Source organism: Pongo abelii, chromosome X (assembly GCF_028885655.2).
Source record: "Pongo abelii isolate AG06213 chromosome X, NHGRI_mPonAbe1-v2.0_pri, whole genome shotgun sequence".
Lineage (NCBI taxonomy): Eukaryota > Metazoa > Chordata > Mammalia > Primates > Hominidae > Pongo > Pongo abelii.
The window spans coordinates 48,893,673-48,956,737 of record NC_072008.2 but is presented as its reverse complement, the minus strand read 5'-3'; the positions used below and the strand labels follow the sequence as shown (position 1 = coordinate 48,956,737).

The window sequence follows — 63,065 nt, the reverse complement described above, 5'->3', positions numbered from 1 at the left end:
CTCACTGCAACCTCAACTTCCTGGGTTCAAGTGATTCTCTTACCTCAGCCTCCCAAGTAGCTGGGACCACAGGCATAGGCCACCACACCGGGCTTATTTTATTTTATTTTATTTTATTTTATTTTATTTTATTTTATTTTATTTTATTTTATTTTTTAGATGAAGTCTTGCTCTTGTCTCCCAGGCTGGAGTGCAATGGCATGATCTCGGATCAGTGCAACCTCTGCCCCCCGGGTTCAAGTGATTCTCTTGCCTCAGCCTCCCGAGTAGCTGGGACTACAGGTGTGTGCTACCACACCTGGCTAATTTTTTGTATTTTTAGTAGAAACGGGGTTTCACCATGTTAGCCAGGATGGTCTCGATCTCCTGACCTTGTGATCTGCTTCCTGACCTCGTGATCTGCCTGCCTCAGCCTCCCAAAGTGCTAGGATTACAGGTGTGAGCCACCGTGCCCGACCTTTTTTGTATTTTTTTGTAGAGACAGGGTCTCACCATGTTGCCCAAGGTGGTCTCGAATTCCTGGGCTCAAGTGATCCACCCACCTCGGCCTCCCAAATTGCTGAGATTATAGGCATGAAGCACCGCACCCAGCCTGAAGGAAGCTTTTAGATGTTTGAGAGACATTTGTTTATCTTCCCAGATAATTTTTATGCATTTATAAGCTACTACACATATATATTATTTCCCTGCTTCTATTTACAAATAGGGCAGTTGACTGTAGTTGATTAATACTATATGCTCCTTGTTTCACTGTTCTTTATCCCTTACTGCCACTAAACTTAAGCTCAACAAGCCATTCTTTTTGATAATAATGGTAACCTGAAATTCCAGCACCTGGCCTTAAAACTGCAAGTCTTGGCTGGGCACAATGACTCATGCTTGTAATCCCAGCACTTTGGGAGGCCAAGGCAAGAGGATGACTTGAGGCCAGGAATTTGAGACCAACCTGGGCAACATAATGAGATCCTGTCCCTAAGTTTTTTTTTTAATTAGCTGGGCATGGTGGTGTGCACCTGCAGTCTCAGCTACTCAGGGAGGCTGAGGTGGGAGAATTGCTTGAACTAAGGAGTTCAAGGCTCAGTGAGCTGGATTGGAACATTGCACTCCAGCCTGGGCAACAGAGTGAGACCTTGTCTCAAAAAAAAACAACCAAAAAACAGAAAACAAAAAACAACAACAAAAAACCCCCCAGAAACCTCATACCCATTAATAGTAACTCCCCACTCCACCCAGCCTTTGGGAACCATGAATCTACTTTCTGTCCCTATGGATTTGCCTATTCTTGGCATTCATATAAGTGGAATCATACACTGTGGCCTTTTGTGTTTGTCTTTTTTCACTTAGCATATTTTCAAGGTTTATGCATGCCACAGCATGTATCAGTACTTCATTAAATCTTCCGATCCATGAAAAATGGGCTATCTTTCCATTTATTTAGGTCTTTAATTTCCTTCAGCAATGTTTTGTAGTTTTCAGTGCAGAAGTCTTACACTTCCTTGGGATGCAAGTCCTACTTAGGGGATTTTAGTAGTCTTTTAGTGCTGCTATGATAGAATACCTCAGATTGGGTAATTTGTATAGAACAGACATTTATTTTCTCACAGTTCTGGAGGCTGGAAAGTCCAAGATAAAGGCACCAGCATCTGGTCAGGGCTTTTTGCTGCATTCTCATATGGCAGAAGGCAGAAGGACATGAGAGAAGCAACTCCCTCCGTCTCATTTATAAGGACACCTAATCTCACTATGAGGGAGAACCCCTTGTGGCCTAGTCACTTCTTAAAGACCCTATCTCTTAAAACTGTCACATTGACAACACCTGAATTTTGGAGGGGACACATTCAAACCATACTAGGGATTAAAAATAACATCTTAATTTTTAGCAATCTAGTTCAGATTGGTACCAACTTAATTTCAATACTATACAAAACATTGCTCTTATATAGCTTTGTCCACTCCCTTTACTGACACTAAACTTAAGCTCAACAAACCATTCTTTTTGATAATAACGGTAACTTGAAATTCCAGCACCTGGCCTTCAAACTGCAAGTCTTGGCTGGGCATGATGACTCATGCCTATAATCCGGGCACTTTGGGAGGCTAAGGAGGATGACTTGAGGCCAGGAATTTGAGACCAACCTGGGCAACATAGTGAGATCCTGTCCCTACACAATGTTTGTTTATTTATTTATTTATCTATTTATTTAGAGACAGAGTCTTGATTTGTTGCTTAGGCTGGAGTGCAATGGCGCGATTTTGGCTCACTGCAACCTCTGCCTCCCGGGTTCAAGCGATTTTCCTGTTTCAGCCTCCTGAGTAGCTGGGACTACAGGCATGCGCCACCGTGCCCAGCTAATTTTTGTATTTTTAGTAGAGACAGGGTTTCACCATGTTGGCCAGGCTGGTTTCAAACTCCTGACCTCAGGTGATCCGCCTGCCTTGGCCTCCCAAAGTGCTGAGATTACAGGTGTGAGCCACCGCGCCCAGCCCCAATTTTTTTTTTTTTTTTTAATTAGTCGGTCATGGTGGTTTGCACCTGCAGTCCCAGCTACTCAGGGAGGCTGAGGTGGGAGAGTTGCTTGAACCTAGGAGTTCAGGGCTGCAGTGAGCTGTGATTGCACCACTCACTCCAGCCTGGGCAATAGAGTGAGACCTTGTCTCAAAAAGAAAAAAAAGCAAGTCTTCATATTTAACAGAAAGAACCCCAAAAAGAGATGAGGGCGATGTCCCTACTCCTAGCATCAGCAGAAGATGAATTTTTCATTTTGATTATTACACTTTTAAACTCCAGAAATTTCTATTTGGTTCATTTTTTATATTTCTATGTCTGTATTGATACTCTTTATTTGGTGAGATATTGTTTCTATACTTTAGTTCTTTAGACATAGTTTCTTTGAGGTTTTTGGACATATTTTAAATAGCTTATTTAAAGTCTTTTTATTAGAAAACCCAGCATCTGGCTGGGCGTGGTGGCTCACACCTGTAATCCCAGCACTTTGGGAGGACAAGGCAGGTGGATCACTTGAGGTCAGGAATTCAAGACCAGCCTGGCCAATATGGTGAAACCCTGTCTCTACTAAAAATACAAAAATTAGCCAGGTGTGGTGGTGGGTGCCTGTAGTCCCAACTACTTGGGAGGCTGAGGCAGGAGAATTGCTTGAGTCTGGGAGGCAGAGGTTGCAGTGAGCCGAGATTGCACCACTGCACCCCAGTCTGGGTGACAGAGCAAAACTCTGTCTCAAAATAAATAAATAAATAAATAAAATAAAATACATTAAGAAAAAAGGAAAACCCAACATCTGGGCTTTCTCAGGGACGGTTTCTATAGGTGGTCTTTTTTCTTTATTCTGTGGATGGGTCGTATTTTCTTCTTTCTTTGCATGTGTCATAATTTGTTATTGAAAACTGGACATTTCAAATAATATAATGTGGCAACTCTGGAAACCAGATTCTGTCCCCTCTCTAGTGTTTCTTGTTGCTGTTTTGTTTGTTTGTTTTTTTGTTTTCAATGTTTGTTTGGGCTGAGCTCGGTGGCTCATGCCTGTAATCCAAGCACTTTGGGAGGCCAAGGCAGGAGGATCATTTGAGCCTAGGAGTTTGAGACCAGCTCGGGCAACATAGTGAGACCCTGTCTCTTAAAAAAAAAAAAAAAATTGGCCAGGCGCGGTGGCTCACGCCTGTAGTCCCAGCACTTTGGGAGGCCGAGGCGGATGGATCGTGAGGTCAGGAGATTGAGACCATCCTGGCTAACACGATGAAACCCCGTCTCTATTAAAAATACAAAAAAATTAGCCAGATGTGGTGGCGGGCCCCTGTAGTCCCAGTTACTCGGGAGGCTGAGACAGGAGAATGGTGTGAACCCGGGAGGCGGAGCTTGCAGTGAGCCGAGATCGCGCCACTGCACTGCAGCCTGGGCGACAGAGTGAGACTCCATCTCAAAAAAAATAAATAAATAAAATAAATAAATTAAATTAGCTTGGTGTGGTGGCGCATGCCTATAAGTCCCAGCTACTCAGAGGCTGATGCTGGAGGATTGCTTTAGCCTGGGAGATCAAGGCTGCAGTGAGCCGTGTTAGTGCCACTATACTCCAGCCTGAGGGACAGAACAAGACCCTGTCTCAAAACACAAGTTTGTTTAGTTTTTTTCCTGAACAAATTCTGTAGTCTCTATTCCTTGTCCTCTGTGGCCACTGAAGTCTCTTGGTTAGCTTAGTGGCCACTAATGATTGAACAGAAATTTCTTTAAATGCCTGGAACCAGTATGTCTCCCAGTCTTTGCCAAGGGGATTTGTGTATGTGTTGGGACATACCTTCTGCACTCAGCCTGGCAGTTTACAACGTTGCCTTATCTTTCTCTTCCTGCTTGTTCAGAGCCTCAAGGTCTGCAGAGGTGAGAGATTAAAGCCTACTTAGTTCTTCTGTGGGCATTCGCCTAGCTGCAGCCCAGGGCGTATGCGTGTGGCCTTCTAGATTCCCAGGCATGTGTTGGAGTTATTCAAGCCCCAATAGATATCCCATTTTCCAGCCTTTCCTTCTTCTTCTTCTTTTTTTTTTTTTGAGATAGAGTCTCACTCTGTCACCAGGCTGGAGTGCAGTGATGCGATCTTGGCTCATTGCAACCTCTGCCTCCTGGATTCAAGCAATTCTCCTGCCTCAGCCTCCTGAGTAGCTAGGATTACAGGTGCACACCACCACACCTAGCTAATTTTTGTATTTTTAGTAGAGATGGGGTGTCTAGTAGAGACCATGTTGGCCAGGATGGTCTCGATCTCTTGACCTCGTGATCCACCTGCCTCAGCCTCCCAAAGTGCTGGGATTACAGGTGTGAGCCACCGCGCCTGGCCTCCAGCCTTTCATTTTAAGCTTGCTGGTTGATGTATTGTTTGCCCCAACTGCTATTCACTACCCCAGGTTGTAGCGTCAGTTTGAGTGAGGTCAAATGAAGACAAGCCTTTCAAGTGGGTTCTTCCAGGGAACCACCAGACAAGTCAAAACAAACAACTGTAATTCTTTGTGAATAAGGTCCATTCTTTTCTCTCTGGTACTGGTACCTGTACGGGGAATGCAGATCATTATCTTCAGGGCTACCACCAAGCTGGGAGCAGGAGATGGGACGAGGATAAGTTAAAATACCACAAAGCTTACTATTCTTATGGAGATTCAGCTGGTTTTTCTCCCTTCCTTCCTTCCTTCCTTTTTCTTCCTTTCTTTTTCTTTTTTCTTTTTTTTTTTTTTTGACAGTCTTGCTCTGTTGCTCAGGCTGGAGTGCAGTGGTGCCATCTCAGCTCACTGCAACCTCCACTTCCCGGGTTCAAGCAATTCTCGTGTCTCAGCCTCCTGAGTAGCTGAGATTACAGGCACGCACCACCACGCCTGGCTAATTTTTGTATTTTTAGTAGAGACGGGGTTTCGCCATGTTGGCCAGGTTGGTCTTGAACTCCTGACCTCAGGTGATCTGCCTGCCTTGGCCTCCCGAAGTGCTGGATTACAGGCGTGAGCCACTCAGCTGGTTTTTCTCGATTAAACATTCGTCTGCTTGTTACAAGCTTTCGGTTGGTTTTCAAAGTTCTGAAAAAGTTGATCCTGACAGTTTTTGCCAGTTTTTTCACTGATTTTTATAGAGGCACAGATTTTTGGAGTTCTCTATTCCACCATTTACTTTGTGTTAGCAACATTAAACATTTTAAACATCATTATTTGACATTAAAAGGTTTAAATTTGATGATAACTTTAGTTTCCATTTTCACATGTCCTGTGATTACTTTAATCTCCTTCCCTTTCAATGTTTGTGTTATTGTGGCCTAGAACTTTATTTTTATTACTTTTTCTTTCTTTTTCCACATGTTCTAATGTGGCCTAGTATTTTAGTACCACTTCAAATTTATGATCCCCAAATGCTCCCAATCAGTATTTTTCCAAATGACATCATCTTAATGAACACCGGATTATAATTAAACTACATTAAAGCAGCATGTGTTTTAGTAAATAATTCCTTAAATAATAAAGTAATAGGTCTGGGTGAGCTCACATAAGGAGCATTGGTGCTTTTTACCAAAGCTGGAAAATTCTCAGCCATTATTCCTTTGAACATTGTTCTCCATAAATCTTTCTATTCTCCCTTTCTAGAATTTGTGTTCAATATATGTGAGCTCTTTTCATTCTATCCTCCATATCTTTATATTTTCCATTTCTTTTTTGTTTTTTTTTTTTGACACAGTTTCACTCTTGTCCAGGCTGGAGTGCAATGACGCAATCTCGGCTCACTGCAACCTCCGCCTCCCGGGTTCAAGCAATTCTCATGCCTCAGCCTCCTGAGTAGCTGGGATTGCAGGCATGAATCACCATGCCTGGCTAAGTTTTGTATTTTTAGTAGAGATGGGGTTTCACCATGTTGGTCAGGCTGGTCTCGAATGCCTGACCTCAGGTGATCCACCCACCTCCGCCTCCCAAAGTGCTGGGATTACAGGCTTAAGCCACCATGCTCGGACTATTTTCTGTTTCTTTATCTCTAATTGTGTGTTTCCCTCAGAGCTATATTTTAGTTCGCTAATTATTTCTTCGTTTGTGTCTAATCTGCAGTTTAATACGTTTATTAATTATTTAAATCACCATTTTCACTTCTAGAAGTTGTATTTGGTTATTGTGCAGGTATTCAGATAAGCCTGTTGTTTCTCATCCTGATCTTTCATTAAGAAATGTATTTTTATCTTGGGCAACACAGTAAGACCCCATCTCTAAAAAAAAAAAAAATAGCTGGGTATGGTGGCATGTGCCTGTAGTCTTAGCTACTTGGGAGGCTGAGGCAGGAGGATTGCTTGAGCCCAGGAGTTTGAGGCTGCAGTGAGCTATAATTGCCCCACTGCACTCCAGCCTGGATGACAGGGCGAGACCTTGTCTCAAAAAAGATTGTATGTTTTTCCCTTTTTACTTGGGAATAATATAGATTTATGGGAAATTGCAAAGATAGTACAGAGATGTCCCATATACCCTTTACTCAGTTTCCTCTATATTATAGTAGTGTAAAAATACTATAGTACAATATCAAAATCAGGAAATTGACATTGGTACAATAGTGTGTATAGTCCTATGCCTTTTTATCCCATGTGTAGACTCCTGTAACCAACACCATAATCAAGATACACAACATGGCTGAGCTTTGTAGATGGCGTGTGTCCCGGGTGGTCCTCAGGGACTGTCAGGAGATTTTGGACTCTCTGAAGATCATCCTTGGATCTTGGGTTAAAAATCTGTATTCTAGTCTGAACCATGGGAAGAAAAAAATAGTCGATCTGTGGTTTTTCTACTTGAAGGACACAATGTTTTCCAAACTAGCACCTTTGCAGAGGTTTGCTGTACTTAGTCGTGGAGCTCATTCTTCAGTGGCTTCTGCTACATCTGTTGCAACTAAAAAAACAATCCAGACCAGGTGTGGTGGCTCACACCTGTAATCCCAGCAATTTGGGAGGCCAAGGCGGGCAGATCACCTGAGGTCGGGAGTTCGAGACCAGCCTGGCCAACATGGAGAAACCCCATCTCTACTAAAAATACAAAATTAGCCCAGCACGGTGGCGCATGCCTGTAATCCCAGCTACTCGGGAGGCTGAGGCAGGAGAATTGCTTGAAACCGGGAGGCAGAGGTTGCAGTGAGCCGAGATTGCGCCATTGCACTCCAGCCTGGGCAACAAGAGCAAAACTCCATCTCAAAACAAAAAACAAACAAACAAACAAAACCAAAGAAGACAGTCCAAGGCCCTCCAACCTCTGATTACATTTTTGAAAGGGAATCTAAGTGTGGTGCACACAATTACCATCCTTTACCTGTAGCCCTGGAGAGAGGAAAATGTATTTACTTATGGGATGTAGAAGGCAGAAAATATTTTGACTTTCTGAGTTCTTACAGTGCTGTCAACCAAGGGCATTGTCACCCCAAGATTGTGAATGCGCTAAAGAGTCAAGGGAAGAAATTGACCTTAACCTCTAGAGCTTTCTATAATAACGTACTTGGTGAATATGAGGAGTATATTACTAAACTTTTCAACTACCACAAAGTTCTTCCTATGAATACAGGAATGGAAGCTGGAGAGACTGCCTGTAAACTAGCTCATAGGTGGGGCTATACTGTGAAGGGCATTCAGAAATACAAAGCAAAGGTTTTTTTCGCAGCTGGAAACTTTTGGGTTAGGACGTTGTCTGCTATCTCCAGTTCCACAGACCTGACGAGTTACGATGGTTTTGGACCATTTATGCCGGGCTTCGACGTCATTCCCTGCAATGATCTGCCTGCACTGGAGCGTGCTTTTCAGAATCCAAATGTGGCTGCATTCATGGTAGAACCAATTCAGGGTGAAGTGGGTGTTGTTCCAGATCCAGGTTACCTAATGGGAGTGCGAGAGCTCTGCACCAGGCACCAGGATCTGTATATTGCTGATGAAATAGTCAGGATTGGCCAGAACTGGTAGATGGCTGGCTGTTGATCATGAAAATGTCAGACCTGATATAGTCCTCCTTGGAAAGGCCCTTTCTAGGGGCTGATACTCTGTGTGCAGTGCTGTGGGATGATGACATAATGCTGACCATTAAGCCAGGGAAACATGGGTCCACATATGGTGGCAGTCCACTAGGCTGCCGAGTGGCCATTGCAGCCCTTGAGGTTTTATAAGAAGAAAACCTTGCTGAAAATACAGAAAAAATGGGTATTATCTTGAGAAATGAACCCATGAAGCTACCTTCTGATGTTGTAACTGCCGTAAGAGGAAAATAATTACTTATTTATTTGAGTCAGAGGTTCACTCTGGTTGCCCAGGATGGAGTGTAATGGCGCAATCTCGGCTCAATGCAACCTCCACCTCACGGGTTCAAGTGATTCTCCTGCCTCCGCCTCCTGAGTAGCTGGGATTACAGGCACGCACCACTATGCCTGGCTAATTTTTGTATTTTTAGTAGAGATGGAGTTTTACCATGTTGGTCAAGCTGGTCTCGAACTCCTGACCTCAGGTGATCCAGCTGCCTTGGCCTCCCAAAGTGTTGGGATTACAGGCATGAGCCACTGCGCCCGGCGAGGAAAGGAATTATTAAATGCTATTGTTATTAAAGAAACCAAAGATTGTGGTGCTTGGAAGGTGTGTCTACGACTTCAAGATTATGGACTTCTGGCCAAGCCAAGCCATGGCGATATCATCAGGTTTCACCTCTGCTGGTGGTCAAGGAGGATGAGATTCGAGAGTCCAGTGAACTCATTAACAAGGCCATCTTATCGTTCTGAGGGTAGCAGCTGTTTTCAGTGGTCCCTGGGAGCCGGCTGGAGACAGGTGGTCTTGTAAAAGCTCTGCTCTTAATGCGGGCACATTCCACTCCCATGTGTCTTCAAAACTGTTTTTTGGAATATATGTTTTTTTTCAGTTGACACATAATAGAAGAACGTTTATGAACCTGCCGTTTGCTTTGTAATATAAGTAAGAGAATGTAGTAGCATCTATATTCAGTGAAAGTGTTTTGATGTGCATATGTACTTTCTAAGGTGAAACACATCTATGTATACAGATAGCCTTTAAATCACATTCTTCAGTATACTTTATATATGCTTTCATAATTTCCTTGCTGGCGTAAATGTTTTGTATTTGAAAAAGTTATCTCTAGCATATTACATAAAAGGCTTCACCTTATAAAGTCAAATCATTGTTATCATTGAATTTTAGGAAGGATGAATGGTTAAGCATATATAAAATACTAATATGAAGTAAACTTCATGTTGGCCAACATCAGGATGTATTCTTTGGATGTCATTATTTTCAATTAAGAATTAGTGTTTAAAATTCCTACATTGTTTGAATGCTTGATTATAATTTCTAAAAAAAGTTTAATATTTCTTTGAATTTAAAATAAAGCTTATATTTCAGAAAAAAAAAGATACAGAACATGGCTGGGTGCAGTGGTTCATCTCCGTAATCCCAGCACGTTGGGAGGCCAAGGCAGGCAGATCACTTGAGGTCAGGAGTTTGGGACCAGCCTGGCCAACATGGAGAAACCCCGTCTCTACTAAAAATACAAAAATTAGCCAGGCATGGTGGCACGCGCTTGTAATCCCACCTACATGGGAGGCTGAGACAAGAGAACCACTTGAACCCAAGAGACAGAGGTTGCAGTGAGCAGAGATCATGCCACTGCACTCCAGCCTGGGAGACAGAGCAAGACTCTGTCTCAAAAAAAAGTTACAAACCATTTTCATCACTACAATGCTATCCCTTGTGCTACTCATTTTTAGTAATACCCACTCTCCTCCCATCCACCATCCCTAACCCCTGGCAACCACTAATCTGTTTTTCATTTCTACAATTTTGTCTTTTCTACAATGCTGTACAAATGGAATCTTACAGTATATAACATTTTAGGGGCTTATTTCACTCAGCATAATTCCCTGGTGATTTATCCAAGACATTAATATTTATGTATCAATAGTTCATTTTTATTGGTGAGTAGTAATTCATGGTATGGATGTACCACAGTTTGACCATTCACTTATTGTTGGACATATTGATTATTTTGAGCTTCTGGCTATTACAAGTAAAGCTGCTATGAACAATTATGTATAAGTTTCTGGATGGGCATGAATTTTAATTTCTCTGAAGTGTAATTGTTGAATTGTGTGCTCATTGCATGTTTAGTTTTATAAGAAACTATCAAACAGTTTTCCATAGTGGCTGTAAGATTTTACCTTCCCAGCAGCATTTTACAAGATGTCCAATTTCTCTGCATCTTTGTCACCATTTCGTGTTGTCACTTTGTCTTTTATTTTAGCTGTTGTAATAAGTGTGTAGTGATACCTCATCATGGTCTTAATTTGCTTTAGTGAAGCAAATTAGTGTTGAACATCTTTTCATGAGCTTATTTGCTTATTTCCTCTTCAGTGAAATGTATGTTCATATATTTTGATCATTTTCTAATTGTATTATTTGTTTGTTTTTTACCGTTGAGTTTTTTTTGTTGTTGTTGTTTGTTTGTTTTTGAGAGAGCCTCTTGCTGTTACCCAGGCTGGAGTGCAGTGGCATGATCTTGGCTCACTCCAACCTCCGCCTCCCAGGTTCAAGCGATTCTCATGCCTCAGCCTCCCACGTAGCTGGGATTACAGGCACGAACCATCATGCCTGTCTAATTTTTGTATTTTTAGTAGAGATGGGTTTTTGCCATGTTGCTCAGGCTGATCTCAAACTCCTGCCCTCAAGGGATCTGCCCTCCATCCACCTCGACCTTTCAAAGTGCTGGGATTACAAGCGTGAGCCACGGCCTACTGTTGAGTTTTGAGAGTACTATACATATCCATTATACATTCTGGATGTGAGTCCTTTGTTGGATATGTGGTTTGCAAACATTCTCTCCCATTCCATACCCTGTTTTTTCATCCTTTTAACAGGGTTTCTTCCAGAGCAAAAGTTTTAAATTGGATGAAATCTAACATATTTTTTTCTTATGGATTATGCTTTTCGAACTGTTTACTATGCCCTAGATCTCAGATGTTTCTCCTATGTTTTCTTGTAAAAGTTTCTGTTTTAGTTTTATATTTTAGATTTAAATCTATGATCCACTTGAGTTTTTTTTTTGTATAAAGGTATGAAGATTAGGTCTTTTTAAATTAGCTTATGGCTCTGCAACTTCTCCAGCACCATTTGTTGAGCAGACAATCCTTCCTTCTTTTTGTCGCTTTGTAAAAAGTCAGTGTGGGGCTATTTCTAGATTCTCTATTTTGTTACAGTGATCTGTGTGTCTATTCTTCGCCCCATACTACACAGTCTTGATTCCTGTAGCTATATAAGAAGTACTGAAATATGGCAAAGCCATTCCTCCCACCTTATTCTTCTTTTTCAAAAAGTGTCTTAGCTATATATATACATATATATGTATATATACACATATATATGTATATATATACACATATATACATGTGTATGTGTGTATATATACATATATACATGTATATGTGTATATATGTATATATGTGTATATATACATATATGTATATATGTATCTATGTGTATATATACATATATATGTATATATGTATCTATGTGTATATATACACATATATGTATATATGTATCTATGTGTATATATACATATGTGTATATATACACATATATGTATATATGTATCTATGTGTATATATACATATGTGTATATATACATATATGTATATGTGTGTATATACACATATATGTATATGTGTGTATATACATATATGTATATGTGTGTATATATACATATATGTATATGTGTGTATATATACATATATGTATATGTGTATGTACATATATGTATATTTGTGTATGTGTGTATATATACATATATGTATATATGTGTGTATATATACATATATGTATATATGTATGTGTATATAATATATGTATATATGTATATGTGTGTATATATACATATATGTATATATGTATGTGTGTATATATACATATATGTATGTATGTGTGTATATATACATATATGTATATATGTATGTGTGTATATATACATATATGTATATGTGTATGTGTGTATATATACATATATGTATATGTGTATGTGTGTATATATACATATATGTATATGTGTATGTGTGTATATATACATATATGTATATGTGTATGTGTGTATATATACATATATGTATATGCGTATGTGTGTATATATACATATATGTATATGCGTATGTGTGTATATATACATATATGTATATGCGTATGTGTGTATATATACATATATGTATATGCGTATGTGTGTATATATACATATATGTATATGCGTATGTGTGTATATATACATATATGTATATGCGTATGTGTGTATATATACATATATGTATATGCGTATGTGTGTATATATACATATATGTATATGCGTATGTGTGTATATATACATATATGTATATGCGTATGTGTGTATATATACATATATGTATATGCGTATGTGTGTATATATACATATATGTATATGCGTATGTGTGTATATATACATATATGTATATGCGTATGTGTGTATATATACATATATGTATATGCGTATGTGTGTATATATACATATATGTATATGTGTATGTGTGTATATATACATATATGTATATGTGTATGTGTGTATATATACATATATGTATATGTGTATGTGTGTATATATACATATATGTATATGTGTGTGTGTATATATACATATATGTATATGTGTATGTGTGTATATATACATATATGTATATGTGTATGTGTGTATATATACATATATGTATATGTGTATGTGTGTATATATACATATATGTATATGTGTATGTGTGTATATATACATATATGTATATGTGTATGTGTGTATATATACATATATGTATATGTGTATGTGTGTATATATACATATATGTATATGTGTATGTGTGTATATATACATATATGTATATGTGTATGTGTGTATATATACATATATGTATATGTGTATGTGTGTATATATACATATATGTATATGTGTATATGTGTGTATATATACATATATGTATATGTGTATATGTGTGTATATATACATATATGTATATGTGTATATGTGTGTATATATACATATATGTATATGTGTATGTGTGTATATATACATATATGTGTATATGTGTGTATATATACATATATGTGTATATGTGTATATATACATATATGTATATGTGTATATATACATATATGTATATGTGTATATATGTATATATGTATATGTGTATATATATACATATGTATATATACACATATACGTATATGTATATATACACATATACGTATATGTATATATATACATATATGTATATATATGTATATATATATTTTGAGATGGAGTCTCACTTGTGTCGCCCAAGCTGGAGCGCAGTGGGGTAATCTCACCTCACTGCAACCTCTGCCTCCTGGATTCAAGCGATTCTCCTGCCTCAGCCTCCCGAGTACCTGGAATTTCAGGCGTGAGCCACCACACCTGGCTAATTTTTGTGTTTTTAGTGGAGACATGGTTTCTCCATGTTGGCCAGACTGGTCTTGAACTCCTGACCTCAAGTGATCTGCTAGTCTCGGCCTCCCAAAGTGCTGGGATTATAGGTGTGAGTCTTAATGGTCTCCATTCACACACAATGATTTTAAAATAGACCCCCCTCTGCCTTTCCCTTCCCCAGAAATGTTCCCCTCTGCACCGTGCAATGGTACCTGTGAGAAAGAAATGTCCCATTCCCAAATCATCGTCCCCACCCCAGCCCCCAGGCCCTTGAGTGGTGAGACCCTTGATGGGCAGTCTCATGCTTCCGTCCAGGGGACTTTCCCACCGTTGCTCCCCTGCATGGAGACTAAGTGCCCTCTTCTATTCCCTGGCCATCACAGGGTCTACAGTGCATGCATCTGCCTGATTCCTCCATGTTCCTCAGATGATGATTTCATCTGTATTTCCTCCCACATACTCCCAAATGGACCTCCCAGCCCTAGAACCCGAAAATTGTTCAGAGAGCGAAGGCCAAATTGCCCAACCACCTGCTGCAGAATCCTGCTCCAGGACTGAAATGTATAGTCTCTATAAAAATAAAAACTGGATGCCAGGCACAGCAGCTCACGCCTGTAATCCCTGCACTTTAGGAGGCCAAGGCAGGAGGATCGCTTGAGCCCAGGAGTTTGAGACCAGCCTGGGTAACATAGCGAGACTCTCTTGACAAACCTAAAAAAGTTAGTGGGGTGTGGGTGCATGCCTGTAGTCACAGCTACTCCGGAGGCTGAGGAGGGAGGATCGCTTGAGCCCAGGAGTTCAAGGCTGCATTGAGCTATGATCATGCCACTGCACTCCAGCGTGGACAGAGCAAGACCCCATCTCTAGAAGAAACAAACACCCAGCAACTGGAAACATCCTCCTCTAGAATGGTGGTCAGGAACATCTGTCTGCCTTGTTCCCTGATGTCTCTCTGGCACCTAGAACAGCGCTCAGCACGAGAACACACTCATTAGGGTTTTGTTGAATAAATGACTCCTTTGACACATCAATTCCACTTCTAAGAATGTTTCCTAAAGAAATATTCACACACGTGCACAGAGCTGTGTGCACAATAATGAGAGGAGCAAACAACTGGGGAATGTTTGCAAAGGTTTATTAACTGTCAGTGACTGATAGAGGGGAATCGGATGAGGGGAGTACATGCTGAACAGGAAACAGAGCGAGGGGGGCTTGACCAGGACGCATGGCAATGGAGAAAAGCAGATGGGAGATGCTTATACTGGTACTTGGTGTGTGTGTGTGCATGTGTGGTGTGTGTGTAAATGCAGAGGAAAAAATCAGAAATTAAACACTCAGACCTGACCTCAGTAGTCACATCTGGGAAGAGAGGAGGGTAGTGCTGTTCTATGGAGAGAATACATGACAGTACTTGTTTTCTGAGGTAGGTGCATGGATACACAAACCGAAATATGCATTAAGTATGTCTTGCTCATCAATGAAAATGCTAATATCTAACAGAATGGCACACTGCAAGAAAATACAATGGAAACGCTAACATTGAACTCTTGTCACACTAGGAAAAATGACGCTCAACTTTTCACTGTTGTGAACACTTGCTTTCACTTGCTATACACCTGATGACAAGGGATCCGCAGCCATGCCCATTTTCGTGAAAGGTCACCACGTTCTGCTTCTCATCATGGGCATGTGTCATATCCCTGAGGCTGAGGCAAGTGGAGAGAAGGAAAGTAAGTGGCAGTGAGTTCCCACCATGTGACAACTCAATCTCAACTCCTCCTGACCTGCAGACCCTGCACACTCCGATTCTGCCCTCTCAGGATCTGCACACACCTTCCAGGGTTCCTTGAAGTGAACCCTCTGTTCATGCCACAGTGACTTCCTTGCCTGGGTTATCAATTCCTAGGCTAGAGGAAGGTGTGGCCCGCATATCAGGGCTGACCTGGGGTTTGGGAACCCACAGCATCCTGGGTAGGGAGGATCCCTGGACCTACAGGCCAGGGAGTAAAAAGAGAATGTGAAATCGGCCGGGCGCCGTGGCTCATGCCTGTAATCCCAGCACTTTGGGAGGCCGAGGTGGGCCAATCACGAGGTCAGGAGATCGAGACCACCCTGGCTAACACGGGGAAACCCCGTCTCTACTAAAAATACAAAAAAATTAGCCGGGCGTAGTGGCAGGCACCTGTAGTCCCAGCTAGTGGGGAGGCTGAGGCAGAATGGTGTGAACCCAGGAGGTGGAGCTTGCAGTGAGCCGAGATTGCGCCTGGGCGACAAAGCGAGACTCCGTCTCGAAAAAAAAAAAAAAAAAAAAAAAAAAAAAGCGAAAGAGCATGGGAAATCTCTTCATTCAGCCTCAATGCTGTACCCTAGAAAATTATGAGAAGGGAATGATTTGGGGAACAAGTGATAAGATGGGATACCAGTACCATAACAGAATAGCACATCTACAGCTATGTGGGTGCTGGGCCTAAGGTTCACTTATGGAGTTACTCGTCATCTTCCTCAGGGTCGCTGATCTCTTCATAAATCACCAGCTGCTTTCTCTCACACAGTCTGTGGGTCCAGGCATGTTTCCCCCTTTTGGGTCCTATGATGGGGAAGAGTTGGAAGATGAGGTTTGGGTAGGTTGGAGAGTGTTAGGCTCTGTTTTCTCCAAAAAAGGAGATGCCTCCCCCCTCGCAAGTGCCCATGGGCCTTCTTTATCCAGTTTTTCACATTCTCTGGCTTAGAGAGCCTGAGGCCTTAGACCCACACCAATACAGTCCAAATGCCAATTAAAGTTTTAGCTTCTGGCTCCTTCTGTTGTCAGGTTTAGATTCCCAACCTCTTCACTTATGGGAACATCCACCCTTACCTCCTTTCATTCAGCACGTATTTGTTAAGGGCACACAGGCATACTTTGTTTTATTGCGCCTCATTTTTATAGTGCTTCGCAGATGCTGTAATTTTTTTTGGAAGGTCTCACCAATTTTATACTTTTCCATTATATCTATTATGGTGATCTGTGATCAGTGAGCTTTGACGTTATTATTGCAATTGTTTTTGTTGTTTTTTAGTCTTTTAAAATAATTTTTGTTTTTTATTTTTGTGGGTACACAGTAGGTGTGTATACTTATGGGGTACATGAGATGCTTTGATACAGGCATGCAAATGCGTAATAATCACATCATGGAAAACAGGGTATCCATCCCCTCAAACATTTATCCTTGTGTTACATACAATCCAATTACACTCCATTAGTTTTTTTTAAACACACAATTAAGTTATTATTGACTATAATCACCCTGTTGTGTGTAATTGTTTTGGGGGTATCAGGAACTGTACCCATAGAAGATGACAAACTTAATCGATCAATGTTGTGTGTGTTCTGACTGCTCCACCAATGAGCTGTTCCCTGTCTCTCTTCCTTTTCTTGGGCCTCCCTATTTCCTGAGACACAGCAATACTGAAATGAGGATTATTAAGAACCCTACAATGGCCGCTAATTGTTCAAATGAAAGGAAGAATCACATGTCTCTCACTTTAAATCACAAGCTAGAAATGGCTAAGCTTAGTGAGGAAGGCCTGCTGAAATCCAAGACAGGATGAAAGCTAGGCCGCTTGCACCAAACAGCCAAGCTGTGAATGCAAAGGAAAAGTTCTTGAAGGAAATAATAGTATGTAATGTAAAGGAAAAGTTCTTGAAGGAAATAATAATACTAATACTCCAGTGAACACACGAATAAGAAAGCAAAACAGCCTTACTGCTCAAATAGAGGAAGTTTGAGTGGTCAGGATATTTGACGAAACCAGCCATAACATTCCCTTAAGCCAAAGTCTAATTCAGAGCAAGACCAGAACTCTCTTCAAGTCCATGAAAGCTGAGAGAGGTGAAGAAGCTGCAGAAGAAACGTGTGAAGCTAGTAGAGGTTGGTTCGTGAGGTTTAAGGAAAGAAGCCGTCTCCATAACATAAAAGTGCAAGGTGAAGCAGCAAACCCTGATGGAGAAACTGCAGCAACTTACCCAGAAGATCTAGCTAAGATCACTGTTGAAGGTGGCTACACGAAACAACAGATTTTCAATGTAGATAAAATAGCCTTCTATTGGAAGGAGATGTCATCTAGGACTTTCATAGCTAGAGAGGATTGATTTCAACTTTGAAAGAAGTTCTACTGTGGGTAAAATGCTATCCAATAGCATCACATACTACAGAGATATGCTTCACAAAAGGGAGAGCTAATTGGTGTGGCAAATTTCATTGTTGTCTTCTTTTATGAAACTGCCACAGCCACTCCACCCTTCAGCAACCACCACTTTGATCAGCCAGCAGCCATCAATGCCAAGGCAAGAACCTCCACCAGCAAAAGGAGTGTGACTCACTGAAGGCTCAGAAGATTGTTAGCATTATTGACAATGAATTATTTTAAAATTAAGGTATATACATTTTTAGACATAACGCTATTGCACACTTAGTAGACTACACCGTAGTGTAAACATAATGTTTTATGCACTGCCAAACAAAAAAAAAACGTGTGTGACTCACTTTATTGCAGTGGTCTGGAACCGAACCTGCAATATCTCTAAGTACACCTGTATTGGGTATCAGGCATTGAGCTGAGTAAGATATGATCCCAGGTTATCACAGATAGAATTGCTTGAGCACCTTTCATGTCATCAGGCCTTCTAAATTAAATTTAATGCTTCCAAACAATTTATGAACTATGATTCTTTATTTCCATCTTATGGACTAGGAATCTGGAGCTGAGAAAATTTGGAAGACTTGCCCCAAGTCACGTGTTTTTTTTTAAATTACACTTTAAGTTCTAGGGTACATGTTCACAATGTGCAGGTTTGTTACATATGTATACATGTGCCATGTTGGTGTGCTGCACCCATTAACTCGTCATTTACATTAGGTATATCTCCTAATGCTATCCCTCCCGCCTCCCCCGACCCCGTGACAGGCACCAGTGTGTGATGTTCCCCACCCTGTGTTCAAGTGTTCTCATTGTTCAATTCCCACCTATGAGTGAGAACATGAGGTGTTTGGTTTTCTGTCCTTGCGATAGTTTGCTCAGCATGATGGTTTCCAGCTTCATCCATGTCCCTACAAAGGACATGAACTCATCCTTTTTTATGGCTGCATAGTATTCCATGGTGTAGATGTGCCACATTTTCTTAATCCAGTCTATCATTGATGGACATTTGGGTTGGTTCCAAGTCTTTGCTATTGTGAATAGTGCCACAATAAACATACGTGTGCATGGTCTTTATAGCAGTATGATTTATAATCCTTTGGGTATATACCCAGTAATGGGATGGCTGGGTCAAATGGTATTTCTAGTTCTAGATCCTTGAGGAGTCGCCCCACTGGCTTCCACAATGGTCGAACTGTTTTACATTCCCACCAACAGTGTAAAAGTGTCAGATGGGTAGATTGCAAAAATTTTCTCCTATTCTGTAGGTTGCCTGTTCACTCTGATGGCAGTTTCTTTTGCTGTGCAGAAACTCTTTAGTTTAATTAGATCCCATTTGTCAATTTTGGCTTTTGTTGCCATTGCTTTTGGTGTTTTAGTCATGAAGTCCTTGCCAATGCCTGCGTCCTGAATGGTATTGCCTAGGTTTTCTTCTAGGGTTTTTATGGTTTTAAGTCTAACATGTAAGTCTTTAATCCATCTTGAATTAATTTTTGTATAAGGTGTAAGGAAGAGATCCAGTTTCAGCTTTCTCCATATGGCTAGCCAGTTTTCCCAGCACCATTTATTAAAGAGGGAAGCCTTTCCCCTTTTCTTGTTTTTGTCAGGTTTGTCAAAGATCAGATGGTTGTAGATGTGTGGTATTATTTCTGAGGCCGCCGTTCCGTTCCATTGGTCTATATCTTTGTTTTGGTACCAGTACCATGCTGTTTTGGTTACTGTAGCCTTGTAATATAGTTTGAAGTCAGGTAGCATGATGCCTCCAGCTTTGTTCTTTTGGCTTAGGATTGTCTTGGCAATGCAGGCTATTTTTTGGTTCTATATGAACTTTAAAGTAGTTTTTTCCAATTCTGTGAGGAAAGTCATTGGTAGCTTGATAAGGATGGCATTGAATCTATAAATTACCTTGGGCAGTATGGCCATTTTCACAATATTGATTCTTCCTATCCATTAGCATGGAATGTTCTTCCATTTGTTTGTGTCCTCTTTTATTTCACTGAGCAGTGGTTTGTAGCTCTCCTTGAAGAGGTCCTTCACATCCCTTGTAAGTTGGATTCCTAGGTATTTTATTCTCTTTGAAGCAATTGTGAATGGGAGTTCACTCATGATTTGGCTCTCTGTTTGTCTGTTATTGGTGTATAGGAATGCTTGTGATTTTTGCACATTGATTTTGTATCCTGAGACTTTGCTGAAGTTGCTTATCAGCTTAAGGAGATTTTGGGCTGAGACGATGGGGTTTTCTAGATATACAATCATGTCATCTGCAAACAGGGACAATTTGACTTCCTCTTTTCCTAATTGAATGCCCTTTATTTCTTTACTCCTCCCTGATTGCCCTGGCCAGAACTTCCAACACTATGTTGAATAGGAGTGGTGAGAGAGAGTATCCGTGTTTTGTGCCAGTTTTCATACTGTTTTGTGCCAGTTTTTGCCCATTCAGTATGATATTCGTTGTGGGTTTGTCATAAATAGCTCTTATTATTTTGAGATATGTCCCATCAGTACCTAGTTTATTGAGAGTTTTTAGCATGAAAGGCTGTTGAATTTTGTTGAAGGCCTTTTCTACATCTAGTGAGATAATTATGTGGTTTTTGTCTTTGGTTCTGTTTATGTGATGGATTACATTTATTTATTTGCATATGTTGAACCAGCCTTGCATCCCAGGGATGAAGCCAATTTGAGCATGGTGGATAAGCTTTTTGATGTGCTCCTGGATTTGGTTTGCCAGTATTTTATTGAAGATTTTTGCATCGATGTTCATCAGGGCTATGGGTCTAAAATGTTCTTTTTTGTTGTGTCTCTGCCAGGCTTTGGTATTAGGATGATGCTGGCCTCATAAAATGGGTTAGAGAGGATTCCCTCTTTGTCTACTGATTGGAATAGTTTCAGAAGGAATGGTACCAGCTCCTCTTTGTACCTCTGGTAGAATTCAGCTGTGAATCCCTCTGGTTCTGGACTTTTTTTGGTTGCTAGGCTATTAATTATGGCCTGAATTTCAGAGCCTGTTATTGGTCTATTCAGGGATTCAACTTCTTCCTGGTTTAGCCTTGGGAGGGTGTATGTGTCCAGGAATTTATCCATTTCTTCTAGATTTTCTAGTTTATTTGCATAGAGGTGTTTATAGTATTCTCTGATGGTAGTTTGTATTTCTGTGGGATCGGTGGTGATATCCCCTTTCTCATTTTTTATTGTGTCTATTTGATTCTTCTCTCTTTTCTTCTTTATTAGTCTTGCCAGCAGTCTATCTATCTTGTTGATCTTTTCAAAAAACCAGCTCCTGGATTCATTGATTTTTTTGAAGAGTTTTTTGTGTCTCTATCTCCTTCAGTTCTGCTCTGATCTTAGTTATTTCTTACCTTCTGCTAGCTTTTGAATTTGTTTGCTCTTGCTTCTCTAGTTCTTTTAATTGTGATGTTAGGGTGTCAATTTTAGATCTTTCCTGCTTTCTCTTGTCGGCATTTAGTGCTATAAATTTCCCTCTACACACTGCTTTATATGTGTCCCAGAGATTCTGGTATGTTTTGTCTTTGTTCTCATTGGTTTCAAAGAACATCTTTATTTCTGCCTTCATTTCGTTATGTACCCAGTAGTCTTTCAGGAGCCAGTTGTTCTTTTTCCATGTAGTTGAGCGGTTTTGAGTGAGTTTCTTAATCCTGAGTTCTAGTTTGATTGCCCTGTGGTCTGAGAGACAGTTTGTTATAATTTCTGTTCTTTCACATTTGCTGAGGAGTGCTTTACTTCCAACTATGTGGTCAGTTTTGGAATAGGTGTGGTGTGGTGCTGAAAAGAATGTATATTCTGTTGATTTGGGGTGCAGAGTTCTGTAGATGTCTATTAAGTCTACTTGGTGCAGAGCTGAGTTCAGTTACTGGATATCCTTGTTAACGTTCTGTCTCAATGATCTGTCTAATGTTGACAGTGGGGTGTTAAAGTCTCCCATTGTTATTGTGTGGGAGTCTAAGTCTCTTTGTAGGTCTCTAAGGACTTCTTTTATGAATCTGGGTGCTCCTGTATTGGGTGCATGTACATTTAGGATAGTTAGCTCTTCTTGTTGAATTGATCCCTTTACCATTATGTAATGGCCTTCTTTGTCTCTCTTGATCTTTGTTGGTTTAAAGTCTGTTTTATCAGAGACTAGGATTGCAACCCCTGCTTTTTTTTTGTTTTCCATTTGCTTAGTAGATATTCCTCCATCCATTTATTTTGAGCCTATGTGTGTCTCTGCATGTGAAATGGGTCTCCTGAATACAGCACACTGGTGGGTCTTGACTCTTTATCCAATTTGCCAGCCTGTGTCTTTTAATTGGAGCATTTAGTCCATTTACATTTAAGGTTAATATTGTTATGTGTGAATTTGATCCTGTCATTATGATGTTAGCTGGTTATTTTGCTCATTAGTTGATGCAGTTTCTTCCTAGCATCAATGGTCTTTACACTTTGGCATGTTTTTGCAGTGGCTGGTACTGGTTGTTTCTTTCCATGTTTAGTGCTCCCTTCAGGAGTTCTTATAAGGCAGGCCTGTTGGTGACAAAATCTCTCAGCATTTGTTTGTCTGTAAAGGATTTTATTTCTCCTTTGCTTATGAAGCTTAGTTTGGCTGAATATGAAATTCTGGGTTGAAAATTCTTTTCTTTAAGAATGTTGACTATTGGCCCCCACTCTCTTCTGGCTTGTAGAGTTTCTGCGGAGAGATCAGCTGTTAGTCTGATGGGCTTCCCTTTGTGGGTAACCCGACCTTTCTCTCTGGCTGCCCTTAACATTTTTTCCTACATTTCAACTTTGGTCAATCTGACAATTATGTGTCTTGGAGTTGCTCTTCTCGAGGAGTATCTTTGTGGTGTTCTCTGTGTTTCCTGAATTTGAATGCTGGCCTGCCTTGCTAGGTTGGGGAAGTTCTCCTGGATAATATCCTGCAGAGTGTTTTCCAACTTGGTTCCATTCTCCCTGTCACTTTCAGGTATACCAATCAGATATAGATTTGGTCTTTTCACATAGTCCCATATTTCTTGGAGGCTTTGTTCATTTCTTCTTACTCCTTTTTCTCTAACCTTCTCTTCTCACTTCATTTCATTCATTTGATCTTCAATCACTGATACTCTTTCTTCCACTTGATCGAATTGGCTACTGAAACTTGTGCATGCATCACGTAGTTCTTGTGCCATGGTTTTCAACTCCATCATATCATTTAAGGTCTTCTCTACGCTGTTTATTCTAGTTAGCCATTCGTCTAATGTTTTTTCAAGGTTTTTAGCTTCTTTGCAATGAGTTTGAATACTCTCCTTTAGCTCAGAGAAGTTTGTTATTACCGATTGTCTGAAGCCTTCTCTCAACTCATCAAAGTCTCCATGCAGCTTTGTTCCGTTGCTGGCGAGGAGCTGTGTTCCTTTGGAGGAGAAGAGGCGCTCTGATTTTTAGAATTTTCAGTTTTTCTGCTCTGGTTTCTTCCCATCTTTGTGGTTTTATCTACCTTTGGTCTTTTTTGATGGTGACGTACAGATGGGGTTTTGGTGTGGTTGTCCTTTCTGTTTGTTAGTTTTCATTCTAACAGTCAAGACCCTCAGCTGCAGGTCTGTTGGAGTTTGCTGGAGGTCCACTCCAGACCCTGTTTTCTTGGGTATCACCAGCAGAGGCTGCAGAACAGCAAATATTGCAGAACAGCAAATGTTGCAGCCTGATCCTTCCTCTGGAATCTTCGTCTCAGAGGGGCATCCAGCTGTATGAGGTGTCAGTTGGCCCCTACTGGGAGGTGTCTCCCAGTTAGGCTACTCGAGGATCAAGGACCCACTTGAGGAGGCAGTCTGACTGTTCTCAGATCTCAAACTCTGTGCTAGGAGAACCATTACTCTCTTCAAAGCTGTCAGACAGGGACGTTTAAGTCTGCAGAAGTTTCTGCTGCCTTTTGTTCAGCTATGCCCTGCCCGCAGAGGTGGAGTCTACAGAGGCAGGCAGGCTTCCTTGAGCTGTGGTGAGCTCCACCCAGTTCAAGTTCCTGGCCACTTTGTTTACCTACTCAAGCCTCAGCAATGGCGGACGCCCCTTCCCCAGCCTCACTGCCGCCTTGCAGTTGGATCTCAGACTGTTGTGCTAGCAGTGAGCCAGGCTCCGTGGGTGTGGGACACTCCAAGCCAGGCGCGGGATATACTCTGCTGGTGTGCCATTTGCTAAGACCACTGGAAAAGCGCAGTATTAGGGCGGGAGTGTCCCGATTTTCCAGGTGCCATCTGTCACGGCTTCCCTTGGCCAGGAAAGGGAATTCCCCAACCCCTTGCGCTTCCCGGGTGAGGTGATGCCCCGCCCTGCTTTGGGTCACACTCCATGGGCTGCACCCACGGTCCAACCATTCCTAATGAGATGAACCTGGTACCTCTGTCGGAAATGCAGAAATGCATGGTTCACACTGGGAGCTGTAGACTGGAGCTCTTCCTATTTGGCCATCTTGGAACCTCTCCCCTGTCACGTGGTTTTTTATACGGATGACAACTCCACTCTGTGTCTCTGGAAGTCAAGTCTAACATCTCATCTGGAGCTGGGCGAGCTCCTCAGCCCAGGCTGGACCCAGGCTTGTCTGGGGTCCATGCCACACACCCAGTCCACACACCTGAACATAGCCAGGGAAGCCAGAGGGGTTGTTCCCAAATTGTTTCCTCTTACCGGATGTCTTGTTAATCTTCTCAGGGGTACTTGTTTTTCCTGGGGGGCACAGCTGTTTCCCATTGTTTTGTGGGATCCCATATAAGCTTGCAGACAGCTGCTGGGAGAGTAAATGTAAAAACATAGAGAGGGGACAAAACACTGTGGGGAAAGATGGTGTGGGGAGATGAATACAGGGACAGGAGAGGTAAAGAAATGGTTTGCTGAAATTAAACTAGGCAGCAAAGAAAGCAGTATCAGTCATGGCATACCACCCTACCGAGGCATCAACATTGGATGTGGAATTAAGTGAGATGGTACCCACACCAATTCTGGTTGCATTGGGATATGTCACTGACCAACAATCTTAAGCTAGTTTTTTTTCTTTTTTTTTGAGATAGAGTCTCGCTCTGTCGCCAGGCTGGAGTGCAGTGGCACGATCTTGGCTCACTGCAACATCCGACTCCCGCATTTAAGCGATTCTCCTGCCTCAGTCTCCAGAGTAGCTGGGACTACAGGCAGGCCCTGCCACGCCAGGCTAAGTTTTGTATTTTTAGTAGAGACGAGGTTTCACCATGTTGGGCAGGACGGTGTCAATCTCTTGACCTTGTGATCTGCCCGCCTCAGCCTCCCAAAGTGCTGGGATTACAGTCGTGAGACACCGCGCCTGGCCCTTAAGCTACTTTTTATTCAGCTTCCTCACTTACGAAATAGTGAATAATACATGTAAAATAGGCTAAGGGAAAGTCCTCTCTGAGCTTGTAAACACTGTTTATATGTAGTAATAATAACAATTAATACCTTTCATGATCCTTCTTTGAATTCGGTCTCCACACTGGCAACCCAACTCCCAGATCCCTTTACCCTCTAAACCAGAGTTGAATCTGCAGTTGTGGGGTCACTCATCCAGGGGCCTCCGAGGATCCCCTGGGCTGGGACTGGGGCTTCTCAGATGCTCCAGGTGCAGACAAGGCCCTCAGGGAGCTCACAGTAGGGAGGGGCCAACAGTCAAAGCAATTCCTAAGCCATGTGAGTGGCCCCGGTAACAGAGCAGAGGCCAGCTGGTCCTTCCTGTTGCGGGAGTGGGTGTCTCAATGGAAGCATCAGCAGGCCCTATGGAGTAAAGCCCTAGTGAGCAACATCTGAACTTCATAAACAAATGCAAACGTGAATGAGCTTTAAATGGCTTGGAGCTCTGGATTAGATTACCACTGCCACTGCACTTCAGGAAAATTCTTTAACATCTCTGTACTCCGATAGTCTCATTTTATTATTATGTTGCTGATAACTATGATCTAAAACATGTCCAACATGGTGAAACCCTGTCTCTACTAAAAATACAAAAATTAGCCCGGTGTGGTGGTAGGCGCCTGAAATCTCAGCTACGTGGGAGGCTGAGGCAGAAGAATCACTTGAACCCAGGAAGTGGAGGTTGCAGTGAGCTGAGGTCCTGCTGCTGTACTCCAACCTGGGTGTCACAGCAAAACTCTGTCTCAAAAATGAAAAAAAAAAAAAAAAAGGAAAACAACGAAACAATAGAAAGACTGGAGAGAAGGCAGTACTGGAAGAAATAACATTCTAGAATTTTCTGAACTGAACAAAGACATGAATCTTCAAACTGAAAAGAGCCATCTAGTTCTGAGCCTGATTAACACACATGTGCACACACACCTGCGTGCATGCGCGCACACACACACACACCCTCGGAGTAAAATTTCTAGGATAAAGATAAAATCCTGAAAGGTCCCAGAGAGAAAGAGAGAAGAGAGAATGCAATGGAGAAGTTTTTCAAGGAGCTGATTAAAAATAAGTTTGGGCCAGGCGCAGTAGCTCACGCCTGTAGTCTCAGCACTTTGGGAGGCCGAGACGGGAGGATTGCTTGAGCTCAGGAGTTTGAGACCAGCCTGGCCAACACGGCGAAACCTATCTCTACAAAAAATACAACAAGTAGCTAGGTGTGGTGCCACGTGCCTGCAGTCCCAGCTACTTGGAAGGCTGAGGCAGGAGAATTGCTGAGTCCAGGAGGTGGAGATTGCCATGAGCCGAGATGGTGCCACTGCATTCCAGCCTGGGTGACAGAGCCAGGCACTGTCTCAGAAAAACAAAACAAAACAAAAACAAACAAACAAAAAAAGTTGAACCTAGATATCTATATACAGCCAGGATAATCCAGAATGAGGGAAAAAATAGTTCAGAAAATTAATGACACATATACCCTTCAGAAATAATTATTGGTATACAGCCCTATGAGAAGAGAAAAGTAAATTTAAGAGGAAGGCGATTTCAATAAGCAATTGTAAGAAGAAAAATAGTAAAATTTATTAAACAGTGTAAACTTTTGATTGTAACTTAAAAAATTATAGTCTTGAAATAAAATTCCCAGTATTATAAACATGGAAGATGGGACGAGGGACAGGAAACAAAAAGAGAAGTTCTTTTGTTGTTCAAGGAATGGATACCGAAGCTAATGAAATCTCAGGTAAAAAAATCTCTTATTTTAGAGACGGCCTCACTCTGTTGCCCAGGCTAGAGTTCCATAGCACAATCACGGCTCACTGTAGCCCCAGCCTCCTCAGCTCAAGTGATCCTCCTGCCTCAGCCTCCCAGGTAGCTGGGACTACAGGCATGCACCATCAAGGCTGGCTAATTAAAAAAATTTTTTTTTTGGTAGACAGAGTGTTTTCCTATGTTGCCCAGGATGATCTTGAACTCTTATCCTCAAGCAATCCTCCCACCTCAGCCTCTCAAAGTGGTGGGATTACAGGCATGAGCCACTGCGCCCAGCTAACACTAGCATTTTAGAGTGCAAACTCTGGAGCCAGACAGCTTGGGTTGAGTTTCTGGCTTCTCAACTTATTAAGCTATGTGACCTTGTGTAAGTCATATAACTTTTCTGTGTCTCAGGCTACTCAAGAGTAAACTGGGGATAACCACATTATCTAACTCATTTGATTGCTATGATTAAATGGGTAAGTATGTGTAAAACACTTAGAATAGTGCCTGTCATGTGGTTAAGTTAGTATATATATTTTAGTTGTTGTTAGTAATGACTTCAAATTACTTTTAAAATGTAAAGGCATATCTGGTTCCAGAAGATGGTGAACCAGCAATAGCTGCTGGCTTCCTTCTCAAACCCAACCCTGCAGATGCCACAGAAGAGGTGGGAAGTGGTGGGAGTTCAGAACAGTTTCCAGTAACAAAACCCTTGATAGTTTAGCCCTACTGGGGGATGAGATGGCTTAGAGTGGGAAAAGGTCAGAGGCCACAGATGGAGGATCAGCCCAGGTGGAGCTTTCTAAGTTGTATCCTTTTTTTTTCTCCTTGTTTTCTGGAAGGCTTATTACCTGTTCTGTAAACATATAAAGCAGACACTTGGCAGGGTTGGCCCAGTGGTAGCCCAAAGTGGCGTGATAACATTAAGGAATAGGGGGCTTGGAAAGCTCCTAGAAAAAGCGCAGACTCATCAAAGCTGGCCAGTAACTGAGCATTCCTTTCCTACCTCTCCCTCTGCCCTCTGAGCTACGCAATTACAACCAGTATCACTCACCCGTAGACTCCCTCCACGCTGTAAGGCAGAAATCCTGTAAGGGTCTCTGGGGGCTCATAGGCTAGGGACTGGAAAGAAGAACTGGCTCAGCTCAGCTCTAGAGGCTCCGTATCCTACAACCTATCAATCCAGAAACCCTGAAACTCACATGGAGTGTCTGGACTTACACATCTTCCCAGGAAGAAAGGGTTATATAGAAAAACTATCGGATAGGCCAGGAGGGGTGGCTCACGCCTATAATCCCAGCATTTTGGAAGGCTGTGGCGGGAAGATCACCTGAGGTCAGCAGTTTAAGACCAGCCTGGCCAACATGGTGAAACCCCATCTCTACTAAAAATATAAAAGTAGTCGGGCGTGGTGGTGCACACCTGTAATCCCAGCTACTCAGGAGGCTGGGGCAGGAGAATCACTTGAACCTGGGAGGCGGAGGTAGCAGTGAGCCGAGATCACACCATTGCACTCCAGCCTAGCCAACAAGAGTGAAACTCTGTGTAAAAATAAATAAAGAAAAAAAGGCCAGGTGCGGTGGCTCACGCCTGTAATCCCAGCACTTTGGGAGGCTGAGGCGGGTGGATCACCTGAGGTCAGGAGTTCGAGATCAGCCTGGCCAACAAGGTGCAACCCCGTCTGTACTAAAAATACAAAAATTAACCTGGCATAGTGTCACACGCCTGTGGTTCCAGCTACTCAAGAGGCTGAGGCAGGATAATTGCTTGGACTCGGGAGGCAGAAGTTCAGTGAGCCAAGATCGCGCCACTGCACTCCAGCTTGGGTGACAGAGCAAGACTCCGTCTCAAATGAATAACTGAATAAATAAATAAATAAATAAATAAATAAAAAGGAAAACTATTGGATAGATTGGATATGAAAACATTAACTGCTCAAATAAATTATTCGGTGGAATAGGTTGGATATTAAAACTGATATAGTTGAAAAAGCTATTACTGAGTTGAGGAAATGCGTCTAAAGAATTCATAAAAGTAATTGGTAATGGATAGAGAAGAAGTAAATGAACAAAAAGTTAATTAATAGGGAGGATAGAAGAATAAATGTGAAAACATATCTAATAGTAGCCTTATAAGACGAGAATATAGTCATTAAAAAGGACAGTGTACTTAAATAAGTAATCAATGAGAATTCCTCAGATTTAAAAAAATGACTTAAGATTTAAAGGTATTATAGTACACACACACAGGAACAGTGAAATGTAAAATTGTGAAAGACAAGGAAAAAATATTTTAAAACGATCAGAGAGAAATAGCAGGTTACTTACAGAGGAAAAATAATTAAACTGACATCAGTCTCTCAAACACCACACTGGAGGCAAGGATAAAATGGTGTAATAATGCCAAAGTGTTGAAAGAAGGATTTTTTTTTTTTGAGACAGAGTCTCCTTGTCACCTAGGTTGGAGTGCAGTGGCATGATCTTGGCTCACTGCAACCTCTGCCTCCTGGGATCAAGCAAATCTCCTGCCTCAGCCGCCTGAGTAGCTGGGGCTACAGGCGCACACCCCCACACCTGGCTAATTTTTGTACTTTTAGTAGAGATGTGGTTTCGCCATGTTGGCCAGGCTGGTCTTGAACTCCCGACCTCAGTTTATCTGCCTGCCTCGGCTTCCCAATGTGCTGGGAATACAGGCATAAGCCACTGGTCCCAACCAAAGAAAGGAATTTTTATATCGGGTGGATTAAAGACAATGTCAAGCACGTACGACTTCAGGAGATTGAAGATGCAGGGAAATGTTAAAGCAAACAAGTATTTATTGCACTTATTAAGGACTGTAAGGAAGGGTCAGCTGCAGTGGCTCATGCCTGTAATCCCAGAACTTTGGGAGCCAGAGGCAAGAGGATTAGTTGAGCCCAGGAGTTCAAGACCAGCCTGGGCAACATGGTGAAACCCCGTCTCTACAAAAAATAGAAAAATCCGCCAGGCACATCAAGTTCCTGCGTCTGTAGAGAATTGAAAAAAAAAAATACCTCGGTGTGGTGGTGCGTACCTGTAGTCCCAGCTACTTGGGAGGCTGGGGCAGGAAGATTCCTTGGGCCCTGGAGTTTGAGGCTGCAGTGAGCTAGGATTGGGTCACTGCACTCCAGCCTGAGTGACAGAGTGAGACTTTGTCTCTGAAAATAAAAAAAAGATCATAAGGACGATTTTACTCAGAGTGGGGACTATTGTGATAAGCACAGGGACCACTGCAATGGGGTCTTGCGGTGGGAGAGTGATATTAGGATTGACTTCAACTCCACCAAGGACAAGTGGGGATTTGTAGTCAAGGAGTAGGGTTGGGGGGTCAGAAGATGGGAAATTACTTGGAGGAAACCTCAGCTGCAGGGGGATTCTGGCTAAACTGACGTGATAGGATTTTTGCTGAAACAGGCTAAATGGGCAGAGTCCCTGGATGAAGGACAGAGCCCGAGGTTGGGACCTAGTCAGAAACAGGACTCAGAGGAGCCTGACTCAAGTTTCGTCAAAGCAGTGTCTCTGTCTGAAAGCATAAGCAAGAAAGTCAACAGCAGTAAAATGAATGGATCACAAAGGAGAATTTTTGTGCATTGCTAAGCAGGACTCTGCTTTAACCATTGTGAAAGCTGATTATGTGAAGTGAGTCATTCTTTTTTTTTTTTTAGATGAAGTCTCGCTGTGTCACCCAGGCTGGAGTGCAGTGCGTGATCTCGACTCACTGAAACCTCAGCTTCCTGGGTTGAAGTAGTTTTCCTGCTTCAGCCTCCCGAGTAGCTGGGACTATAGTCATGTGCCTCACACTGGACTAATTTTGTTTTTTTACTAGAGACAGGGTTTTACCATGTTGACCAGGCTGGTCTCGAACTCCTGACCTCAATCCATCTGCCCGCCTTGGCCTCCCAAAGTGCTGAAATTTCAGGTGTTTGCCACTGAAATCCACCTGAATTGAGTCATTTTCCACATACACAGCTAGGTCAGAGTTGAGTGGCCAGGGGAGAAACCAATCAGGGCACATTGCACCTGCTCCAAGAATTGAATTTTCCACAAGGCTGGTGGCTGAAATGGCCTGCTGCCACCCTAAGACCACTTTTACCTAGTAACTGCTGAAACAACCTGCAATGACTCTCAGGCTTGTTTTACCTATTGTCTGCACTCACCAATCAGAGCTTCCACCTCCTGAAAGCTTCCCTGGTGCCAATGGGCTTGCTTTAAAAAATATAGGTAACATTTCTGTTTCTAATAAAACTCTCAACTTTCTCTTCATTCTTTGGACATACCAAAGACCAGCCAGTTTGTGTGTATGCTTCAGATTACAATTCTATGATTCTCAAATAAAATGCTTAGAGATTCATGGGCGTGGTGGCTCACACCTGTAATCCCAGCTGTTTGGGAGGCTGAGGCCGGTGGATCACTTCAGCCCAGGGGTTCGTGACCTGCCTGGGCAACATGGTGAAATCCTGTTTCTACAAAAATTACAAAAAATTAGCTGGATGTGGTGGTGCATGTCTGTAATCCCAGTTATTCCAGAGGCTGAGTCGGGGAGGCAGAGGTTTCAGTGAGCCGAGATTGTGCCACTGCACTCTGGGGTGGGTGACAGTGAGACCCTGTCTTAAAAAACAAAAACCATAATATAACATCCTTAATATTGTAATTTAAAAAAGAGATTCATCTCCATAGGTTTTGACTTTGATATTTGTGGTGTCAGAAGTGGGGTCCGAAGCTGACTCACCTTGGAGATATCAATGACTTCTGGAACTATGGCGTGAGGTCTGCACACTTGGCCCCCTTGAGCTTTTGCTTTTCTCATTGCCTCTTTCCCCCCTGGTGAGTCTTTCTTGGATCAAACTGCCATTTATTGGGGAGTTGAGTTCAGTTTTATTTGGAAATTTGTTAGGAAGGGTCTTTCTCTCTCTCCTGGTTATGAAACCTCCTCTTTTCTTTTCTTTTCCTTTCTTGTCTTGTCTTTTTTATCTTGTCTTTCTCTTTTCTTCTTTTTTTGAGACAGTGTTTTGCTCTGTCACACAGGCTGCAGTGCAGTGGTGTGATCTGGGCTCACTGCAACCTTCACCTCCCAGGCTCAAGTGATTCTCGTGCATCGTCCTCCCGAGTAACTGGGATTACAGGTGTGCGCCACTACGCCTGGATAATTTTTGTGTTTTTTCGTAGACATGTGGTTTCACCCTGTTAGCCAGGCTGGTCTTGAAGTCCTGAGCTCAAGTGATCTGTCCGCCTCGGCCTCCCAAAGTGCTGGGATTACAGGCGTGAGCCACTACACCCATCCAGAGACGGCCTGTTTAAGAGGGATTTTCTCCCTCCTGGTTATGAGGCCTGGTTACAGAGATTTTTCTGTTAGAGAAGGCTTCTCATGCTTCCTGGTAAGTTTGTACTTTATTCTCTGAATCGTTTGCATGCTTAGAGTTTAATTTGGCTTTTGTGTATTAGGCATTAAACCGAATCACCTAGATTAATTTATTGACACACAGGCTCTCAAAGTTCAAAGGCATGCCAACATAGTTCCCTCTTTCTGGGACGCCAGCTGGTAATACGTGCCAACATTATGCGGATCATTCACACAGTCTGTTTTCCTCAAACTGAACTAAAATAATGCAGTCCAAATGGGACTCCTATCTCAGTTGGTATCTTGAGGCTCCAGAACACATTCAAGACTCAAAGGCTGCCTCACTGCAACATACTGTCTAAAGCTAGCTGAGATTTTCTTCTCCAAAGCCTTCCCCTCTCCTTCGTTTACCTCTTCCTCTTTATCCTTCTTTAAGCAAAACTCTTTTTCCAAAACTCCTCAGCTACTCTGGCATACTGACTATTAAAATAAAGACAGTTGAAAGACATCAGATACAAATAAACTAAAATCACTGACCTTTGTAGTGTTTCTTAAAAGCAAAAGATGAAATTCCCATGTAAAAGCTCTCCTTCCTATACTAAAAGGAAAGACAACAACACTCTTATCTTCAAGGATGAGGAATTGAGACCGAGAGAACACTATACAAAGCTTATTGGAATACCACTTATGTTTTGGGCCTCCTCACATAATTCAGTCACATTTTTACAGTTAACAATTCTTTGTCTAATTCAACATGTTGGTAACTGACTCAAACTGCTTTACCCAAAATTTGGGTCACCACCTTCATAAGATTACCTATTGAGGAGAAAAATCTTAAATAAAGTTTAGCCTTCTTCCATTTTGTCAGAAATATAATTTAGATCCAACGTCTTTTATAAATCGGTGAGTTTGTATGTTTTACTGTCCCATAATCAAAATCCTAAAATGAAAGATACCTTTGTTTATGTACGTATCTGTGTTTGGGCGTATTCATGCATATGTACATGTGTTATGTTAAATGTGTCTACATGGTAAAATCTGGAATCGCTGGCAAACAATTATTTAAAGAATCCTATTCAGATTGGCTTAAATAGGTACTCATATAAATATACAGTAATTAACTAAAACGCATTTAGTTCATGCAATTTAATTAAGTAGTTGAAAAATAAGCTGGTTTTAAAATTGTTGGTAAAATAAAATGAGAAATGTTTTCAAAATTGTGAGCACACATTTTTGGCTGGGTTTACTGGTTCTATATTTGTCTCTGTTGGATGTTTTAAGGTTATGAAACATAAACCTAACCTAAAAACAGAATGGTCTTTTATGTGCAATTCTTTGATAAGTAAGACTAATTTAATATTGTGGGTGTAATAAAACAGCTGTATTTTCTGAGTTATTGGCAAAATACTCATATATTTAAGATTTTTTCTCAGGTGGATACCTGACATTTACAGGCTATAAAAATGTTTTAATAGGAAAATAACTCCAAATGACTAGATTTATTTATTTATTTATTTATTTATTTAGAGCAGAGTCTCCCTCTGTCGCCCAGGCTGGAGTGCAGTGGTGCTATCTCGGCTCGCTGCAACCTCTGCCTCCCAGGTTGAAGAGACTGTCCTGTCTCAGCCTCCCAAGTAGCTGGGACTCAAGGCGTGCGCCCCCATGCCTGGATAATTTTTGTATTTTTAGTAGAGATGGGGTTTTACCTTGTTGGCCAGGCTGGTCTTGAACTCCTGACCTCAAGTGATCTGCCCTTCTTGGCCTCCCTAAGTGCTGGGATTACAGGCATGAGCCACCAACCCCGGCCGACTGGCTTTGTTTAATATGTCAGTTTTCATAAGTAATCTAGGTATAATTGTTAAAATGAATAAATGAGGTAACTCTGAGATACATGTTTATAAGTGAACTTTTCATGTAATTTGAAATGTTTTTTTCTCTTGCTCTTACCATATGGAGATGAAATATTAAAGTTATGTTATGTTAGATTAAGTAATAGGTACTCGCTAAATGCCGGGATCGTTTCCAACTAAGAAAACAATGGATACAAATCGCTGAACATAAATACAAGTTTGTTCTTGGCCCTTAAGTTTTATAAAAGACAAAAAGTATTTGGATCTGTTAATAAAATGCCACATTGAAAACTGTTCTATAGAAATATTTTTAAAGATTATAAAATATATATTCCTGAGATGTTAATATATAACAGTTCCAAACTACTTCCTAAGTTTTTACTAAAAATTAAGGGTACTAAAAATGGAAAGTTCTTAGTATATGTAATTCTATATACAAAATGTGCAAAAAGTAATTTTTATATGACAAAACTGTGTGGTCTGAGTGACAATACATTTTTATCCTAAAATAAAATGATTGGTTGTTTTAATATAAAAAATAGTCTACGGCCATACCACCCAGAATGCGCCAAATCTTGTCTCATCTCAGAAGTTAAACAGGGTTGGGCTTGGTTAGTACTTGGAATGGAGTCCAATATAAAAATAAAAATTTATACGGCTAAGACTGGGGGTAAAAAAATGATGGAATGTCTAGGCAAGTTGCTGAGGGTTTATGAAGGCTGAGCCTTGGGAAGGGGGTCTTATATATCATCGGATAGGTTGGGATTAAAAAGAAATTGTTTATCAGTTTTTCTAAAAATTGAACATTAGTGTCAAGGGTGAACTGAAGCAGGGCGAGTCTGCTCCTCTATGTTTGAAAAAGATTTTCTTAATATGTTGATCTGTTTTTCTTTACCTTTTAAATAATCAGTCTATAAAAATGGAGATTTTGCATTTTAAGATAGTTTCTTAACTGTATTTATTAAGTTTTTGTTTTTGTTTTCTGGAGTCTCACTATGTCACCCAGGCTGGAGCACAGTGGCGTGGTTTTGGCTCACTGCAACCTCTGCCTCCCGGATTTAAGCAATTCTCGTGCCTCAACCTCCCAAGTAGCTGGGACTACAGGTGCATGCCACCACGCCCAGTTAATTTTTGTATTATTAGTAGAGACAGGGTTTCACCATATTAGCCAGGCTGGTCTCGAACTCCTGACTTCATGATCTACTTGCCTCCTGACCTCATGATCTGCCTGCCTCGGCTTCCCAAAATACCGGATTACAAGTGTGAGCCACCACGCATGGCCTATGGTTCATTTTTATTACTGAGTAGTATTCCATGGTATGGATGTACCACAGTTTGACCATTCACCTACTGTAGGACATATTGATTATATCCGGCTATCTGGCTATTACAAGTAAAGCTGCTATGAACAATTATGTACAAGTTTCTGGATGGGGATAAATTTTAATTTCTCTGAAGTGTAATTGATGAATTGTATGGTCACTGTATGTTTAGTTTTATAAGAAACTACCAAACTGCTTTCCAGAGTGGCTGTAAGATTTTACCTTCCCAGCAGCATTTTACTAGATGTCCAGTTTCTCTGCATCCTTTCCAGCGTTTCGTATTGTCACTATGTCTTTTATTTTAGCTGTTGTAATAAGTGTGTAGTGATGCCTCATCGTGGTCTTAATTTGCATCTAGTGAAGCAAATAAGTGTTGAACAGCCTTTCATGGGCTTATTTGCTTATTTCCTCTTCAGTGAAATGTATGTTCATATATTTTCATAATTTTCTAATTGAATTATTTGTTTGTTTGTTTTTACTGTTGTTTTGTGTTGTTTTGTTTTTGAGACAGAGTCTTGCTCTGCTACCGAGGCTGGAATGCAGTGGCATGATCTTGGCTCACTCCAACCTCTGCCTCCCAGGTTCAAGCGATTCTCGTGCCTCAGCCTCCAATGTAGCTGGGATTACAGGTGCGAACCATCATGCCTGCCTAATTTTTGAATGTTTAGTAGAGATGGGTTTTGCCATGTTGCCCAGGCTGGTCTCAAACTCCTGGCGTCAAGGGATCTACTCTCTGTCCACCTCGATCTCCCAAAGTGCTGGGATTACAAGCGTAAGCCACCACGCCTGGCATACTGTTGAGTTTTGAGAGTACTATACATATCCGTTATATATTCTGGATGTGAGTCCTCTGTTGGATATGTGGTTTGCAAACATTTTCTCCCAGTTTACACCCTGTTTTTTTATCCTTTTAACATGCTTTCTACAGAGCAAAAGTTTTAAATTGGATGAAATCTAATTTATTTTTTTCCTTATGGATTATGTTTTTTGAACCATTCACTATGCCTAGATCTCAGACGTTTCTCCTACTCTTTCTTGTAAAAGTTTTTTTAGTGTTATATTTTAGATTTAAATCTATGATCCACTTGAGTTTTACATATATATGTATATATATATACATATATATGAGAAGATTAGGGTTTTTGGTGTTGTTTGTTTGTTGTTGTTGTTGTTGTTGTTGTTTTGTCTATGGATATGCAACTGCTCCAGCACCATTTGTTAAGGGGACAATCCTTCCTTCTTTTTGTCTCTTGGGAAAAATCAGTGTGGGGCTATTTCTAGGTTCTCTATTTTGTTCCAGTGATCTATGTGTCTATTCTTCTCCCAATACTACACAGTCTTGATTCCTGTAGCTATATAAGAAGTATTGAAATATGGTAGAGCCATTCCTCCCACCTTATTCTTCTTTTTCAAAAATTGTCTTAGCTACATATACATTTTTTGAGAAGGAGTCTCACTTTTGTCGCCCAAGCTGGAGGGCAGTGGGGTGATCTCGGCTCACTGCTATCTCTGCCTCCCGTGTTCAAGCGATTCTCCTGTCTCAGCTTCCCAAGTAGCTGGAATTTCAGGTACCCGTCACCACACCCAGCTAATTTTTGTATTTTTAGTAGAGACGCTGTTTCTCCATGTTAGCCAGGCTGGTCTCAAACTCCTGACCTTAAGCGATCCACCCATCTTGGCCTCCCAAAGTGTCTTTGTTCAGTTCAGAAAATTCTAGAACATTATTTCTTCAAGTACTGCCTTCTCCCCAGTCTTAATATTCTTTTTTTTTTTTTTTTCATTTTTGTGACATAGTTTTGCTCTCTCACCCAGGGTGTAGTGCCGTGGCAAGACCTCAGCTCACTGCAACCTCCGCTTCCCAGGTTCAACTGATTCTCCTGCCTCAGCTTCCCAAGTAGCTGGGATTTCAGATGCCCACCACCACACCGGGTTAATTTTTGTATTTTTAGTAGAGACAGGGTTTTGCCATGTTGGACAAGCTGGTCTCGAACTCCTGACCTCAGCTGATCTGCCTGCCTCGGCCTCCCAAAGTGCTGGGATTACAGTCGTAAGCCACTGCGCCTGGCCCAGTCTTTCTATTCTGTAGGTCTGGAACTTCTATTGGATGAACGGTGAAACTTCTGGGATCTATTCTCCATTTCCTTTATTATTTTACTTTCATACTTTCTATTTCATAATCGTTTTCTACTATACGGTGAGGTAGTGCCATGCCCGAATTTTTTCATTGGGTTGTTTCAATTTCTCTTATGATATGCAAAAGATTTGTTGTATATTAGAGATGGTTACTTTTACTGCGGATGCTTCACCATTTTCTCCAAAATTTGCCTTTTTACACAGTTGTTTATGGTGTCTTTTGACTTAGATGATACTTTAATTTTTACGCCTTTAAGTATGTCAGATTCATTGTTCATAGCCTTGGTGTAATGTCAGGAAGTGCCTATGCCAACTCAAGATGTCTTACACTGTAATATTTTCCTAAATTTTCATCTAGTTCTTTATGACTTTACGTTTTCACATTTAAGTCAGTGAATTTTTAGAATTTATTATTTTATGTGGTTTAAAGTAAGTATTTTAATATTTATTTTTTCAAATGGATAGACACTTGTCAAGCAATCATTTATTATACAACCCATCTTTTGCCCAGTGTTTGGAAATGCATGCTGAATTTTGCACATAACTTAGTCTGTTTCTCGACTTTCTATTTTTTTCACTAATCTGTTTCTACATGTATTCATATTTTATTGTTGCTGTAACAAATTGTCAATAGCTAAGACAACGCTGGGCTGGGCACGGTGGCTCACGCCTGTAATCCCAGCACTTTGGGAGGCCGAGACGGGCGGATCGCTTGAAGTCAGGAGTTCGAGACCAGCCTTGCCAACATGGCGAAACCCTGTCTCTACTAAAATTACAAAAATTAGCCGGGTGTGGAGGTGCATGCCTGTAATACCAGCTATTCGGGAAGCTGAGACAGGAGAATCCCTTGAACCCGGGAGGCAGAGATTGCAGTGAGCCGAGATCACCCTACTGCCCTCCAGCTTGGGTGACACAGGTGAGACTCCATATCAAAAACAATTTATATAGCCAAGACAATTTTTGAAAAAGAAGAATAAGGTAGGAGGAATGGCTCTACCATATTTCAATACTTCTTATATAGCTACAGGAATCAAGACTGTGTAGTATTGGGAGAAGAATATACACATAGATCACTGGAACAAAATAGAGAACCTACAAATAGCCGCACACTGATTTTTTACAAAGAGACAAAAAGAAGGAAGGATCATCTGCTTAACAAATAGTGCTGGAGCAGTTGCATATCCATAGGCTAAAAAAAAAAAAAAAAAAAAAAAAAAAGACCTAATCTTCATAACGTTATACAGAAAAGTAACTCAAGTGGATCATATATTTAAATCTGAAATATAAAACTAAAAAAAAAGCTTTTACAAGAAAACATAGGAGAAACGTCTGAGATGTAGGGCATAGTGAACAGTTCAAAAAGCATAATCCATAAGGAAAAAAAGTAAATTAGATTTCATCCAATTTAAAACTTTTGCTCTGCAAGAAACCCTGTTAAAAGGATGAGAAAACAAAGTATGGACTGGGAGAAAATGTTTGCAAACCACGTATCCAAGAAAGGACTCACATCCAGAATATATAATAGATATGTATAGTACTCTCAAAACTCACCCGTAGGCCGGGCGTGGTGGCTCAGTTGTGTAATCCCAGCACTTTGAAAGGTCGAGGTGGATGGAAGGCACATCCCTTGAGGCCAGGAGTTTGAGATCAGCCTGGGCAACATGGCAAAAACCCATCTCTACTAAAAATACAAAAATTAGACAGGCATGTTGGTGCGTGCCTGTAATCCCAGCTACGCAGGAGGCTGAGGCACAAGAATCGCTTGAACCTGGAGGGCAGAGGTTGGAGTGAGCCAAGATCATGCCACTGCACTCCAGCCTGGGTAACAGAGAGAGACTCTGCCTTAAAAATAATAATAATAATAATAATAATAATAACTCAACGGTAAAAAAAAACAAATAATCCAATTAGAAAATTATGAAAAGATATGAACATACATTTCACTGAAGAGGAAATAAGCAAATAAGCACATGAAAAGATGTTCAACACTCGTTTGCTTCATTAGATGCAAATTAAGACCATGATGAGGTATCACTACACACTTATTAAAATAGCTAAAATAAAAGGCATAGTGACAACACCAAATGGTGACAAGGATGCAGAGAAACTGGACACCTCATTAAGTGCTGCTGCGAAGGTAAAAGCAGTTTGGTAGTTTCTTATAAAACTAAACATGCAATGACCATACAATTCAACAATTACACTTCAGAGAAGTTAAAATGTATGCCCATCCAGAAACTTGTACACGATTGTTCATAGCAGCTTTACTTGTAATAGCCAAAAGCTGGAAATAATCAATATGTCCTACAATAAGCGAATGGTTGAACTGTGGTACATCCATACCATGGAATACTACTCAGTAATAAAAATGAACAACTGGCCGGGCGCAGTGGCTCACACATGTAATCCCAGCACTTTGGGAGGCCAAGGAGGGCGGATCACGTGGTCAGGAGATCGAGACCATCCTGGCTAACACGGTGAAACCCCATCTCTACTAAAAAATACAAAAAATTAGCCGGGAGTGATGGCGGGCGCCTGTAGTCCCAGCTACTCGGAAGGCTGAGGCAGGAGAATGGCGTGAACCCAGGAGGCGGAGCTCGCAGTGAGCAGTGATTGCGCCACTGCACTCCAGCCTGGGCGACAGAGCGAGACTCCATCTCAGAAAAAAAAATTACCCAGTCGTGGTGGCACGCACCTGTAGTCACAGCTACTCGGGAGGCTGAGGCAGTAAAATCTCTTGAACCTGGGAGGCAGAGGTTGCAGTGAGCCGAGATCGCACCACTGCACTCCAGCCTGGGCAGCAGAGTGAGACTCCGTCTCAACAACAAAAACAACAACAATGAACTATTGATACAAAAATATTAATATCTTGGATGAATCTCCATGGAGTTATGCTGAGTGAAATAAGCCCGTAAAATGTTATATACTATAAGATTTCATTTGTACAGCATTGTAGAAAAGACAAAATTGTAGAAATGAAGAAGATTAGTAGTTGCCAGGGGTTAGGGATGGTGGATGGAAGGAGAGTGGGTATTACTAAAAATGGGTAGCACAAGGGATAGCACTTTGGTGATGGAAATGTTCTGTACCTTTTTTTTTTTTCTTTTTTTTTCCCGAGAGGGATTTTCACTCTGTCACCTAGGCTGGAGTGCAGTGACACGATCTCGGCTCACTGCAACCTGTCTTCCTGGTTCAAGCTATTCTCCTGTCTCAGCCTCCCATGTAGCTGGGATTACAGGTGCGTGCCACCATGCCTGGTAAGTTTTGTATTTTTAGTAGAGACGGGGTTTCTCCATGTTAGCCAGGCTGGTCTCAAACTCCTGACCTCAAGTGATCCACCCACCTCGGGCTCCCAAAGTGCTGGGATTACAGGCGTGAACCACCGCACCTGGCCATGATCTGTATCTTTTTTTTCTGAAATATAAGCTTTATTTAAAATTTAAAGAAATATTAAAACTAAACATTTTTCGGCCAGGCGCGGTGGTTCATGCCTGTAATCCCAGCACTTTGGGAGGCCGAGGCAGGTGGATCACAAGGTCAGGAGAGCGAGACCACGGTGAAACCCCGTCTCTACTAAAAAAATTTTAAAAATAAAAATAAGAATAAAAATCTCAAAAAATAAAAAATAAAAAATAAACATTTTTCTACAAATTTTAATCAAGCACTCAAAACAATTTAGGAATGTTAAACACTAATTCTTAATTGAAAATAATGACATCCATGGAATACATCTTGGTGTTAGCCAACATGAAGTTTACTTAATATCAGTATTTTATATATGCTTAACCATTCATCCTTCCTAAAATTCAGTGATAACAATGATTTGACTTTATAAGGTGAAGCCACTTATGTAATACCCCAGAGTTAACATTTTCAAATACAAAACATTTATACTAGCATGGAAATTATAAAAACATATGTAAATTATACTGAAGGATGTGATTTAAAGGCTGTCAATATACATAGATGCATTTTACCTTAGAAAGTACACATACACATCAAAACATTCATTGAATATAGATGCCATTAAATTCTCTTACTTACGTTACAAAGCAACGGGCAGGTTCATAAACGTTGTTCTAGTATGTATCAACTGCAAAAAAACATATATTCCACAAAAAGGTTTTGAAGACACATGGGAGTGGAATGTGCCCACATTAAGAGCAGAGCTTTTATAGGACCACCTGTCTCCAGCCGGCTCCCAGGGACCACTGAAAACAGCTGCTACCCTCAGAAAGACGAGATGGTCTTGTTAATGATAACAATTGACCCTGGAATCTCATCCTCCTCGACCACCAGCGGAGGCGAAACCTGATGATGTCGCCATGGGTTGGCTTGGCCAGAAGTCCATTATCTCGAAGTCTTAGACACACTTTCCAAGCATCACAATCTTTGGTTTCTTTAATAACAATAGCATTTAATAATTCTTTTCCATGCCGGGCGTGGTGGCTCACACCTGTAATCCCAACACTTTGGGAGGCCAAGGTGGGTGGATCACCTGAGGTCAGCAGTTCGAGACCAGCCTGGCCAACATGGTGAAACCCCATCTCTACTAAAAATACAAAAGTTAGCTGGGCATAGTGGTGCGTGCCTGTAATCCTAGCTACTCAGGAGGCTGAGGCAGGAGAATCACTTGAACCCAGGAGGCGGAGGTTGCAGTGAGCCAAGATCGCGCCATTGCAATCCAGCCTGGGCAACCAGAGTGAACCTGTGACTTAAGTAAATAAATACATAAATAAAATAATTCTTTTCTTCTTACAGCAGTTACAACATCAGAAGGTAGCTTCATGGGTTCATTTCTCAAGAGAATACCCATTTTTTCTGCATTTTCAGCAAGGTTTTCTTCTTCTAAAACTTCAAGGGCTGCGATGGCCACTTGGCAGCCTAGTGGATTGCCACCGTATGTGGACCCATGTTCCCTTGGCTTAATGGTCAGCATTATGTTATCATTCCACAGCACCACAGACACAGAGTATCAACCCCCAGAAAGGGCCTCTCCAAGGAGGACTATATCAGGCCTAACATTTTCATGATCAACAGCTAGCCATCTACCAGTTCTGGCCCTGTCTGTATTTCATCAACAATAAACAGAACCAAGCTGGGATCACGAGACGGGACGAGGGTAAGTTAAAATATCACAAAGCTTACTGTTCTTACGGAGATTCAGCTGGTCTTTCTTTCTTTCCTTCCTTCCTTCCTTCCTTCTTTCCTTCCTTCCTTCCTTCTTTCCTTCCTTCCTTCCTTCCTTCCTTCCTTTCTTCCTCCCTCCCTCCCTCCCTTCCTTCTTCCCTTCCCTTCCTTCTTCCCTTTCCTTCCCTTTCCTTTCCTTCCCTTCCTTCTTCTCTTCCCTTCTTCCCTTCCCATCTTCCCTTCCTCCCTTCCCATCTTCCCTTCCTGTCTTCCCTTCCCGTCTTCCCTTCCCTTTCTTCCCTTCCTTCTTCCCTTCCGTTCTCCCTTCCCTTCTCCCTTCCCTTCTTTTCCCTTCTCCTTTCACTTCCCTTCTCCCTTCCCTTCCTTTTCTTTTCGATAGTTTTTCTCTGTCGCCCAGGCTGGAGTGCAGTGGTGGGATCTCAGCTCAATGCAACCTCCCCTTCCCGGATTCAAATCATTGAGTGAACCCAGGAGGTCGAGACCAGCCTGGGAAACATAGCAAAAGGCAGGGTGGTGCAGGCCTGCAGTCCCGAGGCAGAGGCGGGAGGATCACTTGAGCCCAGGAGGTGGAGACCAGCCTGGACAACATAGCGAAACTGTCTCTACTAGAAAAATTAAAAACATTAGTGGGGGCTGGGTGGTGTGTGCCGGTGGTCCCGAGGCCGAGGCAGGAGGATTGCTTGAGCCCAGGAGGTCAAGGCCAGCCTGGCCAACATAGTGAAACCCCATTTCTACTAACAACAAGAACAACAAAAAATAGTGTGGGTGGGGTGGCTCACCCCTGTAGTTCCCAGGCTGAGGTGGGAGGATTGCTTGAGCCCAGAAGGTCGATACCAGCCTGGTCAACATAGCGAAAGCCTGTCTCTCCTAAAAAAAATTATCAGGGCAGAATGGCACACGCCTGTAGTCCTGAGGCTGAGGCGGAAGCATTGCTTGAGCCCAGGAGGTTGAGGCCAGTCTGTGCAACATAGCAAAATCCGGTTTCTACTGAAAAACAAAAAAAAAAAATACCGTGGGCAGGGTGGTGCATGCCTGTAGTCCCCAGGCTGAGGAGGCGGGAGGATCCCTTGAGCCCAGGAGGTTGAGGCCAGCCTGGCCAACATAGAGAAACCCTGTTTCAACAAAACAAAACAAAACAAAACAAAACACAACCTGGGCAGGGTGGTGCATGCCTGTAGTCCCGAGAACGAGACGGGAGGATTGGTCAAGGCGGATGTAACCAATACCACAATCACATCCCATAAGTAAATACATTTTCCTCTCTCCAGGGCTACAGGTAAAGGATGGTAATTGTGCGCACCATACTTAGATTCCCTTCCAAAAATGCAATCAGAGGTTGGAGGGCCTTGGACTGTTTTTTTAGTTCCAACAGATGTAGAAGCCACTGAAGAATGAACTCCACGACTAAGTACAGCAAACCTCCGCAAATGTGCTAGTTTGGAAAACATTGTGTCTTTCAAATAGAAAAATCACAGATCGACTATTTTTTTCTTCCCACGGTTCAGACTAGAATCCAGATGTTTAACCCAAGATCCAGGGACGGTCTTCAGAGAGTTCAAAATCTCCTGATGGCGCCTGAGGACCACCCACTTTGTCGCACAAAGTGTGGCTGGAGGAGGCGACAATATTCTGCAATGTCACTGCCCAAGGATGATGGACCAATCAGGGCAGTTGGTGAACTCCATCTGGCCAATTAGAAGTCAGAACAGTAGGCGGAACAAGTGAAGCTGATGTGGCGTCTGTCAGTCCAGGATCTAGGGACAGAACCTTCTCAAAGGGGGGGCGGGGGCGGAGGCTCTGATTTTCCCGCCAAAAGCGTCCCCTTGGATTGGCTACTTTAAGTTCAGAGTACCCACACTGTGATTTGCTCTTTTGATTCTTCCACAATCAGGGTAAGCATGCGCTGATTTTCTAGACAGACTCTACTGAGAAACCATGCCTGGAACGGTGCAGGGGGAGAGGAGAGGAGAGGTAATTTATGTACCTGACTCTCACTCCTAGTTCCTTTTCTCATTGGTCAAAATTTACCCCACAGGTATGAACTCCCCCACACTTCTAGACTGCATCATCTGCCCCTTTGGCAGCTGTCTGGGAAACCAGATCCCACACTTTGAAGTGTAGTGTTTCATACAATCCAAAAGTGGTAGCAGAGGCCAGGCATGGTGCCTTACTCTGTAATTCAATGCCATCCCCATCAAGCCACCAATGACTTTCTTCACAGAATTGGAAAAAACTACTTTAAAGTTCATATGGACCCAAAAAGGAGCCCGCATTGCCAAGTCAATCCTAAGCCAAAAGAGCAAAGCTGGAGGCATCATGCTACCTGACTTCAAACTATACTACAAGGCTACAGTAACCAAAACAGCATGGTACTGGTACCAAAACAGAGATATAGACCAATGGAACAGAACAGAGCCCTCAAAAATAATGCCATATATCTACAACCATCTGATCTTTGACAAACCTGAGAAAAACAAGAAATGGTGAAATGATTCCCTATTTAATAAATGGTGCTGGGAAAACTGGCTGGCTATATGTAGAAAGCTGAAACTGGATCCCTTCCTTACACCTTATACAAAAATTAATTCAAGATGGATTGAAGACTTAAATGTTAGACCTAAAACCATAAAAACCCTAGAAGAAAACCTAGGCAACACCATTCAAGACATAGGCATGGGCAAGTACTTCATGTCTGAAACACCAAAAGCAATGGCAACAAAAGCCAAAATTGACAAATGGGATCTAATTAAACTAAAGAGCTTCTGCACAGCAAAAGAAACTACCATCAGAGTGAACAGGCAACCTACAGAATGGGAGAAAATTTTTGCAATGTACTCACTGACAAAGGGCTAATATCCAGAATCTACAATAAACTCCAACAAATTTACAAGAATAACCAATAATAACCATTTAGAAAAGCAAATTGAGAAAAATTACACGTATATAGTGACAAAAGTACATACAATATCTAAAACCAGATGATTGGAGCAAGATGGCAGATAGATCCCGTGCCCTACTCAACATTCCATCGAACTGGGAAGAAAATGTTTTCAAGGATCAATTCTTAACAGTAGAGGAAAATAGGAAAGCGTGTCAGTGGTCCACCATAAATATTGAGGCATTCCTGGGAGATAGAGTAGATGGGATCAGACTGATAGAGAAACCCAAGGAGACAAGACCACAGCTCAAATCACTGTAGGCGAGAGATGCTGTTTGTTTTTTGAGATGGAGACTTACTCTGTCGCCCAGGCTGGAGTGCAGTGGCGTGATCTCGGCTCACTGCACCCTCCGTCTCCCAGGTTCAAGGGATTCTCCTGCCTCAGCCCCTGCAGTAACTGGAATTCACAGGAGCCTGCCACCACGGCTGGCTAATTTTTGTATTTTTAGTAGAGACGGGGGTTTCACCCTGTTGGCCAGGCTGGTCTCAAACTCCTGACATCAAGTGATCTGCCTGCCTCGGCCTCCCAAAGTGCTGGCATTACAGCGTGAGTCACTGTGCCCGACCAGGAGATGCTCTTTGTAACAAAGCCTCTGAAAAACTCCAAACCCTGAATGAAAAAAACACGGAGCAGGAAATGGCCTTAGGATAATCATCATGTAGGTTAATTTAAAAGTTCATTAGAAACGTCTGAATCAGCCAGATTCCCCTCCAATACCACAGACAGATTGGCTGGCAGTAGCCACTTTTGCCTCTAAGACGAAACTCTGATAATTGTTCATTAAAGAAAGTGAAGGCCTGGTGAGGTGGCTCACACTTGTCATCCCAGCACTTTGGGAGGCTGAGGCAGGAGGATTGCCTGAGGCCAGGAGATCCAGACCAGCCTGGGCAACATAGTGGACGCCGTCTCTACCAAAAATTAAAAATTAGCTGGGTGTGGTGGTGTGTGCCTGTAGTCCCAGCTAGTTCGGAAGCTGAAGTGGGTGAATCCCTTAAGCCTGAGAGATCGAGGCTGCAGTGAGCTGTAATTGCATCACTGCACTCCAGCCTCAGCGACAGACTGTGATCCTGTCTCAAAAATAACACAAAAAAGTAATGTATCAGAACTTGGTGTAACTTCAGCCCTTTACAGTAATAATCGAGGAGAAAAACACATTTGTGGAGAGGGGACCATGTTCACTCTATCCATGATAGACAGATAGTCGGGAGCTTTATATACCCATGTAACCTAAGAGGTAATGTTCCCTGTCATAACTCACAATCTTCCAACCACCCTTCCTTGCACCTGTCTTGTGGGCTGGGGGACCCAACTTATGGATCCCATCATCCCAGGGAGAAAGAAAAATCAAAACCTTCAGTATCTCTTTAAGGGTATCCTCTGCTGTATTTGCATGGAGGATAAGGCACTCAATATCTAGTAGCCGAATGTTACATTTGTGTAATACAGAACTATACTGGGATAAAATAGAATTTGTTTCCTCTAAGACACAGGTAGAGGTACGTCCACACTGACCTGAGTGGCAGCCACCTTTTCCTGCGGCGCCAGGCAGGGCATGCTCACAGATCTGGGGAACCTCTACTGCTCCTGGAGCCCCAAAACCTCCTTCCTGACACCCTCTCCCTCTGGTGGCTGTGGCAGCCCCCACTTGGCCTTGGGTCTCCCCTGCTTCTTTGCCTGCCCCTCTTCTGTCCACCCTGCATATCTCTGTCTCCCACTGTCCCTGCTGTGACCATGACTGCCTCTCCCTCCCTACACTCTCTCTCTCCTAGGGCTCCTTGTCTTGGGAAAATGAATGCACAACCTCTACCTTGTGACTGGGGACAGAAGCCGGGGCTTGTTCAATTCTCCCTCCCTCCACCACACACACCTGTCCTCCTTAATGTTTCTGAAGTCAGTGAGCTCCAAACTCAGCCCCTCCTGCACCTGCCAGCTGTGGGACCTCAGACAAGACGCCTACCATCTGTCTGGGACTCCGTCTCTCATCTAACATATAAGCATAAAGATGATAGTGTCCTCCTTCCAAGGCTGGGGAGAACCGGGAGGCCTTGATTTCTCCATTCACACACAATCACACACAATGGTTTGTTCGAAAATAGACTCCCATCTGTGCTCCCCTTCCGCAGACCTGTTTCCCCTCCACACTTTGCAATGATACATGTGAGAAAGAACTGGCCCCTTCCGAAATCATCGTCCCCACCCCAGCCCCCAGGCCCCTGTTTGGTGACACCCTTGATGGGCAGTCTCATGCTTCTGTCCAGGGAACTTTCCCACCGTTGCTCCCCTGCATGGAGACTGAGTGGACTTTTCTATTCCCTGTCCATCACGGTCTACAGTGCATGCATCTGCCTCATTCCTCCACGTTCCCCAGATGACGATTTCATCTGTGTCTCCTTCCACATACTCCCAAATGGACCGTCCCAGTCCTTGAACTTGAAAATCATTCAGAGAGGAAAGGCCCAGATGCCCAACCACCTGCTGCAGAATCCTGCTCCAGGACTGAAGTGTATAGTCTCTATCAAAATAAAAACTGGAGGCCAGGTGCAGCGGCTCACTCCTGTAATCCCAGCACTTTAGGAGGCCAAGGTGGGAGGATTGCTTGGGCCCAGGAGTTGGAGACCAGCCTGGGTAACATAGCGAGACTTTCTTGACAAAACCTAAAAAAACTAGTGGGTCATGATGGTGCGTGGCTGTAGTCACGGCTTCTCTGGAGGCTGAGGTGGGAGGATCCCTTGAGCCCACAAGTTCGAGGCTGCATTAAGCTGTGATCGTGCCACTGCACTCTAGCCTGGACAGAGTAAGATCCCATCTCTAGAAGAAACAAAGAAGCAAACAATACCAACGACTGGAAATATCCTCCTCTAGAATGGTGGTCAGGAACATCCGTCTGCCTTGTTGCCTGATGTCTCTCCAGTACCTCGAACAGTGCTCAGCACTAGTACACACTCATTAGTGTTTTGTTGAATAAATGACTCCTTTGACACATCAATTCCACTTCTAAGAATCTTTCCTAAAGAAATATTCACACACGTGCACAGAGCTGTGTGCACAATAATGAGAGGAGCAAACAACTGGGGAACGTTTGCCAAGGTTTATTAACTGTCAGTGACTGATAGAGGGGAATCGGATGAGGGGAGTACATGCTGAACAGGAAACAGAGTGAGGGGGGCTTGACCAGGACGCATGGCAATGGAGAAAAGCAGATGGGAGATGCTTATACTGGTACTTGGTGTGTGTGTGTGTGCATGTGGTGTGCGTGTAAATGCAGAGGAAAAAATCAGAAATTAAACACTCAGACCTCCCCTCAGTAGTCACATCTGGGGAGAGAGGAGGGTAGTGCTGTTCTGTGGAGAGAATACCTGACTATACTTGTTTTCTGAGGTAGGTGCATGGATACACAAACCGAAATATGCATTAAGCATGTCTTGCTCATCAATGAAAACGCTAATATCTAACAGAATGGCACACTGTAAGAAAATACAACGGAAACGCTGACATCGAAATCTTGTCACACTAGGAAAAATGACGCTCAACTTTTCACTGTTGTGAACACTTGCTTTCACTTGCTATACACCTGATGACGAGGGGTCCGCAGCCCTGCCCATGTTCGTGAAAGGTCACCACGTTCTGCTTCTCATCATGGGCATGTGTCATACCCCTGAGGCTGAGGCAAGAAGAGAGAAGGAAAGTAAGTGGCAGTGAGTTGCCACCTTGTGACAACTCAATCTCAACTCCTCCTGACCTGCAGACCCTGCACACTCTGATTCTGCCCTACCTCAGGACCTGGACACGCCTTCCACGGTTCCTCGAAGTGAACCCTCTGTTCATGCCACAGTGACTTCCTTGCCTGGGTTATCGATTCCTAGGCTAGAGGAAGGTGTGGCCCGCATATCAGGGCTGACCTGGGGTTTGGGAACCCATAGCATCCTGGGTAGGGAGTAACCTTGGATATACAGGGCAGGGAGTAGAAAGAGCATGGGAAATTAGCCGGGCACGGTGGCTCATGCCTGTAAACCCAGCACTTTGGGAGGCCGAGGCAGGTGGATCACGAGGTCAGGAGTTCAAGACCAGCCTGACCAACATGGTGAAACCCCGTCTCTACTAAAAATACAAAAATTACGCTGGTGTGGTGGAGTGTACCTGTAATCCCAGCTACTCAGGAGGCTGAGGCAGGAGAATTGCTTGAACCTGAGAGGCACAAGTTGCAGTGAGCCAAGATCGCGCCACTACACTCCAGCGTGGGCAACAGAGCAAGACTCCCTCTCAAAAAGGAAAAAAAAAAATAGAGAGAAAGAGCGTGGGAAATCTCATCATTCAGCCTCAATGCTGTACCCTAGAAAATTATGAGAAGGGAATGATTTGGGGAACAAGTGATAAGATGGGATACCAGTACCATGAAAGAATAGCACATCTGCAAGGATGTGGGGGATGGTCCGAAGATTCACTTACGGAGTTACTTGTCATCTTCCTCAGGGTCGCTGATCTCTACATAAATCACCAGCTGCTTTCTCTCACGCAGTCTGTGGGTCCAGGCATGTTTCCCCCTTTTGGGTCCTATGATGGGGAAGAGTTGGAAAATGAGGGTTGGGTAGATTGGAGAGGGTTGGGTAGATTGGAGAGTGTTAGGCTCTGTTTTCTCAAAAGAAGGAGATGCCTCCCCCCTCCCAAGTGCCCCGGACCTTCTTTATCCGGTTTTTCACATTCCCTGGTTTAGAGAGGCTGAGACCTTAGATCCACACCAATACAGGCCAAATGCAAATTAAAATTTTAGCTGCTGGCTCCTTCCGTTGTCAGGTTAAATTCCCAGCCTCTTCACTCGCGGGAACATTCACCGATGCCTCCTTCCATTCAGCATGTATTTGTTAACGGCACACAGGCATACCTTGTTTTATTGCACTTCATTTTTATAGTGCTTCACAGATACTGCAATTTTTTGGGGGGAATTCTCACCAATTTTATACTTTTCCATTATTAGTATATCTGTTATAGTGATCTGTCATTAGTGAGCTTTGATATTATTGTTGCAATTGTTTTGTTGTTCTTTAGTCTCTTAAAATAATTTTTGTTTTTTATGTTAGTGGGTACACAGTAGGTGTATATACCTATGGGGTACGTGAGATGTTTTGATACACGCATGCAATGCATAATAATCACATCATGGAAAATAGGGTGTCCATCCCCTCAAACATTTATCCTTGTGTTACAAACAATTCATTTTAAGCAAACAATTCATTTTAAACAAAATTCATTTTTGAACAATTCATTTTAAACAAAATTCATTTTAAACAAATGATTAGTTTTTTTTACATGTACGATTAAGTTATTATTGACTATAATCATCCTGTTGTATGTAATTGTTTTTGGGGTACCATGAACTGCACCCATAGAAGATGACAAACTTAATCGATTAATGTTGTGTGTGTTCTGACTGCTCCACCGATGAGGTCTTCCCCTATCTCTCCTCCTTTTCTTGGGCCTCCCTATTTCCTGAGACACAGCAACACTGAAATTAGGACGATTAAGAACCCTGCAATGGCCCCTAAGTGTTCAAACGAAAGGAAGAGTCGCATGTCTCTCACTTTAAATCAGAAGCTAGAAATGGCTAAGCTTAGTGAGGAAGGCATGCTGAAAGCCAAGACAGGATGAAAGCTCGGACTCTTGCACCAAACAGCCAAGTTGTGTATGCAAAGGAAAAGTTCATGAAGGAAATAATAGTATATAATGCAAAGGAAAAGTTCTTGAAGGAAATAATAATACTAATACTCCAGTGAACACACGAATAAGAAAGCAAAACTACCTTACTGCTCAAATAGAGGAAGTTTGAGTGGTCAGGATATTTGACGAAACCAGCCACAACATTCCCTTAAGCCAAAGTCTAATTCAGAGCAAGACCAGAACTCTCTTCAAGTCCATGAAAGCTGAGAGAGGTGAAGAAGCTGCAGGAGAAACTTGTGAAGCTAGTAGAGGTTGGTTCGTGAGGTTTAAGGAAAGAAGCCATCTCTATAACATAAAAGTGCAAGGTGAAGCAGCAAACTCTGATGGAGAAGCTGCAGCAACTTACCCAGAAGATCTAGCTAAGATCACTGTTGAAGGTGGCTACACGAAACAACAGATTTTCAATGTAGATAAAATAGCCTTCTATTGGAAGGAGATGTCATCTAGGACTTTCATAGCTAGAGAGAATTGACTCCAACTTTGAAAGAAGTTCTACTGTGGGTAAAATGCTATCCAATAGCATCACATACTACAGAGAAATCTTTCATGAAAGGGAGAGCTAATCGATGTGGCAAATTTCATTGTTGTCATCTTTTAAGAAACTGCCACAGCCACTCCACCCTTCAGCAACCACCACCTTGATCAGCCAGCAGCCATCAACACCGAGGCAAGACCCTCCACCAGCAAAAAGAGTGTGACTCACTGAAGGCTCAGAAGATTGTTAGCATTTTTTATCGATGAATTATTTTAAAAAAAAGGTATGTACATTTTCAGACATAATGCTATTGCACACTTAGTAGACTGCAGTATAGTGTAAACATAATGTTCTTATGCACTGCAAAACAAAAAAAAAAACGTGTGTGACTCACTTTATTGCAGTGGTCTGGAACCGAACCTGCAATATCTCTGAAGTACAACTGTATTGGGTAACAGGCATTGAGCTGAGTAAGACATGATCCCAGCTTATCACAGATAGAATTGCTTGAGCACCTTTCATGTCATCAGGCCTTCTAGATTAAATTTAATGTCTCCAAACAATTTATGAACTATGATTCTTTATTTCCATCTTATGGACTAGGAACCTGGAGCTGAGGAAATTTGGAAGACTTGCCCCAAGTCACGTGGTTTTTTATATGGATGACAACTCAAGTCTGTGTTTCTGGAAGTCATGTCTAACATCTCATCTGGAGCTGGGCGAGCTCCTCAGCCCAGCCTGGACCTAGGCTTGTCTGGGATCCATGCCACACACCCAGTCCACACACCTGAACATAGCCAGGGAAGCCAGAGGGGTTGTTCCCGAATTCTTTCCTCTTACCAGATGTCTTGTTAATCTTCTCCAAGGTACTTGGTTTTCCCGGGGAGCACAGCTGTTTCCCATCGTTCTGTGGGCCAGATGCCTCTGGCACTTCCTTCGAATCATTTCCTTCCTCTGCTGGCTTCTTGGGCATGATCTTTATAATGTGAAGGTCGCAGATAAACAGTATCAGTGATATTTCTATAGTGCTTTAGAGCTTACAAAGGGTCTTCACATGCATTAGCTTATTCAATGTTCTCAACAACGTTGGGAGAGTTACACAGGCCTAAATTAGGAGAAACCTAGGAGGGGAGGTTAGAAGGGAAAGGAATGGCCTAAGTGAATGGGCTTTCCAGGGCTAGAATGCTTATCTTCACACTCTTTTAAGACTCACATTCTTGCAAACAGCAAAAATCTCCATTTAATTGAGAGTTTGGTATACAGAAGATTTGGAGAATAGCACTCTAAGAATTCACAAGATCTAGAAAAGAAAGAGCTTCTATAAAATACAAGGGATACCATATAAGCTTCTAGACAGCTGCTGGGAGAGTAAATGTAAAAACATAGAGAGGCCATAAAACACTGCTGTGAAAGATGGTGTAGGGAGATGAATACAGGGACAGGAGAGGTAAAGAAATGGTTTGCTGAAATTAAACTAGGCAGCAAAGAAAGCAGTACCAGACATGGCATACTACCCTACCGAGGCACCAACATTGAATGTGGAATTAAGTGAGGTGGTACCCATACCAATTCTGGTGCTACTTTTTTTTTTTTTTTTGACACAGAGTCTTGCTCTGTTGCCAGGCTTGAGTGCAGTGGCGCGATCTCAGCTCACTGTAACCTCCGTCTCCCAGATTCAACCATTCTCCTGCCTCAGCCTCCAGAGTAGCTGGGACTACAGGCAGGCTCTAACATGTGCGTTAAGTTTTCTATTTTTAGTAGAGACGAGGTTTCACCATGTTGGGCAGGATGGTCTCGATCTCTTCACCTCATGATCCACCCGCCTCAGCCTCCCAAAGTGCTGGGATTACAGTTGTGAGATACTGTGCCCGGCCCTTAAGCTACTTTTTATTCAGCTTCCTCACTTACGAAATAGTCAACAATACATGTAAAATAGGCTAAGGGAAAGTGCTCTCTGAGCTTGTAAACACTGTTTAAATGTAGTAATAATAAAAAACTAATACTTTTCATGATCGTTCTTTGAATTTGGTCTCCACACTGGCAACCCAATTCCCAGATCCCCTTACCCTCCAAACCAGAGTTGGATCTGCAGTTGTGGGATCACTCATTCAGGGGCCTTCGAGGGATCCCCTGGGCTGGGACGGGGGCTTCCCGGATGTCCCAGGTGCACACAAGGCCATCAAGGAGCTCACGGTAGGGAGGGGCCAACAGTCAAAGCGATTCCTAAGCCATGTGAGTGGCCCCCGTAACAGATCAGAGGCCAGCTGGTCCTTCCTGTTGCGAGAGTGGGTGTCTCAATGGAAGCACCAGCAGGCCCTATGGGGTGAAGCCCTAGTGAGCAACATCTGAACTTCATAAACAAATGCAAACGTGAATGAGGTTTAAATGGCTTGGAGCTCTGGATTAGACTACCACTGCCACTGCACCTCAGGAAAATTCTTTAACATCTCTGTACCCCGCTAGCCTCATTTTATTATTATTTTGCTGATAACTATGATCTAAAACATGAACTATGATTCTTTGCTTCCATTTCATGGACCAGGAATCTGGAGCTCAGAGAACTTAGAAGATTTGCGCCAAGTTCCATGGCTTTTATATGGGTGACAATTGAAGTGTGTGGCTCGATAGTATTTGGAGATAGTAATAGAAACATCGTCATAGAGGTCTTCCTAAGGATTAAATAAATTAACCCATGTGAACTGCTTAAAATAGTAATCTGGCATCACTGTGAAAACCAAAGAAGTATTAAGGATCACAGCTGTTAATATTATCAAGCCGTCGGTGCTACATAAGTTGTTGTGATAGACATGGGGAGAAGGAGGCAGTGAGGGCATTTTTGATATTCTCCCGCTCTTACCAGTGTTCACATCTGTGGAGGGACAAACGCTCTCTGGTCCTTTAGATTTGAGAGATACTCACCTTCGGGAAGATTCTCTGGAGCCTGCCGAAAGTCATCTGAGGACGTTCAACTGAAAGAGAATACATCAGAATTTTTCCTTGTTGGTAAACATTTCCAAACTCTAGAGAGACTTCTGTCGCATGAGGGCATTCTGCAGCAGAGGGTTATGAGTCCACTCATTGTTGAGGAGTTATTTGAGATTTGCTTCTGAATTATGCTTTGTATTGGTCGGTGCATTTATCTGCGGCTTCAATTCAGAATTTTCCATCTCATGGTTTGTCACATGGGTATTAAACCCCATCACAGTCTCATCTTATTCCATTACATATCTTTTACTTTTTCCCAAGTAGTTAAATTGATTGGTTGGGAATCTAAACTGTAATCACTCAACATGTGCAACAACTAAAAATCACTGTACACTTAAAATGGGTGAATTTTATGGTATGTCAATTAAGCTGTTAAATGTGTGATGAACCATCAATGATTTAGTCCAGTGGCTCTGAAATATTTTCAGTATAAATATTTGACACTCATTTAATGTCAAAAACTTGGCAGATACTCAAGCACTGGATTTTCAGACCTCTTATAGTGATTGTGGGAGATTGTAGAATCTGGCCTGTTTAGTTGGGAAGTAATAGGTCTATTGGAGACAGTTTGGACATTCTGACCTTGTCTTACAACTGTGTTCTCAGAGCAGAAGAGCAAGTAAACACATATGTCCCCTTTATATTCCTGAAATGCACAAAGATCTCTACGCGAAACTTGTCTTTTTTTCACCCTATATTATCTCTGCTCACTGAGAAGTGGGAAAGCTGTGTGTTGGATGAGGGATCACTCTTTCAAACTCTCTTCCAAGCTCATCATGGAGAATTGGGGTTGTTGGGGAATGTGAGGACTATTTGGTTTTGATAAAATACAGAGAAAGCGCAATCTTTATTACATAATGTGTTCATCACCCTCACTCCTAAGATACCTATCCAATACCTACATGCTGTTAATGAAACAAACTCTGGAAGTTTTTGGCGGATCTATAGTTTTAACATTTTCTTTTTTTTTCACTTTTAACATTTTCTTAAATGTCCTTTGATTCATTAACAGTGCTTAGGAAGAACAACATGTCATTTAAAAAAGAAATATTTCAAAAACACAGAAAAGTATGGGGAACAAAATTGAGTACAGTCGGGTCTCAACATTACCCCACAGTTATCTTAGATCTGATTTATTTATTCAGAATATTAGCAATAGTATAAACAGTCCAGGAGTGGTGGCTCATGCCTGTAATCCCAGCACTTTGGGAGGCTGAGGCGAGTGGATCACCTGAGGTCAGGTAGTTTGAGGCCAGAGTGGCCAACATGGTGAAACCCCATCTCTACCAAAAATACAAAAATTACCTGGGTGTGGGGGCAAGCGCCTGTAATCCCAGCTACTCGGGAGGCTGAGGCAGGAGAATCGCTTGAACCTGGGAGGTGCAAGTTGCAGTGAGCTCAGATTTTGCTATTACACTCCAGGCTGGGAGACAAGAGCGAAATTCTGTCTCAAAAAAAAAAAATAACAATAACAGAAAACACAACACACACTATCAACAAGTCACAGCTGAAGCTGTGTGTGCAGCACTCAGCAATCCCTGCCCTCCTTCCCTCCTCCACTTACAGCCAGTCACCTTAATTTGATGGCTTTTTATTCACATTCATGTTTGTATACATTTATCATTTACTTATTATCCATAAAAATATATTTTCTTGTTTTGCATGTTTTAAAATTTTATGTGATTGGCCTCTGTAGTTAACTTTCTGCATGCAATTTTTTTTTTCACTCAGCCCCGATGTGTATGAGGGAACAAATGCCTGAGGATCTTTCCCGGGTAGCTGAGCTGAAAAGCAATTGGGCTTGAGGAGACCCTTTCCAGCCCCTTCCAATCTACTCACCCTGATTCCTGTGGTTTCGATCATTATCAAAATCATTCCCGTGGAAGCCTGCAGCCCGTTTACTACACACAAAAGGTGGGAGGGTGACCTTGAAACCTAGAAAGGAGCAAAATGTTTATTTCTTAAGAGACAAGCTTAGGCCCGGCATGGTGGCTCATGTCTGTAGTACCAGCCCTTTGGGAGGCTGAGGCTGGAGGATTGCTTGAGGCGAGGCGCTCAACACTAGCCTGGGCAACATAGAGAGACCCACATATCTACAAAATATAAAATAAAATTAGTTGGGCATAGTGGCACGTGCCTGTAGCCTCAGCTACTCCATAGGCTGGGCAGGAGGATTGCTAGAGCCCAGGAGTTCGAGGCTGCAGTGAGCTAAGATTGCACTACTGCACTCTAGCCTAGGTGACAGAGTGAGACTCTGACTAAAAAAAAGAGAGAGAGAGAGAGAGAGAGAGAGATACAAGCGAAGAGAAGGAAGGGAGGGTGTGCGTGTTGGGTGGGGGGAAGGTGCCGGGATGCCACAGAGACAGTTGGGCTCATCAGAAAAGATGCCTATGGGAGAGAAACGTGCAGGATCCAGGTATAAGCTCCACTGTGGCCAGTCCCTGCCCTCAGCCCTGACAGGATACAGAAGAGGAGAACACCCAGAAGCTGGCTTGTGATTTTTCCCTGCACAAAAGGAAAATGTGGGGTACTTTCTGCAGCCTAAGAAGTAGCCAAAGCAGGAAAAGGAATGCTCATGTGTCCCCAGACTTGTCTGTTCCCAGAACTTTCTGTTACCTAGTTTAGTCATGACCTCATAGTTTAGCTTCATATACACATAGACGATTTTCTCCAAGGATTTCATCATTTCCCACTCTTTCTTAGAGAAGTATTTGGCAACATCATCGAAGGCCTGGAAAAAAAAAAAGAAGGAATTCTGGCAGTGACTCAGCTAGGCATGTCTGCCATTCAGCTGGAGCTGCTTCCTGTGTGCTGGATCTGGGAAGTGGGGATGATAGTCTGTCCTGGTTGATGCCATGGCTAACTGACAGAACATGAGGGAACTTCCCTAGCTTCTCCCCTGCCACACAGTAGGGCTTTAATGCTGCTGGCTGGCTCTCTTCCCACCTTCCAGAATGGAGTGGGAGTCACCAAATGTAGTGCACGGTCAGAGACTTGTCTCCAGGGATGCTAGGTGATGACAGAGCGAGGGTGGGAGGCTCCCAAGGGTCCAGATCTCCCCTGAGACCCTGCTCCTTGTCCCCAGTACCTCTGTCCTCCTCTCCTCAGAAACCTGGTCACCCCACACTGTCCCCTGGGCCACTACTCTGCCCCCTCCAGGTCACCTCACCTTTCGTAACTTCTCTGATATTTGAGCATCATCCCTGGGTCTCCTTGCAAAGGCGTCGTCTCCATTCATGGCACTGGGAGCAGTCTCACCTGCAAGAGAAACAGCCTGAGTCTTTCCAGCCTCAGGACCTTTGGTGCTCTGGGCGGGGTGGTGCACGCCTGTAGTCCCGGGGCTGAGGCGAGAGGATCGCTTGAGCCCAGGAGGAATGATTTGAGTGAGCTTTTTTTTTTTTTTTGAGACAGGGTCTCGCTCTGTTGCCCAGGCTGTGTTGCAGTGGCACGATCGTGGCTCACTGCAACCTCCACCTCCCGGATTCAAGCGATCCACCACCTGTGGCCTCCAAAGTGCTGGGATTACAAGCGTGAGCCACCACGCCCAGCCCAGATTTCTTAAGTTACTACAGAGCTCCTAGGAAAAATCCCATACCTGAAAAAGTTAGAAACTGACAGGAAGGATTTGAGATGGCGACCTGCCTCACATAAATACATTATTAAAATTAGATAAGAAATGCACCACGGGGGAGGGGAGGGGTAGGAAGAATGGAAAGAGAAAATCAGCGCATGCTTACCCTGATTGTGGAAGAATCAAAAGAGCAAATCACAGTGTGGGTACTCTGAACTTAAAGTAGCCAATCCAAGGGGACGCTTTTGGCGGGAAAATCAGAGCCTCCGCCCCCGCCCCCCCTTTGAGAAGGTTCTGTCCCTAGATCCTGGACTGACAGACGCCACATCAGCTTCACTTGTTCCGCCTACTGTTCTGACTTCTAATTGGCCAGATGGAGTTCACCAACTGCCCTGATTGGTCCATCATCCTTGGGCAGTGACATTGCAGAATATTGTCGCCTCCTCCAGCCACACTTTGTGCGACAAAGTGGGTGGTCCTCAGGCGCCATCAGGAGATTTTGAACTCTCTGAAGACCGTCCCTGGATCTTGGGTTAAACATCTGGATTCTAGTCTGAACCGTGGGAAGAAAAAAATAGTCGATCTGTGATTTTTCTATTTGAAAGACACAATGTTTTCCAAACTAGCACATTTGCGGAGGTTTGCTGTACTTAGTCGTGGAGTTCATTCTTCAGTGGCTTCTACATCTGTTGGAACTAAAAAAACAGTCCAAGGCCCTCCAACCTCTGATTGCATTTTTGGAAGGGAATCTAAGTATGGTGCGCACAATTACCATCCTTTACCTGTAGCCCTGGAGAGAGGAAAATGTATTTACTTATGGGATGTGATTGTGGTATTGGTTACATCCGCCTTGACCAATCCTCCCGTCTCGTTCTCGGGACTACAGGCATGCACCACCCTGCCCAGGTTGTGTTTTGTTTTGTTTTGTTTTGTTTTGTTGAAACAGGGTTTCTCTATGTTGGCCAGGCTGGCCTCAACCTCCTGGGCTCAAGGGATCCTCCCGCCTCCTCAGCCTGGGGACTACAGGCATGCACCACCCTGCCCACGGTATTTTTTTTTTTTGTTTTTCAGTAGAAACCGGATTTTGCTATGTTGCACAGACTGGCCTCAACCTCCTGGGCTCAAGCAATGCTTCCGCCTCAGCCTCAGGACTACAGGCGTGTGCCATTCTGCCCTGATAATTTTTTTTAGGAGAGACAGGCTTTCGCTATGTTGACCAGGCTGGTATCGACCTTCTGGGCTCAAGCAATCCTCCCACCTCAGCCTGGGAACTACAGGGGTGAGCCACCCCACCCACACTATTTTTTGTTGTTCTTGTTGTTAGTAGAAATGGGGTTTCACTATGTTGGCCAGGCTGGCCTTGACCTCCTGGGCTCAAGCAATCCTCCTGCCTCGGCCTCGGGACCACCGGCACACACCACCCAGCCCCCACTAATGTTTTTAATTTTTCTAGTAGAGACAGTTTCGCTATGTTGTCCAGGCTGGTCTCCACCTCCTGGGCTCAAGTGATCCTCCCGCCTCTGCCTCGGGACTGCAGGCCTGCACCACCCTGCCTTTTGCTATGTTTCCCAGGCTGGTCTCGACCTCCTGGGTTCACTCAATGATTTGAATCCGGGAAGGGGAGGTTGCATTGAGCTGAGATCCCACCACTGCACTCCAGCCTGGGCGACAGAGAAAAACTATCGAAAAGAAAAGGAAGGGAAGGGAGAAGGGAAGTGAAAGGAGAAGGGAAAAGAAGGGAAGGGAGAAGGGAAGGGAGAACGGAAGGGAAGAAGGAAGGGAAGAAAGGGAAGGGAAGACGGGAAGGGAAGACAGGAAGGGAAGATGGGAAGGGAGGAAGGGAAGATGGGAAGGGAAGAAGGGAAGAGAAGAAGGAAGGGAAGGAAAGGAAAGGGAAGGAAAGGGAAGAAGGAAGGGAAGGGAAGAAGGAAGGGAGGGAGGGAGGGAGGAAGAAAGGAAGGAAGGAAGGAAGGAAGGAAGGAAAGAAGGAAGGAAGGAAGGAAAGAAGGAAGGAAGGAAGGAAGGAAAGAAAGAAAGACCAGCTGAATCTCCGTAAGAACAGTAAGCTTTGTGATATTTTAACTTACCCTCGTCCCGTCTCGTGATCCCAGCTTGGTTCTGTTTATTGTTGATGAAATACAGACAGGGCCAGAACTGGTAGATGGCTAGCTGTTGATCATGAAAATGTTAGGCCTGATATAGTCCTCCTTGGAGAGGCCCTTTCTGGGGGTTGATACTCTGTGTCTGTGGTGCTGTGGAATGATAACATAATGCTGACCATTAAGCCAAGGGAACATGGGTCCACATACGGTGGCAATCCACTAGGCTGCCAAGTGGCCATCGCAGCCCTTGAAGTTTTAGAAGAAGAAAACCTTGCTGAAAATGCAGAAAAAATGGGTATTCTCTTGAGAAATGAACCCATGAAGCTACCTTCTGATGTTGTAACTGCTGTAAGAAGAAAAGAATTATTTTATTTATGTATTTATTTACTTAAGTCACAGGTTCACTCTGGTTGCCCAGGCTGGATTGCAATGGCGCGATCTTGGCTCACTGCAACCTCCGCCTCCTGGGTTCAAGTGATTCTCCTGCCTCAGCCTCCTGAGTAGCTAGGATTACAGGCACGCACCACTATGCCCAGCTAACTTTTGTATTTTTAGTAGAGATGGGGTTTCACCATGTTGGCCAGGCTGGTCTCGAACTGCTGACCTCAGGTGATCCACCCACCTTGGCCTCCCAAAGTGTTGGGATTACAGGTGTGAGCCACCACGCCCGGCATGGAAAAGAATTATTAAATGCTATTGTTATTAAAGAAACCAAAGATTGTGATGCTTGGAAAGTGTGTCTAAGACTTCGAGATAATGGACTTCTGGCCAAGCCAACCCATGGCGACATCATCAGGTTTCGCCTCCGCTGGTGGTCGAGGAGGATGAGATTCCAGGGTCAATTGTTATCATTAACAAGACCATCTCGTCTTTCTGAGGGTAGCAGCTGTTTTCAGTGGTCCCTGGGAGCCGGCTGGAGACAGGTGGTCCTATAAAAGCTCTGCTCTTAATGTGGGCACATTCCACTCCCATGTGTCTTCAAAACCTTTTTGTGGAATATATGTTTTTTTGCAGTTGATACATACTAGAACAACGTTTATGAACCTGCCCGTTGCTTTGTAACGTAAGTAAGAGAATTTAATGGCATCTATATTCAATGAATGTTTTGATGTGTATGTGTACTTTCTAAGGTAAAATGCATCTATGTATATTGACAGCCTTTAAATCACATCCTTCAGTATAATTTACATATGTTTTTATAATTTCCATGCTAGTATAAATGTTTTGTATTTGAAAATGTTAACTCTGGGGTATTACATAAGTGGCTTCACCTTATAAAGTCAAATCATTGTTATCACTGAATTTTAGGAAGGATGAATGGTTAAGCATATATAAAATACTGATATTAAGTAAACTTCATGTTGGCTAACACCAAGATGTATTCCATGGATGTCATTATTTTCAATTAAGAATTAGTGTTTAACATTCCTAAATTGTTTTGAGTGCTTGATTAAAATTTGTAGAAAAATGTTTATTTTTTATTTTTTATTTTTTGAGATTTTTATTCTTATTTTTATTTTTAAAATTTTTTTAGTAGAGACGGGGTTTCACCGTGGTCTCGCTCTCCTGACCTTGTGATCCACCTGCCTCGGCCTCCCAAAGTGCTGGGATTACAGGCATGAACCACCGCGCCTGGCCGAAAAATGTTTAGTTTTAATATTTCTTTAAATTTTAAATAAAGCTTATATTTCAGAAAAAAAAGATACAGATCATGGCCAGGTGCGGTGGTTCACGCCTGTAATCCCAGCACTTTGGGAGCCCGAGGTGGGTGGATCACTTGAGGTCAGGAGTTTGAGACCAGCCTGGCTAACATGGAGAAACCCCGTCTCTACTAAAAATACAAAACTTACCAGGCATGGTGGCACGCACCTGTAATCCCAGCTACATGGGAGGCTGAGACAGGAGAATAGCTTGAACCAGGAAGACAGGTTGCAGTGAGCCGAGATCGTGTCACTGCACTCCAGCCTAGGTGACAGAGTGAAAATCCCTCTCGGGAAAAAAAAAGAAAAAAAAAAAAGGTACAGAACATTTCCATCACCAAAGTGCTATCCCTTGTGCTACCCATTTTTAGTAATACCCACTCTCCTTCCATCCACCATCCCTAACCCCTGGCAACTACTAATCTTCTTCATTTCTACAATTTTGTCTTTTCTACAATGCTGTACAAATGAAATCTTATAGTATATAACAT

At 42.7% G+C, this 63,065-nt stretch overlaps 1 protein-coding gene and 3 pseudogenes across 4 annotated transcripts; 2 read left to right on the top strand and 2 right to left on the bottom strand.

Moving 5' to 3' along the window:
* Positions 1–7,227: 7,227 nt before the first annotated feature.
* LOC100446941 (ornithine aminotransferase, mitochondrial-like) lies at positions 7,228–9,343 on the top strand (annotated as a pseudogene).
* Positions 9,344–16,466: 7,123 nt separating this feature from the next.
* On the bottom strand, positions 16,467–59,035 carry LOC100457489 (protein SSX4). Of its 4 annotated transcripts, XM_009236869.3 has the most exons (8): positions 58,939–59,035; positions 58,371–58,459; positions 57,818–57,932; positions 57,041–57,136; positions 55,136–55,185; positions 53,057–53,192; positions 50,476–50,580; positions 49,099–49,690 (listed from the first exon to the last, which is right to left on the bottom strand). In XM_009236869.3, the coding sequence occupies exons 2-7, from the start codon at positions 58,437–58,439 to the stop codon at positions 50,480–50,482; spliced, it is 567 nt and encodes a 188-aa protein (XP_009235144.2). In that variant the 5' UTR covers positions 58,440–58,459; positions 58,939–59,035; the 3' UTR covers positions 49,099–49,690; positions 50,476–50,479. The 4 variants fall into 4 exon arrangements, with proteins under 4 accessions (XP_063577434.1, XP_009235144.2, XP_024096417.1 ...); XM_063721364.1 differs by lacking the exons at positions 49,099–49,690; positions 50,476–50,580; positions 58,939–59,035 and adding exons at positions 16,467–16,567; positions 17,305–17,409 and having other exon boundaries at positions 58,371–58,439; XM_024240649.1 differs by lacking the exons at positions 49,099–49,690; positions 58,939–59,035 and adding an exon at positions 58,085–58,210 and having other exon boundaries at positions 50,480–50,580; positions 58,371–58,439.
* LOC112130724 (ornithine aminotransferase, mitochondrial-like) lies at positions 41,996–44,990 on the bottom strand (annotated as a pseudogene).
* Positions 58,910–61,925, top strand: LOC112130725 (ornithine aminotransferase, mitochondrial-like; annotated as a pseudogene).
* The last annotated feature ends 1,140 nt before the right edge of the window (positions 61,926–63,065 follow it).

Coding starts and splice junctions, on each gene's coding strand:
- LOC100457489 (XM_024240649.1), bottom strand. CDS start 58,439: ATGAATGGAGACGACGCCTTTGCAAGGAGACCCAGGGATGATGCTCAA. Junction 57,137..57,817: donor TGAGGTCATGACTAAACTAG/GTAACAGAAAGT, acceptor GCTCCTTTCTAG/GTTTCAAGGTCACCCTCCCA. Junction 50,581..53,056: donor GAAGATTAACAAGACATCTG/GTAAGAGGAAAG, acceptor TCCCCATCATAG/GACCCAAAAGGGGGAAACAT.